Source organism: Papaver somniferum, chromosome 5 (assembly GCF_003573695.1).
Source record: "Papaver somniferum cultivar HN1 chromosome 5, ASM357369v1, whole genome shotgun sequence".
Taxonomy (NCBI): Eukaryota; Viridiplantae; Streptophyta; class Magnoliopsida; order Ranunculales; family Papaveraceae; genus Papaver; species Papaver somniferum.
Window position 1 is genome coordinate 150,806,593 of NC_039362.1, and position 72,089 is coordinate 150,878,681.

Sequence of the window (72,089 nt, forward strand, 5' to 3'; positions counted from 1 at the left end):
TACTCAGGGGAAACGGTTAGAACTTGATTTAATGAACCAAAACAACAACAATAGACTGCCGAAATGTTGAAACATTGCAGTGTCTAGAGGCTTGATGAGAATATCAGCCATTTGTTGTTCTGACGACACAAACTCTATGTTGACAATACCATTTTTAAAGAGGTCTCTTATAAAGTGGTATCTTATATCAATGTGTTTTTTTCTTGAGTGCTCAACGAGATTCTCAGTAATTCGAATCTCACTTAAGTTATCACAAAATATTTTCTTTGCTCCCCTATCGATTCCACAATCAGTAAGCATTTGTTTCATCCATAAAATTTGACTACGACACGAACCTGCAATGATGTATTCGGCTTCGCACGTCGATAGAGATTGTGAGTTTTGTTTCTTGTTATGCCAAGCAACAAGGTTTAGCCCTACATACTAGATGTAGTTTTTTTTATCTTCTACACAACTTGCCCAATCTGCATCAGAGTACGTTGTAAGATCAATGCTAGTATCAAAAGTATATTATAGACCATAACTGATAGTATGTCATATCTTATGATCTGTTTAGCAGCTGGAACATGAGATTCTTTTGGTTTAGCCTGAAACCTAGCACCACAACCAATGCCAAAGGCGATATCTAGTCTTGTTGCAGTTATATATAAGAGACTTCCAATGATGGATCTGTATAAGTTTTGATCAACATAAACACCTTTCTCAACTTTATGCAGCTTCTCAGTAGTGGGCATGAAAGTTAGCTTAGGAGAACTTTTCTCAAGACCGAATCTTTTGACAAGATCCTTTGCATACTTTTCTTGAGAAGTGTAAATTCCATACCTATATTGTTGAATTTGTAGACCTAAATAGAATCTTAATTCTCCAATAATGCTCATCCCGAATTCCTTACCAAGAGAAATTTGAAATTCTTTGGAAAGTTTCTCGGGTGTAGAACCATAGATTATGTCGTCTACATAGATTTGAGCAATAAGAACGTCATTTCCACTCTATTTGGTAAACATAGTCTTATATTCCCCACCTTTTGAAAAACCTTTCTAAGAAGCGAAGTAGTAATTCTTTCATACCATGCTCAAGGTGCTTATTTTAATCCATATAATGCCTTCTTAAGCTTAAAGACATGATCGGGATATTTAGGAATTAAAAACCTTTAGGTTGAGCAACATAGACTTCTTCTTTTAGGCATCCATTTAAGAATGCAGATTTTACGTCCATTTGAAATAGCTTAATCATGAGAAAACAAGCATGAGATAATAGAAATTGTATGGACTCAAAGGATGCAACAGGGGCAAAGGTTTCATCAAAGTCGATACCATCAATCTGTGAATACCCTTGATCGACAAGTCTTACTTTGTTTTCGACCATTATACCGAATTTATCTGACTTGTTCTTGAATATCCATTTTGTACTAACAATATTTATATTAGAGGGACAAGGTACGAGTTCTCATATATCTTGTCTTTTAAATTGATTTATCTTTTCATGCATAACATTCACCCAGAAGGGATCACTGAGAACTTCGTCAACGTTTTTTGGTTCCACTTGTGAGAGATAACATCCAAAATTGCAAATATTTCGAAGTTTATTTCTCGTCTTAGTAATGGATTCCGTACCTCCAATAATAATTCCAACATCATGATTCCTTTGAACCCACAAATATCGTGGAGTGTCACGTTCAACAGGAATACCCTGAGTAAGGATTTTATACTTGTTACCAGAAACATCAAGATCGGTAACCGTTGGTACAACTTCCACCGATTCAGGAACTTCTTTGACTTTCTCAGTTGTCTCCAAAGGAGGAAACTCAGCAGGAGAGTCATCATGACGAAACTATTTCAAGTCTTCAATGATAATATTTACCGATTTCATCGTTACATGAATTCTAAGGTTGTATACTCTAAAACTACGACTGTCAGATGCATAGCCAAGGAAAATACCTTCGTCACTTTTTAATCAAATTTCTCTCTCGGTTCTCGATCCTTGAGAATGTAGCACTTACTGCCAAACACACAGAGATAATATGAGTTAGGTTTCTTACAAAACCATAACTCATATGGAGTATTCATGGTTCGTGAGCGTAAGTACACACGATTGATCAAGTAACAGGGTATGAAGACAGCTTAACCCCAAAATTTTAGAGGTAAGTTTTTGTTGTGAAGTATTACCCTGGACATTTCTTGTATACTTCTATTCTTCCTTCTGCAACTCCATTAGCTTGTGGAGTTATAGGTGGTGAATAATGTTGAATAATACCCAGTTGGTTACAGAATTCGAACACTTTAGTATCCTTGAATTTAGTTTCCCGATCGTTGTTAAATTTTTTTAATCTTCGACCTTGTTCATTTTGGATTCTATTAACAATAATCTTGAACTCACTTAGGGCCTCATTCTTGTGTGCCAAGAATGCCACCCAAGTAAATTTGGTGTAATCATCGACCATCACCAAAGCATATTTGTTCCCTCAAATAATAGGTTGTTGGATGGGTCCAAAGAGGAATATCTATGTGGAACTCTTACTTGTTTACCTTTTTGACAAGCTCCACACACATCGTCGATCTTAGCATTGATTTTTGGAACACCTATGACAAGTTTTTTATTAATGATCTTGCCAAGAAGGCAAAAATTGATGTGACCAAAACGCTCATGCCAAATATGCACGTAGATTCCACCTTTATTAGATTGCAACAAAGATTAGACTGAGTATCCAAATGATAACAATTATTTTTACCACGTATTCCCCGAAAAATTACTTTCCAGACTTACCTTCAACGTCACATCCTACAGCATTGAAGATAACTTTATGGCCTTTGTCACAAATTTGAAACATAAAGAAGATTTACAGTCATACATTTGACGTAAACTACATCATGGATTTCAGGCACGCCAGGAAGTTTAATCGTTCCCTTTTTTCTAATATAGCAACAACTCCCATCTCCGAATGTTATCGGTCCTCCATTAAAGTCTCTCGTATTCACGAACCATGAAAGGTCACCTATCATATGTCAGCTACATCCACTGTCAAGAAACCATTGAAAGAGTTATGTTGACTCTAAAGAAAAAGCTCTCATACTAACATTACTGTTCCAAAAGGAATGTCTTGTTAGGTTTGTAAGACTTGTAAGGTTATAATAAAGTTTCCTAGCTTTCTTATTCAGAGTACTAGCAATCTTTAATTTCTTCCTGAAAATTTTACATGTATATTGATAGTGATTTGAAGCACTACAAAATATACATGAGCCAACGGTTTTTGAAGCAACATCACTAGACTCACGGACAAACCTGAGTCGTATCGGGTTTAACAAAGCCTATGCCTCGTTTATCTCCATACTGGCGACAATTCTTTAGAAACAAATTCAGAGAATTACTCAGATCCTTGGTAATATTGGAAGATTCAATAGAGCTCGAAACCCCAAGAGTTTCAGCAAGAGAAGATTTTGAATCAGCTAACTTTGCAGTTATCTCTTTATTAATTTTAATTTGATCATCCAATTTTAACTGGAGAGTTTTTTCCCTTTCAGATCCTCCCCAAAGATCAGATTCCTTAATATACACTTCACAATAAATTCCATCGATTTTCCTTATCAATTGTTGTTTCTCATGACAATTTTTTTTTCGATCATGTTCTTCAGATCATCACCAAAATCATCATCGAGGGTTTCTAGAATGCACTCGGGATCTGGTATAATCTGAACTGGCGTTAAGTTATTCGAGATAGTACTTTTGTCCATATAGTCAGATTGCTTCAAACACAGACTTATTAGGTCTTAAACATATTTTCCTGCTCTGATACCAATTGAAAACGTGAGGGTACCAAAATACACCACCAACTTTTTCTTAGGAAACCTGTATGGACTAAACCTAAATAAAATTACGAGAGTTCAGCTTAATGAATCAAGAAATAATTTTCAAAGTTTATATCTCTTTCTCTCACAGTCATAATGTTACTGACACATGTGCGAAAACCTTGATTATGCGTGAAAGTTCTTGGACGATTCCAAAGATCAATATCCAAGAATAAATCAAGTTGTATCCAACAATTGCGATGGACTTATCTACCTGAATTGATTTCAACGTACAATCTGTGATATTTCAATTATAAAGATAAACAATATTGTATGGAAAAAAAAATAACAAAGGCACCAGAAATTTTGTTAACGAGGAAACCGCAAATGCAGAAAAACTTCGGGACTTAGTCCAGACTTGAACACCAAACTGTATTAAGCCGTTACAGACACTAGCCTACTATCAGAACTTCGGACTGAAATGTAGTTGAGACCGAATTAAACCATCACAGGAATTCAGTTACAGTTGCACTCCTTACGCCTCTTGAATCCCAACAGGACTCCGCAAAATTGATTCCCTTAGCTGACGTCCTTTACAACCTAAGAGTTGCTTCAACTTAATTGAAGACTTTAAACCAATCTGTCTCTCACCAATAAGCGTATATGTGATTTACGTTCTGATCAAAGATCAAGGTGAGGTAGAAATTCGATTGCAAAAGAAAAAGTCTAGCAAACCTCAAAATCCGGTCTTATGACTCCCGAAGAGCAGCCTAGATTATTATTCACCTCACATGTATAAAATTGTGGAATCACAAAGTATGGGATGCAGAAATTTTGTGATTTCTATATATCATGTTTTTTTGGAGCAAGACTCAACAATCAAAACAAGAACAGAATAAACGAACTATCGAGATAATAATAGTTGGATTTGGCTTCACGAATACCTAGGTGAAGTCTTTTTATTTGCTAAACCCTGGAAGGATTTAAAGGAGAGGACGACTCTAGTTTACAACTAGGACACACAAAGATAGTGTCAGGGATTCAAAAATCTCAGTTCTTTGAGGTTCTCTTTTTATAAATTTTCAAGATCAAGGTTGCTTTGGATTTAAGCTAAGGTACATTTGGAATCAAGCAATCAATAATCATCGTTAGATGAAAAACTTGACATGAGATTAACATAATACAATATACACTCCGGTTAAGATGAACTGTAACCGAACCGTGTATAATGGTTAGCCGATTATCTCATAGAAATAATTCCGATGAATCTAATATTATTCGACATGGTAAGTATGTGTACTATATCTGTTCGTGGATACTCTTGTCATAGTATGTGTACCAGGCATGTGTACCCTTAAGACAAAAAAAAGATCAGGAACTCACATATCTTTTATGGTATGCGTACCTTACCGGTTTTGAAACCAACATATCTTTTCCGGTTTGCATACTAGGTATGCGTACCTTTCTTGTGTTCACAAGTTCACAGACTTTTTATTGTATGGATACCGGGTATGCGTACCAAAAATCCACTGCCGAACTATAGCTACGCCAGTACGTGTACTTAGATTTGTACATGTAATGCGACTATGGATTTATAATAGTTCTCCCAGTATGTGAACTGGTATGCATACTATCATGTATCCAGTTTAACATTATTTCTAAATCTCTCTAATAATCGATTTAAAACATTCCTGAATAACGTCAATGATACATATCACTGTTCTAGGATATTTTTAAATGATTAAATCTTGAATCATATTTTAGGTCATGAGCAATAAATTGTTCTTAACCAAATTCATCAAGTATGAACAAATGTTCTTAAGCTTAGCATATTTTGAGAACGATATTCAAGATAAACTTAACTCGAAATTTATGTTATGCATATATTGTTTAATTTAATCATGCGACAATGTCTCATAGATAGAAAGGTGAAAACTTGAGAAATAAGTGGTTCAGTCTTGATGCGTGTCGTTAATGCAACAAATTAATAAATATATCTCCCACTAATTAACTGGTAATACAGCGGTAGTAAGAGATCGTTCCCACAGAGAGCTGTGTAATTGATAGGTTATTTGTATTAGCAAAACAAATTAAATAACAAAGGGGGTTTTGGTTTTAAGAATAATATAAAGACAATTATAAAGAAAATGGATGATTAAGGAATCCTTCGTTGTTACCAAGCGATAACTGGATTAATATACTTATCTATTGTTCATAAGAACCATTCATAACCAACCGTATAATAACAACTAGCTCAGTGTTATCCCCAAAACCCCTTTTACCACGGATACGGAATCTCTCCAATATCAGATTTTATCCAACTGAACCACCAAGTAGTAGCTCACTCAAGGTGTAATCCAATCGAATGCTTTAAGCTTTGTGAATTAGGTTGATCCCAGTAGTTTAACTCTTAGCTCAAGGTTTACTTGCTGGTGTTATCTTCACACACCATTGCTACACAGAATCCCTATGTAAGGTGTCGCGATTTCTACTTGTGTAGAGAGTTAATCAATGATTACTTATCTCATGACTTCCACTAGCAATAGAACAATCAATATACTGATCTAGTAGTCCTCCCAAATCAATATAAGAATCACTCATAAACCCTAGATATGGTAAAGACAAACGATGATGATAAAAACTCTCAATAGATTCGTATTATTAATGAAGCTTCTCGCTTAGAACATTGAATTCATCCTTAATCAACAAAGAATTTATCTACTCATATTACAAAGAAGATGAATAATGGTGGTTTGCCCCTAAAGGGGTAAACCCTGGGTTTTTGATGTAGAACTTTTGATATGAGATTCAATTCATTCTTATTTTACATAACCTAAATACCTTTTTATAGGTTTACGTTACTTGGCTTCCAAGTATTTACTTCGGTTTAAGAACCCGACCCGAAATAACAAAATAATGAATCCAAACGTTCCCTTAGGTCTTCCAAGGTGTAAATACACGTTTCCCGATTGATAAGTTCGCGAACCCAGTCCGCAAACTTCAAATTCCTGCATATATTTTCGGAAATAAGTCTACGAACCCTGTCCGCAAACCCAGTTCGCGGACTTCACTATCTTCGGTATTCAATGGAAACTGTTTTGGCCACGACTTCTTCATCCGAACTCGGAATGACCTCATTTTTTTGCATTCTTTTTATCTTTCAATTCTATTCAATATTATGATGAGAAATCCTTAATTTGAATGAGTTAAGATCCGTCTTTGTCATGAGTCTTGATTTTGAGCATTTTTCTCCTTTTCGTCGCACTTCTTCCACTTCTCTTGGACTTGGGAACTTGGATACTTGAAATACTTGTCTTCCTAGATCTTTTCAGCACTTTTTAGATCCTTTTTGGATGATTCACCTAATTGAGACAAATAAGAAAAAACCAAAGCAATAATACGAATATATGCAAGAATAATAGCTAAAACAAGTATGTAATGGGCACTAAAATCATATGAATTATGCACTTATCAAATTCCCCCACACTTATCTTTTAATAGTCCTCGAGCAAACTAAATAAAACTAATCCTAAATACAACAATTCCATGTCGTGAGGATACGGTTACTCTTAGCATGAATAACAGGCCTTTAAACCCCTAGGTGTCCCTAGTGGACGAGTTATAGTCTCGTGAAGGCTTACAAGAGGTATACCCACAAAACCTACTCCAATTTCTCTCCTTGGAAGAACCACTAAGGATAGACACAAACTAATAGCTAAATAATTAGCTTGCATAAGTTTTCTTTAGCTGCAAACATCCCACATACATTCCAATCCGCACACACAAGCAATTACTTACGTATGACATTCAACCTGATTGCAAAACTTTACTAAGATAGTCATTGTACTTGTTGCAACGTTTGTCACAACACTCGCATACTGAAATCACATGGACAGATAAGAAAATGGAAATAGAAAAGTGAAGTGTGCAAATGTTGACTAAAGTGAAAGATGTTACCCACAATACTTGTATAAATGTCGTCAAAGGAGATTTATTTATAGCGCGGTAGTTGAGAGAAGCACCCATTTAACTTGCCACATGATTAGATATTCTAAGCGCATGTTCCTTTTAAGAAAGTACATGATAGTTGCCTTGGATCCTGCGTTCCACGCTTGCTTAGGCGACGGAAACAGGGACAACGTTTCACACATACTGCTATCAAAGTGTCAAGAACCTCATCAATAGTCTTTTTGACTTGCTATATAATGATGATATGGTTTTTGTTTTCATCGACTATGATTAGTCCGAAATTCCGGACGTAACACTTATTAGTGTCGATAAAAGAACATGAGCCTTATATATATATGTTTTTTTTCGTTTCCTTCTTTGGCTCACTCTTTACTCTTTAAGAGTGTAAGAAAATTGTCTTATGGGGCTTTTATAAACTCAATCAATGATTACCTTTCTACAACATCCACGGAAGTATCAGGATCCCACCAAATCACAATAGAGAAACATATAACTGCAAAAATAAAAAGAAAGTGACTCAGTAATGTTTAATTGCGAGGATAAATCTTTCAAACGACTACCATAGCTTAGTTTCGCATTCAATTATGAACGTATATATTTAAGGATTGAAATAAATGGAACTTAATCTATACCCGTAAGAACTGTTTCAACCTAAAAAGGTTTAATGTGTCATCCTAAATAGCTCAAAATTAACTCCAAAAGATGAAGTCTCAAGAATGCAAGAAATCAAAGAGTATGATTTATTTTATTTATTTGTTTTATAAGCCAAACATGCTTAACTACTCCCCCACACTTAAACTCAACATTGTCCTCAATATTCAAAACCAAAAATTCTGATTTCTGACGTAATAGCAAATTAAACTCGAAAACTGTACAAATGGGTAGGGAACTAGGAAAAAAATCCTAAACAAAAGTTGTTCGCCTGTGTCTTTTCTATAAGGTGTCAAAGTAACACAGTGTTTCGATAAATGGTTTGACTTTTATGGCCTCCGTACTGACTGACATGCAATCTGAAAAAGTTCTGGAAACAATTCGAATCTCAAATGTCCAGGCCTATCTCTCCAACTTAACAGACTCCAAATCAATATTTTCTTTTTGTAAAATAAAGTAATGTCTGTGGTATTTAAAAGTTGGGGTCAACCACTCAAATCGGACTTTGTATGAAGTCTCTAGAGCAAATTTGGTGACAAGTGCGCAGTCAGAATTTTTCTGACGAGAATAGTTTCGTCAAAACTTTCATTATGGATATAGGACTTTGTAAAATCTTAGATGGGAATGCAAGATATGATATGAAAAACTAAGAACACTAAAAATAAAAGGATAGAGATACAAAACCGATGGGTTGCCTCCCACGAAGCGCTTGGTTTAACGTCGTCAAAGCCCGATGTTATTGTTATCATCAGTACACCAATAATCTGAAAATTTGATAGTCTTTCCAAATAACAATCTGCAATTCAAATAATAGCTTCACAAAACCATTATCACAAAATATAAATATTGAAGCTATCACTTTATTAAAGTTTCCCCCACACTTAGTCTTTTCTACACTCGGAAGTGGATAAAGAACATAGAATTCGGGAACTTCAAAAGGTTCCTCAGCTTGGTGAACCTGCAAAATACTCGAATCAAACACATCAAGTGGTGGATACTTAGAAGAAAAATAATCCGTTAAAACTTTGGAAGCACACAACTCCAATCCTAAGCGAGGTATTTTCTTAAAAGTTGGTTTAACAACCCTTTCGGAAACTACTTCAATTGGATGAAAAGGATCAATAGATATTGAATTATGCAAAGGATTAGACAAACCTTGTTTCGGATCCTCATAAATTATATCAAGTGAATTATTTACCTCAAGTATATCGTGGTCCTCTATCGAACTATTTTTATCTAGCTCAATTAGGTCTTCCACGACTTCAATCAATTTAGTTTTATTCTCAATCTCAATTTCTTCGTCAACCTCTTTATCGGAATCGGAATCTTCCTCTAAAAATTCTAGTTCATTGGTGCAAATACTAGGGTCTTCCGTATGAGTCTCCGACAAAGATAAAACCGGGTGTACTTCTTTCAAATCAACCGGCCTAAAAAATTGTAATATGGATGTTCATTGTAACGTAATGGTTCGGTCATACCAAGGCTCCTCATTTTGAATAGACGAATGATCATTATTACGATCTGGAGTTGGAATAACTTCATCACTGTTACAAAGGCTTTCCAAAGGTTGCTCATCTTTCTCCATTTCCTCCTTAAGCTGATTCACGTCTCTCCTTAAGTTGTTCATACCCTCTTGAAGTTATTGGAATGATTGATCAACACTTTGTTGATGTTGATCAATACTTTGTAGACGTAGCTCAATACTTTGTTGACGTTGCTCTAATCCTTCATAATAATTTCCTATTTTCACATGAAGATCTTCCAACATGCTACATATTTTTTCTGCAACACTTGGAGAAATAGGATTAGAAGCATAACCATCCTCCCATCCTTGTGATTGTTCACTTACATGCCCGTCATAAGGTTGTTGACATGTATGAGAATATCCATAAGGTTCCGTGGGATAATGATCATAACCAAAAGATTGGTTTTGATTATACCCATAGGATGGTTGGTAGTTGTCATATGAATGAAATTGAAAACCATATTGATTACCACCGTTGTGTGATTGATCTTGTGCTCCGTACATGTTATTTCCGTAGGGAAACATGACGACTCACAAGAACAAAAGAAAAAATCTAAAAATAAAAACAAGCTAAACAAATAACAAATCAATTAGCGACTGCTCCCCGGAAGCGGCACCAAAATTTGATGCGTGTCGTTAATGCAACAAATTAATAAATATATTTCCCACTAATTAACTGGTAATATAGCAGTAGTAAGAGATCGTTCCCACAGAGAGCTGTGTAATTGATAGGTTATTTGTATTAGCAAAACAAATTAAATAAAAAAGGGGGTTTTGGTTTTAAGAATAATATAAAGACAATTATAAAGAAAATGGATGATTAAGGAATCCTTCGCTGTTACCAAGCGATAACTGGATTAATATACTTATCTATTGTTCATAAGAACCATTCATCACCAACCGTAGAATAACAGCTAGCTCAGTGTTATCCCCAAAACTCCTTTTACCACGGATACGAAATCTCTCCAATATCAGATTCTATTCAACTGAACCACCAAGTAGTAGCTAACTCAAGGTGTAATCCAATCGAACGCTTTAAGCTTTGTGAATTAGGTTGATACCAGTAGTTAAACTCTTAGCTCAAGGTTTTTTTGCTGGTGTTATCTTCACACACGATTGCTACACAGAATCCCTCTGTAAGGTCTCGCGATTTCTACTTGTGTAGAGAGTTAATCGACGATTACTTATCTCATAACTTCCACTAGTAATAGAACAATCAATATTCTAATCTAGTAGGCCTCCCAAATCAATATAAGAATCACTCATAAACCCTAGATATGGTAAAGACAAACGATGATGATAAAAACTCTCAATAGATTTGTATTATTAATGAAGCTTCTCGCTTAGAACATTGAATTCATCCTTAATCAACAAAAGATTTAGCTACTCATATTACAAAGAAGATGAATAATGGTGGTTTCCCCTAAAGGGGTAAACCCTGGGTTTTTGATGTAGAACTTGTGATATGAGATTCGATTGATTCTTATTTTACATAACCTAATACCTTTTTATAGGTTTACATTACTTTGCTTCCAAGTATTTACTTCGGTTTAAGAACCCGACCCGAAATAACGAAATAATGAATCCAAACGTGCCCTTAGGTCTTCTAAGGTGTAAATACACGTTTCCCAATTTCTAAGTTTGCGAACCCAGTCCGAAAACTTCAAATTACAGCAGATATTTTTGGAAATAAGTCTGCAAACCCCGTCCGCAAACCCAATTCGCTGACTTCACTATCTTCGGTATTCAATGGAAACTGTTTTGGCCACAACTTCTTCATCCGAACTCGGAATGACCTCATTTTTTTTGTATTCTTTTTATATTTCAATTTTATTCAATATTATGATGAGAAATACTTAATTTGAATGAGTAAAGATCAGTCTTTGGCCTGAGTCTTGATTTTGAGCATTTTGCTCCTTTTCGTCGCACTTCTTCCACTTCTCTTGGACTTGGGCACTTGGATACTTGGAATACTTGTCTTCCTAGATATTTTTAGAAATTTGTAGATCCTTTTTGGATGATTCACCTAATTAAGACAATTAAGAGAAAACCAAAGTAATAATACGAATACATGCAAGAATAATAGCTAAAACAAGTATGTAATGGGCACTAAAATCATATGAATTATGCACTTATCAAGTCTTCACTTACCTTTGTTGAAGAAGTTATCCATAGCTACTTTTTATCTTCGCCTTCAAACGGTAGAATGCAGTGATATCTGAATCTCAACTACACACTTTTTCCTAATCCGAGACTTGACTAAATGCAGACTAGAAATCAAGATATAGTTTTGACAACTAAATTTGAGAACAAGATTGAGATACCAACACTTGTGAGTTCGACCGAGCAATGCTCTAATAATCTCCCCCTTTTTCGATTTTAGTGACAAAACTATCAATACATGTGGATTAAAAAATAAAGCTTCAAAACTCCATATTCTACCATGCTTGATTTCCTTGGTTCTTCAACTCCTTGAATTCTTCGTTACTTCAAGTTTCAATGATTCTGAACGTGTTCAACTTAGCATCGTTGTTGTTGAAGATCCATAGCAATCACAAATTTGAAAAGAGATTTTCAATCGTCGTTATACAGAAACATATTATTATTATCTTCTCCAACGTTCAGTTGTATCGAAGCTTCGAAGTAATACTATGGTGATATGAATCTCCCCCTTAGTAAAATACTCACATATTTTGCATAATATGTGAAACCTATAGATGTTGATTCACCCTGTAACACCCCGAGTTCCGGACGAGGGTCAAACCCATATGGAGATCCGAACTCGAAGTGTTACGGGTCGGAAAGAGACTATTATTATTATTTTTTAATTTATTTGTTACATCAAACATAATTGAACTTTATATAACATGAATTGAATCATATAAATCCAGAATTATCTTTAACAACATTTTCAACAAAACATATTATTTCAAACTACATTTCAAGCAATACAATAAAACAATTCAATCACTAAGCTACTCATTCCTAGCTCTCGTTGCGCCACTCTGATAAATATGCAAGGATGTCAATTTGGGTGAGATGAAAGCTCAATAGAATGTACCCTTATTCTCTAAAGATGCGGAAACAAAATCATTTTATCAAGGAATAACATACAATCAGAAATACAGTGCAACTTTAACGAATATATTCAACCAACTACATTAACTCACAAATATTATTTTCACTAAATCATCTATTTAATTTATTCAACCGTGAACTCAAAATACCACTATTGTTTCTAACAAATCATTTAATTAGCATTTCAAATAAGACTTCACAATAATCCATCAATAAAACATCCAATTTATTTGTTCAATCATGAGTTCACAATACCAATATTGTTGCCGAAAAATCATTCATTTAGGATTCAATGCACCAATTAACATCATCAATAATGTTTCCCACAACCCATCCTTTTAAGTCTCAAAACATGAGTTACATATCAATATTGTCACCAACAAACCATGAGTTTACAATACCAAAATAATTGTCAACAAGTCATTCATCAATGGTTCAACACATCTATTCACGTATTAATATCGTCACAGAGAAAGCATGAGTTCACGGTACGAAAACCTTGGTTCGTACACCCACCTATCATTTATCGGCACGGACAACCTCCATCGATGGTCAGGAAAAAAAGTTCCTATGGGGATCATACCCATATGTTCTCGGGGATGATTACCCGTTTCATTCACGGTACGAAAACCTTGGTTCGTACATCCACCTATCGTTTACCGGCACGGACAACCGCCATCGATGGTCGGGAAACACAAGTTCCCATGGGGATCATTACCAATTCAACTCTCGGGGATCATTACCGCCGTTAGCATGAAACATGTTCCATATAACTGTAAAACATGAACTCATTTCTTTATAAATCATTTTCACAAACAACACAAGCAACCATGGCTTAACAACATGAATTTCTTTCAAGTATTTATGCAAACAAGTTAACTGCAGCCATATTACATTTTATATTTCATGATGATAAATTTATCTGATCATCTTCAAATTTTATAGGACCATTATTTACACATTCACATATAGCATACCCAAACTTCACGCCAAACCAACGGCTCAATCAAAAGATATTGATTTTACAAACGCATCACAAAATCTAGGAAGATAACATCATTTTACCACAATATTCACCTTAAATTCATTTTATTCTCAAATCAAGAAATTCCAAATAAAAATTAAATATAAGATGTTTATCTACAAATTTTGTTAAGACCTCAAATCATTTATACGTCATTAAGACTTCCTAAGAACATCAAAACCACAGCAAAACGAAACTGTCCAGAATTTCAGAAACTATTATCCAAGTTACAAGAAACATTCAACGGTGAATTTATATTGGAAAATTATAAAATTTTAACAAGAGATACCTAATCATGTTTTATATCAATAAGAGAAGCCTGATCATCAACAAGAAGTACATATTTATTCAGATAAATTACTGAATCATAACAATACAAAATCATATAAAATAAACACCAAAGAAAAACACCTAAAGAGAAAGGGTTTCACATTCTACCTCAATTTTCAATTCCATTGATTCTCCACTGATTTTTCTAATTAGAATTTTTCCTCAAGAACCCTAGCTCCAATTCATCTTCTTCCTCTCCATAGCTTTCTTCTCTAAACAAAAACCTATATCTCCACCCCTTTTTCTTTCTCCTAGCCTTTTTGATTTCTAACTTCTAAAATTCATTTACTAAACTTTTAGGTATAAAAAAAAACTTAATAATATTTTCTCTATTTATATATTTGTCTTTTCATTTTTCTCTCATTTTATTTAATTATTAAAACTAATAAGGTGACTCTATTTCCACCTTAACATGTACCCTTTCTAGTTGAATCAACCCACCTAGGCTAAGGCCAAGAAAAAACAACCTAAGACACAAGGTCAACTAATTTCGGTATAACCCGACCAAAAACAGTAACTAAAAATACAAGGTATTACACACCCCCACACCCCCTACATAATGATCCCTAAACCATCTGTATGTAGTGAGAAACTACTAATTAACTCCCCCCCCCCTTTTGTCAATAAAAATTGGTAAAGGTATGAAAACTATGGGATCGTAATGAATTCAAACAAAAGGTACTTAAAGACTTAAAGGACTTACATATCAACTTTTATTTAGATGATATCACAGAGTATAAAATATTTAGTATCTCATTTAGGAGATTTAAGATACATGCATCCCTTGAAACTTCCACGTCCACTCTTCACACAAAGATATAACAATTAAACACAAGTTCAATTTATAAATCTCCTCCATCTTATGTCGTTCCCAAGATAACAACATGAGTGACCTCGTTTTAATGAAAATAAGGATTTTTAATAAGATTTCAACAATTCCTTACCTAGAACTCAAGTTTTATTTCCCAAAAGATATGAATTACCTCAGGGGAAATGGTTAGAACTTGATTTAATGAACCAAAACAACACCAATAGACTGCCGAAGGTGTTGAAACATGCAGTGTCTAGAGGCTTGGTGAGAATTTCAGCCATTTGTTGTTCTGATGACACAAATTCTATGTTGACAATACCATTTTCAAAGAGGTCTCTTATAAAGTGGTATCTTATATCAATGTGTTTTCTTCTTGAGTGCTCAACGAGGTTCTCATTAATTCGAATCTCACTTGAGTTATCACAAAAGATTTTCATTGTTTCAGTATCGATTCCACAATCAGTAACCATTTGTTTCATCCATGAAAGTTGAGTACAACACGAACATGCAACGATGTATTTGGCTTCGCATGTCGATAGAGATTATGAGTTTTGTTTCTTGCTATGCCAAGAAACAAGGTTATGCTTCAAAAAAAAAGCAACAAGTTTTAGCCTTACATAGTAGAATTCCCCGGATGTATTTTTTTTATCTTCTACAGAACTTGCCCAATCTGCATCAGAATACACTGTAAGATCAATGTTAGTATCAAAAGTATATTATAGACCATAACCGATAGTATGTTTTACATATCTTATGATCCGTTTAGCAGCTGGAAGATGAGATTCTTTTGGTTTGGCCTGAAACCTAGCACAACAACCAAAGCTAAAGGCGATATTTGGTCTTGTTGCAGTTATATATAAGAGACTTCCAATGATGGATATGTATAATTTTTGATCAACATAAACACCTTTATCATCTTTATGCAGTTTCCCAGTAGTGAGTATGGGAGTTATCTTAGGAACTTTTCTCAAGACCGAATCTTTTGACAAGATCCTTTGCATACTTTTCTTGAGAAGTGTAAATTCCATCCTTATATTGTTGAATTTGTAGACCTAAATAGAATCTTAATTCTCCAACATTACTCATCTCGAATTCCTTACTAAGAGAAATTTGAAATTCTTTGGAAAGGTTCTTTGATGTAGAACCATAGATTATGTCGTCTACATAGATTTGAGCAATAAGAACGTCTTTTCCACTCCATTTGGTAAACATATTCTTATCTGCCCCACCTTTTGAAAAACCTTTCTAAGAAGCGAAGTAGTAAGTCTTTCATACCATGCTCAAGGTGCTTGTTTGCAACCGGGACAAAGGTTTCATCAAAGTCTTCAATCTGTGAATACCCTTAAGCAACAAGTATTTCTTTGTTTCGGACCATTGTAGCAAATTCATCTGACTTGTTCTTGAATATCCATTTTGTACCAATAATATTGATATTAGAGGGGCAAGGTACGAGTTCCCATACATCTTGTCTTTTAAATTGATTTATCTTTTCATGATAGCATTCACCCAGAAGGGGTCATTGAGAGCTTCATCAACGTTTTTTGGTTCCACTTGCGAGAGATAACATCCAAAATTGCAAATATTTTGAAGTTGATTTCTCGTCTTAGCAGTGGATTCCGCAATCCATCAGCATCATGATTCCTTTGAACCCGAAAATTTCATGAAGTGGCATGTTCAACAGGAATACCCTAAGTAGGAATTTTCTCCTCGTCACCAGAAACATCAGGATCGGTGACCGTTGGTACAACTTCCACCGATTCTGGAACTTCTTTGACTTTCCCAGTTGTCTCCAAAGGAGGCAACTCAGCACGAGAGTCATTATGACGAAACTTTTTCAAGTCGTCAATGATAACATTTGCGGATTCCATCATAACATGAGTTCTGAAAAACCACCACTGTCAGATGCATAGCCAAGGAAAATACCTTCGTCACTTTTTGAATCAAATTTTCCTCTTGGTTCTCTATCCTTGAGAATGCAGCACTTACTGTGAAACACACCAAGATAGTGTAAGTTAGGTTTCTTACCTACTAAACTCATACGGAGTATTCAGGGTTTGTGAGCGTAACTACACATGATTGATCAAATAACAGGTTGTGAAGACAATTTCACCCCAAAAGTTTAGAGATAAGTTTTTGTTGTGAAGCATTGCCCTGGTCATTTTCTGTATACTTCTATTCTTCCTTTCTGGAACTCCATTAACTTGTGGAGTGGGGCTTCAGAGTCATAAAATCTGCTAAAAAAGTCTTTCAGCAGATTTTACCACAACAAAGAACAATGATGTTTTAGTTGAATCATCAAGTTCATTTATCTCGAGATAAGTCGGGGTAATATTTTCCATTAACAAGTAATAACTAGGTACAAACTAGATCGATCATTAGTTTTTGTTTTTGTTCAAGTTTTTGTTATGATTTTACCTGGAAAAAGATTCAGATACATATCATGACACTGACTCAAACAAATGTTGTGATATCGTCATCATTAAAATAATGTATTTTATTTCGATAGGAAAAAAAAACGATTTTCATTATTTAACGCGACTCCGAACTTGGTTCATTATATAATGATCCAGAGATTTTCCTCTGCCAACTTGTAAGATATTACAAGGTGAAAAAGAAACTAAAGATTTCTTAGTGCTTTTAGTTTATATATTAACAATGTTAATATGTTGCCTACTAAGACAAATAGAAAAATAATTCTTAAACATTCAAATAAAGATCAATTGAGCCTCCTCCCGAATTTTCGTGCTCCACAACCTATATAAATGTTAACAATTTTGAATATCCATAACATTCTCGCAGTCTCCAATAAATAGATATTAGAAGTTTCTATCACTTTCAAAAAGCTTAGAAAATAGGTTGTACCACAATAATGCATTATGTTTCAGATGTTGTAGTTAAGCCAGAGCTTGCGCATGTCCAATTCTCATCCAAAAAAATTGCTCATGCTCCATATCTCTAGTAAAAAAAGTTAAAAATATTTATATTAATTATAATTTTATATCTTTCTTAAACATATTCATAAGGTTGTGAGTATAGAGTTATCCATCCTGTGCATATTTTTGTTGTCTTTATTAAATAATTTGTATAAAGACTGATAAAACTGAAGTTTTACCATTAGCTTCAAAATAAATGTTAACAAATTTTAAAAATGACAATACATCTTTATTTCCACATGAACCAAACAACAATGGTTTTTTATACTCCACACTCCTTACCATTATAAGAAATTATATACTTCCAACCCAATTTAGGACTCTGTTAACATAAATATATGTAACCAAGACCAAACCATAAAAAGAACATTTCGAAAGTAAGTGTAGAGGATCTTCAACATGCTCATTATTACAAAGACGCCAATAAAAAGATGCTTTCTAATAAGCTAGGCAACTTTACGATTTTTTTATTTTTAAAATGCATATGAAAATTTTAATTTTAGGAAGACATTTATGGCCCCATATTTTTCTTGAGATATGATTTGGAAGAATTGGCTGTCGGAACTCCATCTTTAGTGTGTAACCGTTTGAACTCATTGAATCTGCATATGGATGCAGTAAAGTAAGATTTTACTAAAAATACCAAGATCAAAGTAAAAAGGTAATACCTTAGTGTTCATTCACTATTATATGTCATCAAATTAGCAATCTTTAAAAGAGTTTCCTCCTCTATGACCATAATCTTATCTTATACTATGATAAAGGAAAGACTCCTTTTTGGTGAAGCCTTCTTTTTGGTTGGTTACAAAAAGATAAAATATCTTGGTGTCACCTTTATACTACTAATATGACCTTAAATATCAACCACTAGTATATATACATGTAGTATTCAAGGGTAAAAATCTATATTGAACAAACGTTTATATATTTACGGGAATGTCATCTTTTTTAAAAATAAACCTAAAATTTTTAAAACTTGATATCTTTCAAAATACACACCGGAATTTTATAGAATTAGTAATTTTGGATAGCTCTTCGAATTATCTACACAATGAGTACAAATAAGAATGTTAAAAAACATAAATTTTTATTTTTCATTACCAACAAACTTTAAAAGAGACAAATTCAAACATGTGCATCGCACATGTGATCTTAGTAGTATGGATAAGAAAAACTATATCATGTGTCTACTTTTGTGTCCTCAAAGAAATTTGGTTTTATAATCTTCATAGCTTCCCTAATACTAGATCATATCCATATTTCTAATATATATAACAGGTCAAAGGATTCAAATTCATAAAATATTTTGATTTGAACCCAAAGAACTGATGGGTTAGAATGAACTCACCATGTTAGTTTATATAGCATGGAAAACAATATAGGCTCTCGAGTTCATAAAGCCTGACCCATCTTGACTTTTAGGACTTCGGGTATAATTAGGATTCTTAATTTTTCGTTGCCCACTTTTCAAAGATTGCTTATTAGGAATTATTGAAAAGATACAGAACAGGATTACTATGAAGTAATTTTCATAGCACCTCATCTATGAAAATTAATATGGGGGAACCCATTTTACTAGCTGAAAAGATGAATTCAGGATATTTGACTTCAGTTTACCATTGAGTTGAACAAAAATAAGTTTTATCCCTGTCAAAAAATTCTTTTGGAGTTTAGTTTCCTAACTATATCTCCCTTTGATCTTCCTACACTAATGGTGGGTACACATCCACTAAACCCTTGTTCTTTTATTATATTATTAATTACGTACTAAAAAACCCTAACTAACATCCAAGTGTTTAGATTATAATTTTGATCCCGAATACGGAGTGTTAATATGGAAGTAAATTATCATATTCAACTTTATGAGGTAGATATAGAAGAAAAGCATACGATGCATATATATAAGCGTTACAAGAAAATCAATTAGCTGAGGTGATTAACTTGTTTATACAATCTGCTCTATTTCCTTTCTCCATGGTGTTGATTAGTTTACTGATATGCAACTTACATTATTTTGTATGTTTTTGTAAGGTTTTTGATCAAAAAAATGAGGTTCCAACTGTAGATATTGGATGTGATGAATTTGGGCTTGACTATATATGCAACTCGTTTTACTTCTTCCAATTTGGACTTGGCTGAATTTTTCCAACCAATACAGTCAATCACATATACTTACTTAATGTATTATGTTATATAGTATATTTGATTATAGTATTTGAGACAAAAAAGCAGGTAATGATTGGTGTATGGAACTAAGTAAAACTCTGAATTGCGTTATTGTTTGCAAGTCATCTGGGGAAAAAATTTTAGACAACAGTGGAAAGGTACCATATTCAGAAATACAATCTCCGAATAGTGGCTTGCATATATTCCACAAAGGTAAAAAACATATATAAAAAACCGGAAATATGAAAAAAAAAAAAAAAAAAAAGGCATTGCGTACTAAGAAATGCGAGCATATTTCTGTTCACTGCCTTTTATGGAGATGATAAAAAAAATATTGTGTTAGTGGTAGACAGTAGTCAAGTACTATAGAATTTAAATGATAAGGATAACTTATTAGGATTGACCGGTTGAACCCACCAAGCGTTGGTATATCAAATTTGGTTTTCATATTTTAGCTTCAAAACTGGAGGCTGCCTGATTAGATTACTAGAGTCAACTTCATTAGGTTAGAGTAGAAACAATAAAAAAAATGAGACTCTCTCGTGTTACTCTGAATAATCTAAAGACATATTGGCATCAACGAACGCATAATCCCTCTGTTCGAGGTCAGTAATACCGAATTGAGTTGTTTCATTTCTATCTACATTTTTTTTCTTCTAATCGTTTAGATTGAAAACATAACATATCGAAATATACTTATATATCTCCACTATTAGTAACTAGATCATTTCATTATGGTCAAAGGATCAAGGGAGCATATACTAGCTGTTTTGACATATTGAATTACAAAGTGTAGTTTAGCTCTTTGGATTTCTTAGATTCGACACAACACTATTTGGTACTAGTTAGTCTTGAAATTTTGGTTGATTCCACGCCTAGAAAACTTTGTTTAACTACATGAGTTTAAGGAATAGGCTTGCGAAACTTGTTTCGTAGTTGAGAGTAATTAAAGGATCTATTCTAGGACTGATCCCTTAACCAAGGATCTCTACTAGGCCTGGTCCCAAGGATCTCTAGTACAAAGGCTCTCAACTAGGTCTGATCCCAAGGATCTCATCTAGGATCGATCTTTATGTTAACTAATTAAAACGTTTTTCGATTCAGTTATTAACTTAGGGTTTGGATACCTATTGGAAATACAGTATAGTCATGATGTCGACATAATATTTGAACATGTTCTAAACTCTTATTACTTAATGTTCAAGATTGATACTCAATGAGTGATCCCGAACTGAACTAATTACTTTTCGGATATTCAGAATCAATGTGTGATTCATATCCCCGTGGATAAGCACATTTCTTGTAACTATATTAGTAATGTATTTGTTGTATGTTATCTAATATTTGGTTGTCATTCGATAGAGATTTCATTATAACTGTTCAACTACAGTTAGAATATTACAACCGAAAATTGGTATTTAATTCATTTCTTTAGTATTTTCGGATCTGGAAATTCTTTGTTGTCCAAACTACCGACTACTACGACGAGTTTCTTCCAAGGAAGAACAAATCATCTGAAACATCAAATGGTTAATAGTTGGAGCTTGTCCGTTGAATAGTCCCCAACTTTTAGCTTTATCTAACAACAATGAGAGACTTTGTGAACAAGTGATAATGCACAACCCTATCACTACCCTTTACCACTTTTGAAATTACCATGAGTTATACCCTCACTAGAACAAAAGATATAGGAGAATACCACATTCCATTATTAGGTCATGATAAGAACCTTGAATTCTCATTTGATGAAGCATAAAACTCGGACAAGACCAAGTAACTTAATCGTAAACCTTTGACATGTCTAATTTTAACGCCATAATGCCTCTCTTTAAACTAGATTTTTTCTTATGCAATGAAACAATTCTTTTACAATAACAATGTTGTCAGTAATCTATCTTCATTTAGAAAGGCATTTTGAGGCCAAGATATTAATTTATTCATAGATAATTTTAACTTGAGCTTTTTTTTTTCCTCTGACTGTTGATCTTGTGATTTAAGATGAAACACCAATGGCCATTAAATTTTATACCTTGGAATCCTTTTTGATCCCTGCTATTAAACTTGCTCTTCCATAATCTATTTCAACTGCTTAGATGACATTGAACTTGGAATTCAAAAGATTTCCACATGTGCTCTAAACTCTCACTCATGGACCAATTGCCCAAACCAAAAAGTGAAAACTACAACCACACCCATTTTCCAGATTTTGGACACTGTGAAACCCACGCTCAAAAAAATACAGGCGCACACCCATTTTCTACGACAAAATATCTCCCAAACCCATAGTTTCTGAAATTATGTTTCTGTCTTTTTTTCTTCTTCTTCTCTGATTCTGCTTTGGTCTCAGTTCTTCATTGGAGTTTCAATTCACATGCAAATCTCAACATCTTTGTATTTTGATAAACCTAGGGTTTTATAAGATTTTTGTCTTTCCCAAACTTCATCCCTAATACTCCCGCAAAAAACCAGTGAGAAAGAGAGATCTAACAAAACAAAGGGCTAACAGCTTCCCGTCATGGCATAACATGGTAGTGCTGCTGGAGAAATAGGTGGATTTGGTAGGGGTTTGGTAGTAGAGGTGATAGGGGAACATGGAGAAATCGAGAAGCGGGATCTGCTGATGTTCAGTTTAAATGGAAGAGAAATCATGCAAGAACATGAGTTGTTGTTGTTGGTATCTAAGGTTTCATGGAGATGAAGATTTGGAGACGATTCATAGTTTAGATGAAAGATTGGGATGAATTACAGATGGGTATTGGTCAGAAATCGAATTCAAAGAGAAATAAGAATAATTGAATCCAAGAAACACACACAGTTGTGGGTTTGAGATGTTCTTGAGGTGGACTTCTAAATAGAATAAATGAAGATGATACTGGTGCCGCTATTATGCTGGTACCATTCATTTCATAGACAGAGATGATTGAAGTGTTTCTGGTGATGAATGAGTCTGTCTAGATGAATGTATAGGAGTTTCCAAGGAAATGCTTTGGTGATATTGCAGTTGTTGGTTGCAAAGGAATTACAGGTGCTGTTAAAATACAGACAAGGGGATGAACTGAACTTGTTGTTGTGTGAAGATTGGGTCTGTGATAGACTTGCAGGTGGTATGACTGAGATGAAGTATGAGAAGCAGTTGCAGTGAAGTAGATGTATGTTTAGGTTGCAGTTGCAGGTGAGACAGCTGATGGGTATGCTTGAATGGTTCCCTTGATGTTATAAAGAGTAGTGAAATTGGTAACATATGTTGGTGATAATCTAAATGTGCCGAGAACTTAAATAAGCTACTGTGGTTTATTGCGCTGCAATTGAGGAGGTTGTGTGCTTGCGAATGGATTGGCTTTGTGCTGAGATTGTAAACTGAAGAATCTGGTGATTTGGGTTACAGGGAACTGTAGGTGTTATGGTTGTGCTGATGCTATAGAGAACAACACAGAAAGAAAGTAGATGTTATTCATGGTATTGAGATTGAGTTGTAGTTCAAGTTGTTGCAGTTGGCAATGGATGTGACTGCTACAGTCATGAAGATAAGAGAAGAAGAAGGTGCTGCTGCGAAGAACCGCTTAAGGAAATGGAGCTGTAGCTTTGTTTGAGTTGCAGGTGATGTTGTAAGTAGTATGTGAACTGAGATGCAGGTGCCGCTGTTGAGTTCGTGTATGAATGCAGTGGTACTGCACATGATTCTGCAATGAAGCTGACATGGAAATGGTGATTGTGCTGAAGGGCAGTTCTGAGATGGAATCAGATAGGTTGCAGAGATGGAATCAGAGAGGTTGACGAGATGGGTTTTAATTGATTTAGATGATTGTGGTTATGCACTGGGCTGGTGGTGGAATTGTAGTTGAAATTATGATTAAATGGGAATGATACTAGTGGAGTGTGGAACTGGAGACGCAGATGCCAATAATGATATGATATTGAGATGACATTGCATCTATTGAATGAATATGATGGCAAGAGATACCACTGAACTGATCTGGTGAATGAATATGAGTTGTTCATGCAATTACAGGTGGGGTTATGAAGTTGGTGGCTGAATTGCAGTATGTGTTTGGAGATTGGTAATGCAATGAGTGACTTGAAGTGCAGGCAAGAGTCGAAGCTGCAGCTGTGAAGAAGGCACATCCATCATGGATGTACTGAACTGGTGAAGTGCATTCATTGCGCAGCATATATTCAACCGGGAAATGAAATGAAGAAAAAAAATGGTTGAATAATCTTTTATGCAGCTACGAAAATGGTTGCATAACGGTTATGCATCTAAAAAACTTGTTATACAGTCTCGAAAATGGTCGCATAACACGTTATGCAACAACTATTCAGTCGAGAAACTGTCTGCATAACATGTTATGCATTCGTGAAAATGGATGCATAACCTGTTATGCATCTACAAAATTTGTTGCATAACTTGTTATGCAGTCCAGAAAACCCGCATAACCTGTTATGCAGGTTTAATTGCAGATGATGGTGTAAATACATGATTTTGACCAAGAGCCCTCGAATAACTGAAAGATAATGGTTTGCGTGGGAGTTAATGAAACATGAAAGAAGATGATGATGTGGTTATGACTGCATAACATGTCATTCAGTCGAGAAACTGTCTGCATAACATGTTATGCATTCGTGAAAATGGATGCATAACCTGTTATGCATCTACAAAATTTGTTGCATAACTTGTTACGCAGTCCAGAAAACCTGCATAACCTGTTATGCGTCCGAAAATATGGCTACATAATGCATTATGCATTGAGAAAATAGATGCATAACCTGATATGCATCCGTAAATATGGATGCATATTGCATTATGCATCAATTTTTTATATGTACGGCTAAAATCAACCAAAACAATGGTTACATAACTTGTTATAGATGCATAACTTTGTTATGAAGATACATAACTTGTTATGCAGTCGAAAAATGGTTGCATAATTCGTTATGCGTCTGCAGAATGTGTTATGCATCGTTTTTAGTGACTGCATAATGGTTAAGTATCAAGTTTTCAAAAAAATTCCCTAAAATGAGGATCACCTCCGATTTTTTCGTTAAAAACAAAATTTTGATATTCTTGTTTGTACTCGTTGCGTAGCTCTTTTAAAAAGATTTCCAACGATATAAAATTTGTAAAATTATAAGGCGCGGATTTTTAGATATGTTATGTCCAAGTTCGCTGCCAATTATACCCCTGAAAAAGATAGTATGCGTAACAAGTTATGCCTGAAAAGATAGTATGCATAACCAGTTATGTATTGATTCATATAATAATTTCATATAATTATGGGTGTCACGATATACAAAATTAATTGTGGGCCTGAGAACGAGAATATTATTTTTTTTGGGTCTCCCCCTAATTTCCCCTTTTTGTTGTGAAAACTATGGTCAAACCCAGTTTTCAGTTTTTTTCCACAGAGAAACCTACATGCGTAAAACTTCACGCGCGCATCCAATTTCTGAGAAATTTTTTCTCAGAGACCCATATTTGTTAAAATTATATTTTCGTTTATAATAGGTTTCTTCTCGTTTATTTTTTATTTTTTCGGGTGATTTTCTTGAGAGATTGCAACTGAGGGATCGAGATGTTTCAGGGTTTATTTCGTTTTCGTCATCTTGATTTCACCTGGATATGAAGAATAATATCCTCTCTAGGTTTTATCGATTTCAACTCATGGCATTTTCTTTGAGTGATTTTTGTTTGAATTTTGATTGAATTAATGTAAGATTGTTGACTGGTTTTCCATTATTGGGGTCCTACTGCTCATATCAATCTTCAAGTATATAGTTTAGTTTCACTTTTTCTAATGGGGCTTAGATTTTGCTTTTATCTTTTAGTTTGTTTTGAGCTTTTTTTTGATGTACCAGAAAATGAGCAAGGGAAAGTGGCTGAACAAATAAGGTTAAGCTCAAGTTTCAAGCTGAAATGGGTTCGATTTGGGCCAGAATTGCATGGAAGAAATAGGGTCTGTGTCATTGATTCACCTGCTGAACAAAGGTGATTTTAGGGAAAATTGTTTAATGAGAATTTAGCAAGAAAGGGGATCCGTAGCCATGAATTAAATGGGTTTTGGTCAAATTTTGGCTAGACAAATCAGTGAGCAAGAGGAGGAAAACGAGATGGGATTCATACGAAAGATTTCTGGCTATGGCTTTGCTGGTAATTTTTAGCTCGAATTTGGAGCTGATTTTGGTGGATTGTTTTACAGTGTTCTTAGGCTGAAGTATATGTTGTCGTATCTGAGTTTACAATGGGTACTGACAGTTTTGTTGAACCATTCGAAGTTGGTGAAGAAGAGTAAGAAGCAGTGGACTGTTGTCGTGGGGTTAATGATCCAGTTAGTGATGGAATTTTGGTTCAGCTGTAGCCGAGAAAACAACAAAGGACCTGATGTTGCTGACTGTTAAAGTATGGATGAATGGTGAAATATGTTGAGTGGTGTCAACATATTTGGAGTTTATCTTGAAGCTGAGAAGGGAATGAAGATAAGGGGTTTGTGGTGTTGTTTCAGGAGTTAACGAGGGAGAGGAAGTATAGTTTGAGATGGGTTCAGGTTTGCTGGAAATCAGTGGGAATAGGGATGTTACTGCCAAGGGTTCGAAGTGGTCTAAATTGAGAGCAAAAAAAAAGTCTGTAGCTGCAATTGCACCATTTTCTTTTGTGCCGTAGCCATAGCTCGATGGTTGTGTAGGAGATGGAAGTGCAGATGGGTTTGGTGTGCGTGTGACGTGCATTTAGAAGAAAATGGAGGTGTGAATAATGACGCATAACACGTTATGCATCTATAAAATTTGTTTCATAACACATTCTGCAGCTTTTTTTTTGCATAACTTGTTATGCAATCTAGAAAACGGTTGCATAACACGTTATGCAACTATTTTTTTCTTAGTATTGAAACCAACAAAAAATAAGGTTGCATAACTTGTCATGCACCTACAATAATATCTACATAACATGTTATGCAGTCGTGAAAATGACTGTATAATGCATTATGCATCGAGAAAATTGTTGCACAATCTTTTACGCATCGAGAAAATAGATGCATAATCTGATATGCATCCGTAAATATGGATGCATACTGCATTATGCATCAATTTTTTATGTACGCACTAAAATCAACAAAAAAAATGGTTACATAACTTGTTATAGATACATAACTTTGTTATGCAGATGCATAATTCGTTATGCGTCTGCAGAATGTGTTATGCATCTTTTTTGGTGGCTGCATAATGGTTATGTATCAAGTTTTCGAAATTTTTTCCTAAAATGATGATCACCTCCGATTTTTTTCGTGAAATTCAAAAATTTGATATTCTTGTTTGTACACGTTACGTGGCTCTATTAAAAATATTTCCAACGATATAAGATTTGTAAAATTTCAAGGCGCGGATTTTTAGATATGTTATATACAAGTTGCGTTTCCAATTATATCCATGATGCAGAACCCATCATGCAGACATTTTTGAATATTATTTTTTTGGAACCTGCGCCTAATTTTTCCATTTTTGTTTGTATATTTTTTTGGGATGGGCTTTTTGTTTTAGCAATTTTTGGTTGAAGTCTAAGACTACGGGAAAAACTTTTATGGGATAGGACACAAGAATCCGACGTTGCAAACTTGCAATCATGGTTTCGAGTAAAGTTAAGTAAATGAACCAATAGAATCCTACACTATTACATTATCAAACACAACAACAAAATGCACAGTGCTGAGAAGTTCAGGTAAATGAACTAATGATTATAAGTTGAACAGCTTAGGATTTAAAGAGACAATCGCATTACCCAAGCCTTAAGGGAGAAGATATATAAGAAAACAAGTTGCAGATCTGAAATGCTATCCTAGGCGACAATTATAGAAGTGGAAAAGCTGAGAATAAACCACTGGTGAGCTATGCGTAACCAACTAAACTCCTAGAAATAGAATGGGAAGTACAACAGAAATAGATGTAGGAGAATCGTCCGGAAGATTTACCCTGTTGGCTTGATTTGTAGGTCTGATTCCCCTAAAGATTTCCATGTCCCAAAATCTCGAATAACTAGTACTATTGCATATTTCTAGATAAAGACTACTCTATCGTCCTTTCATATTTCTCCTATGATGATCTATTATTTTCTCCATTAAGGATGGATTGCATGGTGAGGGGAATATCAGCCACACCGTGTGAATCTCTTTTTCTTTTAGAGAACAGGATTTTTTTGAGGTCGACAAGTGAGGAAATATCGGTCTCTGGAAGAAAAGTTTTTTTTTTTTTTTTTTTGTTTAATTTGTTATCAGACAACCCTTTGCTTTTAAAATGTCGAAGATATGACAAAGACAATGATGTTTTGGATATAAGCTTGTCAATTGCAAGGGTCCAAACTACTTCATTCTTTTTCCTCCCGCAAGTTCGAAGATATCGACAACATTGCATGTACCTGCTCTGTTCATTGTATTTGAGGGTTAGTTATTCGGTCTTACCTTACCTTACGTTAGCTTATGATGTACTCTGTATATTATTCTCGTGGACTTTGCATGGTTTTGGACGAATTCTCGTAGCATTACTGTATCTTATTCCCCTATTAATTGCTTGTATTGGTGTCACAAGTTTCGCTTACCGGTTACGATATAAAGCATGAACAAACAGTGTTATACAAAGTAGCATATATAAGAGCATCCAAAGTGCTGTAGAAAATTTTCAATTATTGCATTCCTTTTCAATCACGCTGCAAAATGCAATAATTTGGCAAATTTGTTACAATATTGCCAAAGATGTTAGCTTCGGATGGCAATTGCCATTTATGGCTATACTCGATAAGCAAGTGCATACAGTTGCAAGAGAACCATATTCACTAGCTAAGAGCATTTCCAATGATGACAACTAGCAATTTCCACCCTGTTAGAGGGTGGTTCCCAGTTTCCACTAAAAGATGGCAACTAGCAATTTCCGTTATTTCATTGAGCGTGAAAATGATCCCGGACGTACTTGTGTATCTTCGGCTCATTATCAGCCAAGGGTTTATATGGTCCATGTTTACTAAGAAGGAACACTACTGTGTTCCATAGTGTGTACGTATTGTAAGGTTCGCAAATTGTCCCCCATGTACTGTACGATGCGCCACATGTTGGTGACTTACACCGAGCTCAGTCAGTACTCAGTAGTATCCCGTCAATGACCCAAAGGAAAATCCACTCCCTTGCTTTGGTGATTTTTGATGGGCCCACATAAAGGTTTAAGTGTGTCGTGTCAATAAGTTTAGGGACCAAATAAGACGAAGGTCTATTATAAGGGCTACAAGATGTGGTTTTGAGGGCTGCCAAGGGTTTAAATGTCCTAAACATAGACAAGGGGTGCCAAATCCGCAGTGCTATTCAACTTCCTAATCTCCACCTCCCTATTCTCCTCCCTACAATCTAAATCCCATATTAGGGGAATGGTGAAATCCACCTGAACCTGAACGCCAATCTCGGTATAAATGTGAGACTTAGATTATAAGGAGGTGGAGAACAGGGAGCCAAATAGCATTTCCGGTGCCTAATCTATTACAAATATACAAAATATTCTTTGATTAGCTTTATTACTATCCTTTTATGGTCAAATAATTAACCTAAATCTAAACCAAAACAAATCATGGCCCTTTTCTCTCTTCTTCCTTTTTTTTTTCTTCTCTAACAACGATCGATCATTGATTATCAGACAATAAATATTTCAATTAGGAAAGAATCGAAAAACCTATCCTTTTTCGTTGTTTTTGATTGTATAAATATGTTAGATTATTTTGAAATTAGTTTCTGAACTACGTACAATTGGGAAACCAATATTTCCCAACCGTAAAACCGAAATGGGGAAAATTCATAAGGATGAAATTTTGTGTTTTTTGTATTTTTTTTATCTTTTTTTTTTTGAAAATGGTTATTGTGTGCTTGTTATTAAGCAAACTATTATTATTTGGTCGTGTGATGAGGATTAGTTTTAGCATACATTAGAACTTCCATAAATTAATAGTTTTGTGACTACTAAATTCATGAATTTAACGGAGAATTAATTTATCGATAGACTAATTGGGACAACCGACCGAGCGAAACGAGGGAGTGAAAACCTTCTGTATGGTATTTTTTTTGTAAAATGTAAATGATCAATTGACACAAAAAGATTGGAAATGGTCCGGGCCAAAAAATCAAAAATGCCCCTCTGGGTCAAATGCTTCTTTTTTTTTTCCATTTTCGCAAATAAACCGAAGAGGTGGGAAAATAGGTATTAAATATTTTCATAAATAAACCGAAGAGGAAAGGCAAATAGGTATTAGACATTTTCGTAAATAAACCAAGAGCAATGGTAAATAGGTATAAGAGTCAAATAATATTATAATTCCTTATGTATCATATTTTTTCAGGGATATGATTGACAAAACAAACTAGAATATAACATATCTAAAAATCCGTGTCCTGGAATTTGATAAATTTTATCTTGTTGGAAAGATGTTACAGAGATCTATAGAATGAATACAAACAACAACTTTAAGTTTTTACGAAAAATTAGGAAATGTTTATCATTTTTAGATACAATTTTCAAAAATTGATTTCATATCCATTATGCAAACCACCACAAAGGACGCATAACACATTATGTAGCTATATTTTGGCTTATGCGTCAATTAATTTTCCATTTCAACTAACAAAACGATGTATCCTTTCGTTTCAGGAAAAGTGATACTTTCACTTTAGGCACAAAGTTTCTTTTACAGTCCAATTACAGCAGTATTTCCTTTTTTCTTCGGTCAGCCTCCCCACCGTAGTAGCGGCGTTCTAGTAAGTTATTATTATATAAAAATATACCAAAATTTAATTTGACTTTCAAAAGTAAAGTGTAGATCATTTTCCTTCATAATAACAAATATTTAGAGACTTCAATCCAAATTATTTTATGGCATAATAAAAGATAATATATTATTGTAAATTATGTGTATATATGTATATTTTGATGTTAAAATTAAAACAAAAAAAAATCACTACAGAACTTCTCTGAGGATTACAAAAACTAGAATTGAAGTCAAATGTATATATATATATATATATATATATGAAAAATAACAAACAATTTTAGATTCCTATTTTAGGGGAAGAATCCGATGATATGGTTAGATAGACATTATCATGATTTGGTGATGCCATTTTTTCTAAAAACCCCAAACAGCAATGAGTTTTTAGATAATCTCTTGGTGACTTGTTCCTCTTATAAAGCTATATATTCTTACAAAAAATGAGACTATTCCGATAGAAAAAATTATACCATCCAAATTTTTAAATTTAGCCACTAATTTTCGACGATTAATATTAAAAACGACAGATGGTAGTCTAATACATCTCACAATACACTCATTTTTGGTTGAGAGTGTCGAGCTTTATAAAAGGAACATGTCACCAAAAAATTAGGTTCAATTAATTGCCATTTGGGTTTTGTAGAAATGGACTCTGTTGGTGTTTTGTTCCGTAAATATGATTCCGGAATTCTCCAGAGCATTACTTACAATGTTTCCTAAGTTATGTGTTTCCTAGTTTAGGGTATTCTAATTAAGGGGTGTCGCTATTCTTAGAAGTTCTATAAGACTTGTGGAGAAAGAATGTATCTACTATATAAGAGGACTCATATAGTGAGTAGAAATAATCCTATTGGCAATCCTCTTGGCAAAGGGCTGAGGTCACAACTATCATATCCTACAATGGTTTGGCGATCGCCAAAGTCTATGTGAAAAGAGAGACTTGTAGTACGAGCGGGTACAGGAGAAATTTAGTGTTTTTAGGGTTCATAAAAGCTAGAATTCATGACATTTGTCATCTTCTTGTCGACAAACAGAGAGTACGTTAATCTCGAACCGCCATGTTTAGATGTAGAAGTAAATCCCATGAAACATCCTTCTTAGATAACTTAGGTTGAATTCTTTACTTACATCTTTAGATTAACATGATTGATAAGTTACAAAGAATACAATAATAGACAATCACACATGACAAAGATTACGTGGTTCACCTACCGTTTGTAGGCTACATCTACGGCCAAAACCTCCCCAAAAATCTTTCATTATTTTTAAGAATAAAGGAAGTGGTAAGCTCTTCGTAATATGTCTTGTTGTTTCTAAGTTGTTTATCACTAGTGGTTATATAACTAGTTGATTATATGAAGTTTACCGATGTAATAACATGTTATGATAATGACTACAAAACTTCTCAAAGGAGTATATAAATATGAAAAAGAAACAAACAATTTTAGATTTCTATTTTAGGGGAAGGATCCTTACATGGTTAGAATGACATTACCATGACATGGTGATACCATTTTTTCTATAAAACCCAAACGATAATGAATTTATAGTTAATCTTTTGGTGACGTGTTCCTCTTATAAAGCTATACATCCCTACGAAAAGTGAGAGTATTCTGAATCACAAAATTTCAACATACACACATTTTAATTTCATTCGCTTTCAACAGTTGATACTGAAATGATAGATGGTAGTCGTATACGTCTCAGAATACATTCGTTTTTGGTTGGGAGTGTACATCTTTGTAAGAGGAACATGTCATAAAAAAAAATTTTATTGTCATTTGATATTTTTAAAAAAATTGACGACACTATACGTCATAATAATGCCATTTTAACCATGTTATTGGATCTTGTCCCTGTTAAAAAATAAAACTATTATTATCCTATAAATTAGTTTTAACACATTGGTCCAAGTTGGGACTAAATAAAGGTACTATTTCATCATAATTTATCACGGATTAATTTAAGGAAATTTTTCGACATTAGATGATATTCATATTTTGTTTAGTTTTTGGGAGAATGTTCTTGATACAAAAAATTCTATCTTTCGTGTAAGACATTTTTTCCCTTATAAACCTTAACATACACAAAATTAACCCGTTTTCTTCACATACACAAAACTAACCCGTTTTCTTCGAAGAAAGGGAAAATGAAATGAAAACGTGTCAAGTGTGTTGTGCGATTATCTTTGTGTTATGTTGTCACAAACGCAAAACTCACATCACATGGCACACTAAGCTCGATCCAACACGCATGTGTAGTCGGTGATGCCATACGCCCGTACATTTAACACCTCTACATGGTTCCACTTGCCGTACACTGCCCACTAAAATGGCCATACGAGTATAGGACCATTCCCAAAAGTGCATGTGTTCCTTTCCAGAAAACAAAAAAAGAGATGCTGGATTCAGTTTTCTTACCGGGATCTGAAAAAAAATAAAACTAAAAGCAATTCAAACAAACAAAAAAAGAAAAACTAAAATTCAGATGCTGCATAGGCCATCATGCCCAGGTTTATACGAACAACATGTGTCCCGAGCCATCTAACGCTGGAGCGCGTCCCATGCTAACAATCGATGGTATGTGCGTACATGTCCAGTCCAAGTACCGGTCTCTAGCTATGCAAAAAATGAAAAGATAGTGCACACTTGCCGAAGATTAAGATGCCGCTAATTAAGAGCTGTCGAGCACATGACACTTGCAGCTCCTGGATTTAAAGAGAAAGTATAGTATATAATAGCTTAGGATAAGCATTAATGTTGTCAAGTCTAGAATTGGCACGCATAGCTATAGCTACTCTGATCCGAACCAATTCTAAGACAACATTTTTTCTTTTCAGAAAAAGATAGACGGGAAAGAAAGTGGAAAAAATGGAAGAAAGTAAGGAGGGAAATGGGAGGACCGTAGTCAAGAAAAACTAAAGATGATAAAGAAGAGTTTGGAAAGGGATAGGGAGGAGGAAGAGGAGGTAGTTAGTTCATTGTGGATAAAATTCATCTTCATTCAAAAATCTTTTTATCTTTTCCTTTGTGAGAGTCAGTACTACAAGTAGTGTTGATAGTCATTGTAGGAGGCTAAAGTTGTGCAGAGAAGTGGGTTGCACGTTCTTTCTCAAGGCCATGAGCCGTGTTCCAACTAAGCACGTCACTACTTTTTTCCTCAGCTCCGGCCGGACCTACATCAAATCCAAGACCCCTCCCTGGTTTCCCCTCATGGATTGTGATGAAGATATAAATCAATTCGATACTTTGAATGCACATCATATTCGATGGAGGGGATTTTCCTATTGACAATGCCGTACGGCGGCTGCATATATATATATCTAATAGACTTTAATTTCTAACATCTTTTTACTATTAAGAAACTTGCGGAATTACGGTTCGACTTCTTAAAAATATGGTTCCCTGCTCTCTTTCATGTGGTTCTGGTGACGGTGGTGGTACCTACGATCAACAAGAGAATAGGAAAGTGTTTCGGAGGGGAATACAACCACCGGAGAAAACAAAAATGTGTTGTATCTCTTCTGTCACATAATACTCATAAGCGTGCCCTTATCCTAGTTAGCTGAGTGCCTCATCAAATTAGCCGAGTCATTAATTGGTCAGGTGTTGCGCATTATTAATTGGTCAGGTATTGACCGTTGATGGTTTACCACGTGTCAAACACGGATTGACTTAGATTAGGGTATAATCATTTTATCATTTAAGTTGTAAGAAGATTTATCTCTTCATTATCTGATTTTGTACACACAACTCCCATGGGTTGGTCGGTCATCTATTTTCCATTTCTCCAACCTCTACCCAAACCTCAACACCTCCTGAATTACTCTCATTACTTCAAGAATTTAAGGACATCTTTGCATAACCAACTAAACTTCCCCTTTAAAGAAGTTTAGATCACACCATTCCTCTACAACTAAACTCCACTCATGTGAACCAGAGAGCCTACAAATGCCCTTATATCCAAAAAGGTGTTGTTGAACAGCTTGTTAAGGAAATTCTTGACTCTGGCATCATCCAACCTAGCCACAACCCTTTTGCTTCACCTATTCTTTTGGTCAAGAAGAAAGACAACACATGGAGGTTTTGTGTTGATTATAGGAAGTTAAACAACGTCACAATCAAGGATAAATTTCCAATCCCAATTATTGCGGAATTATTAGATGAGTTAAATGGTGTTATTATCTTTACAAGAATTGACTTGAGAGCTGGTTACCATCAAATCAGAGTACACATTTCAGACATTTACAAAACATCTTTCAAAACACATCAAGGACATTATGAGTTTAAGGTGATGCCATTTGGCCTCACTAATGCTCCAGTTACATTTCAATCCTTAATGAATGACATATTTCAACCAGTCTTGAGGAAGTTTATTCTAGTATTTTTTGATGATATCTTAATGTACATCAAGTCCATGGCTGAGCACCTGGAACATCTACAGTTTACATTCTCCTTACTCAGACAACATCAACTTTATGCTAAGTTATCCAAATGATGTTTTGGTCAAACTTCACTGGAATATTTAGGCCATGTCATCTCAGATGCAGGGGTTTGTGCTGATCCAAACAAGATAGCTTGTATGCAATCTTGGCCACAACCTAAAACTATTAAGGAGTTGAGGGGTTTCCTTGGCCTTACAGGCTAATATAAGAAGTTTGTTAAAGACTATGAAGCCATCAGTAAGCCACTCACTGATTTGCATAAGAAGAACTCATTCCTTTTGTCTTCATATGCCACACATGCTTTTGAGAAGCTCAATTTAGCAATGACCAGCACACCCATATTAGCTTTACCTGATTTCACTGAACCATTTGTGGTTGAGAATGATGCAAGTGACATGTGCATTGGAGCTTTCTTACTGCAGAAGGGAAAGCCAATATCTTTCTACAGCAAACCACTAGGCCCAAGATCTAAAGCTCTATCTACTTATGAGAAGGAACTCCTTGCCATTGTCATGGAAGTTCAAAGGTGGAGGCATTACTTACAAGGAGATAAATTCACCATTCAAACATATCATCAAAGCATTAAATATTTCTTGGAACAAATAATTACTACACCACTACAGCAAAGATGGTTGATTAAGATCTTAGGCTTTGATTATAATATCACATACAAAAAGAGTGTTGAAAATGTTGTAGCTGATGCACTTTCTAGAAGATCATACACTACATCCAGCTGCAACTTATTATCTACTTCAACTCCATCTTGGGCTCAAGAGGTAATCTCCAGCTATACCAATGATGACAAGGTCCAATTGCTTATTTCTAAACTTCTTCTCAGTCCTTCAAGCATTGAGCACTTCACTTACAAAGAAGGGATTTTGAGATACAAAACAAAGATTTACAATGATACTGGAAATGATATTAGACAATCACTTTTACATTCTCTTCACACCTCAGCTGTGGGAGGGAATTCTGGTATACAAGCTACCTATGCAAGAGCAAAGAGCCATTTTTATTGGCAAGGCCAAAAAAAGGATGTTCTGCTATTTGTGTCTCAATGTGACATTTGTCAGAGAAACAAAAGTGATCACACAAATGCTGCTGGTTTGCTACAACCTCTGCCAATCCCAGATCATGCTTGGCAACATATTACTATGGATTTCATTGAGGGTCTTCCCATCAGCAACAAGAAAAGAGTCATTTTGGTGGTTGTTGACAGGTTAACCAAATATGCACACTTCATTGCTATGCAACACCCATATAGAGCTTCCTCTGTAGCACAGCTTTTTATTAACCAGGTATTCAAATTGCATGGTCTGCCTGCCTCCATAGTATCTGACAGAGATAAGATTTTTACCAGTACATTTTGGAATGATTTGTTCAAAGCCATGGGTACCCGTCTGAACTTGAGCACTGCTTACCACCCTCAAACAGATGACCAAACTGAGAGGGTTAATGCTTGCTTGGAAAACTATTTGAGATGTCTCACGGGTCACAAACCAAGCAGTTGGAGCAATTGGTTATCCCTTGCAGAGTGGTGGTACAATACTAGATTTCCCAGAGGCTTGAAGATGTCTCCATTTCAAGCTTTGTAAGGCTATTTACCTCCTCATTTGGCTTTTCCATCTCATGCCACTACTTCTGTTGATGCTGTAGAGACTTACTTAAAAGATAGGGACAACATGTTGCACATTATCAAAGACTCTCTGCAACATGCACAGGATAGGATAAGGCTATATGCTGACTCCACAAGGGTTGAAAGATCTTTTACAGAAGGAGACTTAGTATATCTCAAGATGCAACCCTACAGGCAAGCTTCAATGGCCACCAGGAAGAACTTCAAATTATCTGCAAAGTACTATGGTCCTTTCAAGGTTCTGCAAAAGGTTGGTACAGTGGCCTACAAACTACAACTGCCATCTCACTCAAAAATCTATCTTGTGTTCCATGTCTCCCAGCTAAAGAAGCATATTGGTCTGCAACACATTCCTTCTCCTACACTGCATGTAGTCGAAACGCATGGTGAAGTAATAATGCTACCAGAGAGAGTATTGAACAAAAGGTCTATCCTCAGAAGCAATAAATTCGTACGCCAAGTCCTTACCCGATGGACCAACTCGTCTTCAGATGATGCTACATGGGAGGATGTCACAAATATTCAGTCACATTACCCTAGATTCGTCGAGGACATTCTTTAGGAGTAGGCATTGTTGTATCCCTTCCGTGACATAATACTCATAAGCCTGCCATTATCCTAGTTAGCTGAGTGCCTCATCAAATTAGCCGAGTCATTAATTGGTCAGGTGTTGCGCGTTATTAATTGGTCAGGTGTTGACCATTGATGGTTTACCACGTGTCAAACACGGATTGATTTAAATTAGGGTTTAATCATTTTGTCATTTAAGTTGTAAGAAGGGTTATCTCTTCATTATCTGATTTTGTTATGAAATGAAACTTTGGCTGCGCCTCTGAGCACAGAAATTGGCTTGAACTCTGATTCAAGAGGTGAATCTTCACCATTGTATCTTCATCTTTGTGTTAAATTGTTGTAGGGATACAACAAAATGCTACTAGTGATAGTGATGGGAGAAAATTGAACATCTAGGTGGACTAAACCAATAGAATGAGCTAAAAGGTGAATTTCTATGAGATTGTTATTCTTGTCTTTTTTAAATGGTCATAGTCTTGGAAAGATAATTTTTCCATAGGTTTAGAAATTGAACACTCCTAGCTATTCATTCTCCCAAGTGACTCCCCAAAAATATTAAAATGTCTTTGTGGGAGTGAAGTTATGTAAATATATCTGTCTTTAGTTCCCTTACAAAGAAAAAAGTGCATGAAATTTTGTTTCCAGAAAAAACAAACTGTCATTTTTAATTTAAAACTAGGCTAGTTGAAAAAATGATGGTAATTCTTTCTAAAAACGGTGGGAATATCACGTTTCCAATCAAAAAGACGTAACAACAACACGAATCGGCTCACATGGGAGTCACAATCGATAGGCGATCAAATGTGGAGTCATCATCTACGCAGAATTAGCTCATCGCATATAGTAAAACCAATTTTCTTAGCAAAGTAAGAATATTTTGATTCATTCATGAATTTGATCATCACTTATTCTATAAGATTTCCAAAAAAACAAAAATAATTAGTATAAGCATATGCAACAAGGACCAAAAATGGAACATAAACGATGTAGGTTGGTTTGGATCCCACTTTGATTCACTTTTGTGTCCATGAGAGAAGTAAACAAAATAAGCTTATCATCTGTTGGGTGTGACCCATTACCATAAAGAACATCTAATCTCATTATCAACCATTCAAACTTCAATAAAACAAAAGAAACTAAAGAAGCGTATATACGTACATACATCATAATCAACACAGGACTATATAATCTGATCAGATGATGATGATGTTGAAGAAGAATATATACTACGGGCTACAGCTTAGCAAAAACCTAGCTTATCCCATATTGCTCAGCAGAGAGAGTAGTGGGGTTTTCTTTTTTCTTTCTCTTCTGGGAACTCTCACAAAAACAGAAAGAAAAGTAAATGCCACTCTTTTTCCTCGATTCCTTTTCATCAATTGGTTACGATTTCAGTGAGATATTTGGGAGAGACTGTGACATCTTGCGTATAATCCCGCCACGTAGCTTCTATTTTAGGGCCGTTTCAGTTTGACGTGGAAAAGCATTTCTCATCTTTACACATTAAAGAAAATATATAAACTTTACTAATAAATAGAGGACCTTCTCTTCATTTCCTTATTAGACTTAAAAAATATTCAGCTTCATTCTTATTTCATTTCTTCCTCACTCTCTGTATTATCTAAACTAAAACAACAACAGCAGGAGTACGTAGTGGTGTTCGTTAATGGCGGAAGAAGGGGAGCCTGCAGTAGTTTCAAATAATAACAATTCGTCCTTGTCATTATCATTATCCCCTTCTCTTGATCATCATCATTACCATAACCACCAACAAATTCATCATCAAAGATCTAATAATAATTATAACAAAGATTTGGATTCTCTCATCTCTTCTTGCTACTCCATCACTCTCAAGGTATATATAATTAATCTTCAGTGATCATCATATTATTTTCCTTCTTAAATTTCAATTCCAAGTTCATTTATCTAATGATCAGAGAATCACAAGGGCGTGTTATTAAATAATTTGATTCGGCATAATTAAGTTTGATTCAAGTCATGATGATCATTATATTTAATTCATCATGGGATGGCCCCAATAGTTGACCACCATAGAAAAATGACATGGTAAGATCAATGTCGCTTTGACTAACGTTGACTCGTTTCTTATTTGGTGCAGTTCATTGATGTTTGTTACGGTGTAAAGCAAGAGAACAAGAGAAGTTGTATAACGAGTATATTTAGTGGTGGTGGTGATCAAAAATCAAGCGATCATCATCGTCATGATAGAATGATCTTAAATGGGGTTACAGGAATGGTATCACCAGGAGAAATCTTAGCTGTTCTTGGTCCATCAGGAAGTGGGAAATCAACGTTTCTAAATGCAGTAGCAGGGAGATTAGGCAAGAACGCGTACACTGGATCAATTCTTGCTAATGGTAGAAAACTAAACAAAGCCATCTTAAGAAAAACAGGATTTGTAACACAAGATGATGTTCTTTACCCACATCTAACAGTGAAAGAAACACTAGTATTCTGTTCATTACTGAGATTACCAAATTCATTAACCAAGAAGGAGAAAACAATTGTGGCAGAATCAGTAATTAGTGAACTGGGTTTGGGTAAATGTGAGAATACAATCATAGGTAACAGTTTTATAAGAGGTGTATCAGGAGGAGAAAGGAAAAGAGTTAGTATTGGACATGAGATGTTGATAAACCCTAGTTTATTACTGTTAGATGAACCCACATCTGGACTTGATTCAACTGCTGCACATAGATTGGTACTGACTTTAGGTTCATTGGCTTCAAAGGGTAAGACTATCATTACTTCGATGCATCAACCAAGCAGCAGAATTTATCAAATGTTTCATTCGGTACTTGTTCTTTGTGAGGGAAGGTGTATTTATTTCGGGAAAGGTTCAAATGCTATGGATTATTTTTCTTCGATTGGATTCTCTCCTTCTTTTCAGATGAATCCAGCTGATTTCCTTCTTGATCTTGCTAATGGTACGTTCACTACCTCTCCTCTTCTCCACTTACTCTTCAATTACTTTCCGACTCTCCAATAGATGATTAGTATAGTGTTTAACATTCACTTTCTAATGATTTTTTTGGTCTAATTAATAATCCACCGGCCACACACAACAATTATATATTTATAGTTTATACAGTTACGCTAGCTACTGTTGTTAGATTTTCGTTATCCTTACTGGTGCCATAGTGCGGGAAAATTCGATTGTAGTACAGTGGTAAAAGTTTGATGCCAAGGACTTGAGTTCGAAATCAAGATCAAAATAAATCTGGGTACAGTACTTGGTAGTGTAGTATAGTGATCTTGATTGTACGTAGAAGTAGCGGGTAGGGCAATTTTTGGATTCGAGAATGTTAAGGTTCATGGAAGAATAACACATGGCAATTTTTGGGTGTAAATGAAGACAAATTTTATGTCAATTCCTGACGTTATTTTTTCCCCGTCTGTCTTACACAAATCCGATACTCTTAATATTTTTAATTAACAAATGCTAACTTTAGATAAAAATGACTTTCTGAAAAGTGTTTAATTATTCTGTGTGTTAACTAGATTAGGTGTTTTCAAATAATTAAGTTCGGTTTTTCATCACATGATGATGATACGAGTAAAAAAGGGTAAATTAGTCAACTAAGAAGAGTTAAAGAATCATGAATATTGGCCGGCCGCTTAAAAGCCTATCTTTACAGAGAAAACGCAGGAAAGAGTAGTAAGAAAAGTGAAATGCGAATATGGGATATAAAAGAATCTAATGACCAAAGACAGACGTAACTGGGAGAGATTAATTGGTGTTTGAGAGTTTTAGTCCATCACCACACCACCACCACTTGGGTGGGGGTGTAAGAAGATTTTATGTTGCAAACCACGTGTCGTTTTAAACCTTTTTAGTGGTCTTTAAGTTCTAGGACCTCTTTCTCCACCAGTCTTTTTCCTGCTCCTTTTATCCTGTGATGATTTTCTTTAGTGTCCCTTCCAAGTTGCACCAAGGACCCTCAGGTGGATTTGGTGGCAGACCACCAAATAAACACTTCCCATGTGGGACTAATTGTTGCACATCTTTGCAGCACTAGTTCCGGTTGAACTAGTAATAACTTAATAATCTATACGATCATCTTTAACTTGATGATCAGGGTTATTGGTTCAGTGTTCATTATTTGAACACATTCCATGCAGAGCTAGGATTACGTTGGAGTAGTATAGTTATTCACGAGTCCTTTCCATGCAGGTCCTTTTTTTGACAGAGATGATAAACGTTTTTTTGCCTGTTCATGAACTCGCAGTTTGAAATCGACCCCATTCTTGCAATTTGTAAGCTTGAAAATTATCAATCAAAAAGAAAAAGAAACCGAACTTTATTATTTTATTTTTATGACATAAGGTGCGGTGAACTTCTGCCAAATTAACTCGTTTGAAAAAGGTTAGGGATGATCATCTATTAGTTCCACCTTTACGGAAAAAAGTGAGGCTATTGCAAAACCACCCGTTTGGCGGGACACATGTTCTTCCCAAAACGCTTTCCTTGGAAAGTAACAGACCTATAAATAGTTGTATAAGTTGGTGGCGGGTCATCTTGACCCGTCTCTTCTCCATGAAAGAATATTATTGGTTTCTTATACCTTTAACAACATGAGATAGGTCATAGGATAGGACCGATATTTTTTATTTCACAGTTCTCATCTTTTTTCTAACATGATGTTTTTGTCGTATTATAATATTTCGAAATTCAAAAGGGTGACGGCATTCCTTGCGTAGTGAGATATTTTTCAGTGGGACGAAATGTTTTGTTTGATCTAATCTTATGAGGTTAATTGGGTGGTATTGTTTAGGCTTAAAAAGGCTAAACAATCTTGTGTAAACTTGGTGATGTGGGTTCAAGTTAAGAATCATCTTTTAAATATGGATATGCTTATCCAAGGACCCTCACTCAGAACAATCTCTGATCACAAGTCACAAAGTGAGGAACAACCTGGGCTTCTTGCTGGAATCCTTAATCTCTTTCCGCGATATTCCTACGTTTTATCCTCTTAGCTTAATTAGTTCTGCTAGAAAATGCAAATGCCTTTCAACTTTGATTGGTGGCGTATGGTGCTCTGTAACACCATGAACATTGTACATGGGTCAAAAAAGACATCACTGTTTGCCAACAGTAAGCCGTTTTTACTTGATCTTCACTTTGACGTAGAAACATGATCTGGTTGTTAGCTAACAGTACGTAGCCGTTTCTAAGTTCTGTTTAGAAAGAAGAATGCATGTTGACTTACGTTGTTAACTATAGATATGGACGTCACGGGAGCTAAGTAAAAAGTGGGCAGATATGCATTTTCGTTTAGCTAAAGAGAACTATTATCTGCATTTTATACTGTAAGAAAAATAAAGAGGAAGCTAATCAATTTGGTATATAGACACGTGGTACAGCCATGACCAATGGGTAGAAAAGTTTGAGATTAGGAAAAAGGGATTAAATTTGTTCTTAATCATCTTTAGTCAAGTAATATTAATTAAATCTTAACACGGATTTAAGATCATCTATTGGCTCCTTTTTCTTTTTTAGTTTTATAGATTTTATCTTTATCAAAATTATGAACATTCTGAGGTGGAATTATGCGTTTATTATCCTGGAAATGACATTTGAGTGACCAATAGGTCGACTCCATTTTCTTTCTGATTCTTTTTTTTCTTCAAATATCTTTTCTGATTTAATTATTGTTTTAAAATGATTATATGAGAAAATATTTCTCAAAAGAATTTCTACTTAATCACGCATATATTCAAAAGAAAATAAAAGCTATACACGCACTGTGGTCGTGATTCTAGTGGAAGCCAACCCTATGAATTTATTGGCTTCTGTTGCATAAAATATAGCATATGCATTCGGTATCAGTAGTGGGAAATTTTTAAAAATTATTAGATATCTAACTTTGTCCAAAGAAAACTGTTGATAAAATGTTTTTATTCACTTGTAAAGAATAAATCCAAGTTAAGGTGATTGACATCAAGTAAGGTCGGACCCCAATAGGAAATTCTGTGGACATTTTTTTTCTGCTTTTTCCTAACATTTTATCTCAAATAAAAAGATAAAGGAAAAAATAGATTATTTGATGGTCCTTTGAACAGGATAAGATAAATCTCTATATCATACTAGAAGAAATGTCTTCAAGTATATGTTTAATCGAGTGTATCTCCTATGTGAAGAAAGTTCATGGATGAAGACAGGATTTGATCATTTACAAGGGATCTTGTGCAATAAGAATCATTCTAGCGTATCTTTGAGAGATCTTGGGAGTGGAAAAAACAAAAGTTGCCAAGTTAATCTACAAGTCAAAGGGGTAGTTTGGAATGGCAAATTTTGACCTTTCAGTACCTGGAAAGTAGAAAATTACACTGTGCTTTCCTAGACTCTTAGTTACCTTCTCAGTTTGCATCATCATGGGTTTGAAATTGGTAGGAATGATTTTCTTGCCTACAGTGTGTGCTATGATGCATTCAACAGTCGTATAAGAGAAAGGTTCAATAATTCAAATGAGTGGGCTGCAATGATAGGAGAGAATGAGATACAAGAGTCATTGTCTTGTTAGGTAAAGCTGATCCTAAATTGCCACTGTAGTTGACCTGTGATTTTAGTTACGGATTCGCGACACCTTAATTTCTATTTACCAGTAACTCTGTTTAATCATTTTAAAACAGATTTGCAGTGAACTTCAAAATAGCTTACAAGATTGCGGTAGAACAAGTAGTATATGATAAATGTAAACAATTGTTTTTTTGGGTGTAGGTGTTTACATTTCTGTATTATTTTGATTAAATAGGTCCTTGCATTAACCATTAAGGGTGTATTGGTTCGAAGAACAGCAGTATCGAATTCTTTGAAGTCTAATGAAATGAATTTATGGTTATGCAGGAGTATGCCAGCATGATGCTCAAACTGAAGGGGACAAACCGAACGTGAAACAAACCCTTGTAACCTCGTACAACAGTTTGTTAGCTCCAATAGTGAGAGCCTCGTGTATGGAATCTACAACCAGCAACATAGTCATGGGAAGTCCGAAATTTCCACAAGATACCAAGAAAAGAATAAACAGGACAAGATATAACAGCAATGCCAATTGGTTCAACCAATTTATGATTCTCCTTCAAAGGAGCTTAAAGGAAAGACGATATGAGTCATTCAATTCGCTAAGGGTTTTTCAGGTGATTGCCGCGTCCATATTAGCTGGTTCAATGTGGTTCCATTCGAATATCTATGATGTACAAGATCGGTTGGGTTTACTCTACTTCATTGTTATCTTCTGGGGTGTTCTTCCTTCCTTTAATGCAGTTTTTGCGTTTCCTCAAGACCGTGCAATCTTCATTAAGGAACGTTCATCAGGAATGTACACTCTTTCATCGTACTTCATGGCTCGAATTGTGGGTGATCTTCCTATGGAGCTTATTCTCCCTACTGTATTCGTAAGTGCAACGTATTGGATGGCGGGGTTGAGGCCCGACTTTTGTTCCTTTCTGTTAACCTTAGGAGTGTTATTAGGGTATGTAATGGTGGCTCAAGGACTTGGACTTGCATTAGGTGCAGCAATAATGGATGCCAAACAAGCTTCAACAATTGTCACGGTGACAATGTTGGCCTTTGTTCTTACAGGTGGATTTTATGTTCATAAGATTCCGGGTTGTTTAGCTTGGCTCAAGTACACATCCTTTACTTACTATGGTTATCGACTATTAATCGACATTCAATATGGAGAGAGCAGTGGAGTTTCATCGATCTTGGATTGCTCTCACCATAACAGCATGAAAGCTAACTGTAAGCAAATTATGGAAGACGAAGTTCGTCCATTGGTGAGTTTGAGTGCAATGGTGTTTATGTTTGTCGGTTACCGTCTGCTAGCTTATGCAGCTTTGAGACGCATTAAGGCTTAGACTTCGTTGATGCATTTAAGTTGGGTATTTTTGAAGGTAGCTGCGATGGTAGTATATGTTGCCTTCTTCATAAAGATAGATCTCTAAATTTCAGTAGGATGAAATGAGATTGACGAGACGACAAATTAATGATATCATTAATTGCTGGAAGTTATTTGTTGATTTTGATTTTGTCTCAACATAAATGTTGTACTAACTTGTAGATGTATGGAATATTTGATTATTGGCTCCATCAAAGGGTGAAGTCATAGATCTGTTAAGGGCAAGTCTTGTGGCATGGATATATATACATCAATATCGAGTAGATTGTCCACATGTATATTTAGTTAAGCCCAACAATGGCATGGATATATGTATACATCAATATCCAGTAGACTGTCCACATGTATATTTAGTTAAGCCCAAGAAATAAGTACTGTGGAGATTAATATAGACTTCAGTTTCTTCTCAAAAATAGTAATAGCAATTGATATAATGATGTTTCCATCTGGAACCGAACCACGACTTAGCCCATAGAATAACCGGAGAGACGAAAGTTTGATAGCAATAATGACCTATTCAGATATTTCAAAATTGGAATGTACTAGTAATAAACACAAACGACTTCACCAGGAGGCGTTTAACATCTTTATATGTTTGAGGTTTCTCTCTCTTTTATGAAAAAAAAGAAGCATTATGGATGGCCAAAGGTTATGCCACATATACTATCGTTAGTATTGTGAGCCTTTAGTTATGGGAAAACCCGTCACTGTGGGGCTGGGTGGAAATTGAGTATCTAACAATATAGTATTCCCCCAGTCCCTAAATAAATGACATATTCATCTTTTCCTAATGAAATAGATGGCATATTTATTTTTGAGGAAGGATCTTTCACACGTTTATTCTCACACTGTCTCACATATTAGAGGTCATTTTTGTGAATAAAAATTAAATTTTAACGGATTCAAAGTTAATATGTTGGAGATATGTTCCTCTTACCAAGTTTTGCATGCCTACAATAAATGAGCACATTCTGAAATATAAAACCTCACAGTCTACCAGTCTTAATTTCAATGGTTAGAAATATGTTGATTTTCAACGACTCATTTTCAAAGTAGTGGATGGTTGTGTTATACGTCTTGGAATATGCTCATTCTCGGTATGAACATAGAGATTTATAAGAGGAACATATCCTCAAAATATTAGCTTAGAATTAGTTATCATTTGGTTTTTATTCTCAAAAATCACGTCCAACGTGTAAAGGGATCATTCCTCTCTTTTTTTTGTCCCACTAATAGTTGACCTATATCATTAAACAAGAGCGTATTGCTAAAACTATCATTTTATTCGATCACTGATACTATAAGAAGTATGTATAATTTGATAGCTATATTTATACTCGTCACGTAGGTGTTTTAAAATGCTTTTCAATGCAATAAAGTTTACAAATATCAGTGATATAGTTTGAGAGATAAATCATTTCTAAATTCTACTACTAGTTATTATCCCTAAGGGTATAATTGTAAAAAATAATTTAAAATATTCATTTCTCCTCCTTGTCTTAAGAATTGTGCAAACTTCAACTAAGTAATATTTAGGAATAGTCTTTGAGATCTAATAGATGAATAAATAATTTTTATAGAAAAATGTATGGTCGTGATCGGATGTGAGATGGCTGTTATATTAAACCTGGTGTTTGAGGGTGAAAACGATTTCTGCTGATTTTTCTAGTTTCGGGTGTGTGGGTGAGAAACGAGTTTAAACCCTAAACAATGTACTGCAAGGGAGTACTTTAGATTCGAGAGATCAATCTGTATAAATCCGGACTAAACCAAGAAATGGTCGTTCCAGACTTGCTTCGGTCACAAAGTGAAAGAGAAGGGTTGGTCTTGGGGAGGGAAGCGAAGAGAGTGTTGAGACCAGAATAATTGATTCTGGAAGAGTAGTTGTTTCACGATTTGTATCAGAAATTGGGAAGCTAACAGATGGAAATCTAGCAAATATTTTTTGAATGTTGTATCCTCCTGACCTGAACTTGTTGTTCGGTGGAAATAGTTAATGCCTATTTATACCATTTGAAGTGAAACGTACTCTGGTTTCATTAAGAAATGGGAAACGGGTGAGTAAATGGGAGGAGGTGGTAGCCGGTAATGCCTGGAATTGATGTTTCATAAAAGAAAGCGTTTCACCATTACTCCCTGTATTTACTAACCGCATCATCCTTATGACATTATCTTATAACGGGCGTAGTGTACGCCGCACGCTGTAAACCGCCAAACCAATACCCAATGAGAATCCCCCAGTTTGTGACATGTGTTGATGTCTCGAGCGTTTTCGTGGAAAACATGTAGCATGTTGTTGTTTTCTGACAAGTTGAGCTTGGGAGACTTGCCGACTCGGTGGTGACCTTCAACGGTCGAGATTTTGCATCTTAAGAGGAAAGGTAGCCGTTGATTATTGTAACCTTTCGTTTGGTAGCCAGTGGCATGAAAGCATGATCAGTATGGCTTTAATATGGCCTAGTTTAGGCGCGGCCAAAAGTTAGGGTTTTGGCTTTGTTTAGGCGCGACCAAACTAGGGCCAAAGGTTGCCATGCTTTAGCTGGTAACCTTGGACGGCTAAGATATTCATCTTAGATGAAAATTGGCCGTTGAATGTTGCGGGCCTTCGTTTTGGTAGCCGCATAGAGAAGGCCGGCATGGTATGGCGTGGCAAGGTGGATGGCATGCCATTGGCACATGTGGCATGGGAGGCATGCCTTGGTGCGGTTTGGCGTGGCCAAAGGTTACCATGTGTTGGTTGGCGACCTTGGACGGCTAAGATTTGCATCTAAGATGGAAGGGTGGCCATTGATTGTTGCACGCCTTCGTTTTAGCAGCCGTGAAGGGGAAGGCTGGCATGGCATGGCGCGACAAGGTGGCTGGCATGTCATTGGCACATGTGTTTGGTGTGGCCAAAATTAGGGTTTTGGCATTGGGCCAAAGGTTGTCATGCGTTGGTTGGCGACCTTGGACGGCTAAGATTTGCATCTAAGATGGAAAGGTTGTCGTTGATCATCGCACGCCTTCGTTTTGGTAGCCGCATAGGGAAGACCGGAATGGTATGGCGTGGAAAGGTGGTTGGCATGCCATTGGCATATGTGGCATGGCATGCCTTGGCGCGGTTTGGCGTGGACAAAACTAGGGTTTTGGGTCAAATGTTACCATACGTTATTTGGCGACTTTAGACGTCTAAGATTTGCATCTAAGATGGAAGGGTAGCCGTTGATCATCGCACGCCTTCGTTTTGGTAGCCGCATAGGGAAGGTCGGCATGGTATGACGCGGCAAGGTGGTTGGCATGCCATTGGCACATGTGGCATGGCCTGCCTTGGCGCGGTTTGGCGTGGCCAAAACTAGGGTTTTGGGCCAAAGGTTACCATGCGCTGTTTAGTGACCTTGGACGGCTAAGATTTGCATCTAAGATGGAAGGGTGGCCGTTGATCATTGCACGCCTTCGTTTTGGTAGCCGCATAGGGAAGGCCGGAATGGTATGGCGCGACAAGGTGGTTGGCATGCCATTGGCACATGTGGCATGGCATGCCTTGGCACGGTTTGGCGTGGCCAAAACTAGGGTTTTGGGCCAAAGGTTACCATGCGTTGTTTGGCGACCTTGGACGGCTAAATTTGCATCTAAGATGGTAGGGTGTCCGTTGATCATTGCACGCCTTCGTTTTGGTAGCCGCATAGGGAAGGCCGGCATGGTATGGCGCGACAAGGTGGTTGGCATGCCATTGGCACATGTGTCATGGCATGCCATTGGCGCGGAGGTGCGGCTGGCAATGCCATTGGCACAGTGGTGCGGATGGCATGGTTGGTATGCCTTGGCGGGGAGGTGCGGATGTCATGGCATACCATTGGCGCAGTGGTGCGGCTAGCATGGTTGGCATGCCTTGGCACGAAGATGTGGCTGGCATGGTATGCCATTGACACAGTAGTGCGGCTGGCATGGTTGGCATTCCTTGGCGCGGATATGTGGCTGGCATGGTATGTCATTGGCACAGTGGTGCGGCTGGCATGGTTTGCATGCCTTGGCGCGGAGACGTGGCTGGCATGGTATGCCATTGGCACAGTGGTGTGGATGGCATGCCTTGGCGCGGAGACGTTGCTGGCATGGTATGCTATTGGCACAGTGGTGCGTCTGGCATGGTTGGCATGCCTTGGAGCGGAGACGTGGCTGGAATGGTATGCCATTGGCACAGTGGTACGGCTGGCATGGTTGGCATGCCTTGGCGCGGAGACGTGGCTGGCATGGTCTTCCATTGGCACAGTGGTGCGGTTGGCATGGTTGGCATGCCTTGGCGCGGTAGCATGAGAATTAGGGTTTGGCATAGATGATTTCAGTCAGTGTTAAGGGTTCTGCCGTGGAACATGACCCATGTAAAAAAAAAAGTTACCCCGGTAATTCCTACGTAGGCATGCTGATTGATTCAATAAATGCGCTAATGGTCATAGTGATGTCATGTCAGATGTACAGTTTTATGATTTTGACCCTAAGCTAAAAACCACCATCAACATTAAGTCCCCTGCTTAGCTCGGAACAGGAGCTTTGTTGCGACGTAAGCATAAGATGGTGACAGGCGAGGACAAAATTCGAAATGACAGGTCGTGAAAAGATGGTCAGGAAGGTCCGGATAACCTTTTTCGAGAGGTAAGGAGAGTTCATGATCCTCGTGTTTGGCGGCCTTGCATGGATTCTATTTGTGGTGTAGACCGTGAAGTGGTGAGATGAAGATCGTCGACTTAGTCTGGCCATGCATCACCTTGGCTGGGTTAGGGAGCATCATGACGCTGGCTTGGCGAGTTGTTGGTGTTGGCGCGGCACGGTGGTGCAAGGAATGACGCGGTTTGGTGAGGCAAAGCATGCGTGGACGGCTTGGCGTGGTGGGGCCAAGGCATGGCGCGGTCCTGGCGAGGCAAGCATAGCGGACGGCTCGGCGTGGTGGGGCCAAGGCCTGGCGCGGTTCTGGCGAGGCAAGGCATGCGCGGACGGCTTGGCATGGTGGTGATTTGTCTTTGCGGGCCCGATTGCCTCTTTTCCTTACTTGGCTAAAATATGAAGTCCTTTCCTCATTCAAATGCCAAAGTATCACGCCCTCCTGTCTCGTTTGGCTTTCATTAAGGTTTTGATGAAGGGTTTCGTTTGAGGCTGATTTCCCGGCCGTGATGTAATCACGTTCCGTTTACTCGGTCTCTGTTTCTCTTTCTTCCTTTAGGGTTTCCACAGTATTTATGTAGCTGAAGTTGCATCGTCTTCCCCGTTTTACAACAAAGATTTTCTCTTGTTGAGTCCGTCTCTCTTCATCATGTCGATCAGAAGTGAATCATCCTCGAGTCAGCTAGATTCTTCAGTCAAACGCGTGAGGCCTGACTCTTGCAACAATTCCCCCGTCCGGGTCATTCGAGTCAAGAAGATTATACCGGTATGTTTTTATTGATCAACAGGTGTTTCATTGTTTTCCGATGAATGAAAAAAGTTCTCTTATGTCTAGAGATATCCTGTCGGAGCATGCGTCACCATCATTGATGAGGATGATTTGGTTACCTCTTTTCCTTCGAGCCCGCTCCTACCAACCGCTGCAGATCTAGAGAACTCCGATTTAGGAATTTCTTGTCATGAGTATCCAAATGCAGGTTTGTCGTTCAGAACCCGCATGAGGTGTCTTTCCTCTAACTACCGAAACGTCTGTGGGTTTCTGGTACGGAAAGAATTCGTGACTCTTTACACAAACATATGGAGGATATATGGCCATATCGCCACCAGGATTGTGGTGCAGTATTGTTTGTGTGCTTTAGTTTCTATAGTGAATTGTCTCTTGTCGATGGTCGCCAAAATGAAAATTATGTCTATCTGTGCTGTCGCGGACTCAACTATTCAAAAGTGGGAAAACATGGTGTCTACCTGTGAATCTCTGAAGTTCAACGTTCGTTGGTTGCGGCACCGCTTTGATGTTGTGAAAGTCGACAGAGCTGGCATTCTTGCTGGCGTGGCCCCTGCTACGAAAGCTATTCTGGAAGAAGAGAAAGCTCTGACCATGGAGTCACAGAAGGTGGCAGAGTCAATCCGGAACTTGAAGAGTAGGACTGAAAGGTATCAAAGCCGGTTAAAGATGATGCTTTCGATGGATTACAATCTGTTGGATGGGCTTTTCTGAGTTATATAGTTGCGAGATGTTTGGTTTCCTTCTGGGTTTTAAGCATGTTTTGCCCCTTTCTTTTTTTTGTATCGTTTTTTTTAAGAATAAGAGAATTTTATTGATTTGCTTCAATCAAACAAAGGAAAAGAAACTTAATATTTGAGATGTGGAAGAAAAGTGGAGAGATGCCTGGCTATCCGTGTTTGTGATTTGGCGGGGCGCGAGGTGGCGGTCATGCGTAGTATGCCTTAAGCCACTTTCTGTTGATGACTGCCTCCAGTTTTGCTTCGTCTTATTTAATGACCTTGTAGTACCCATTTTTGTATGCTTTCGTGACTATATAAGGCCCTTCCCACTTTACGGAGAATTTTGGTGCAGATGCGTCTTGCTGAATGTGTTTGGCAGTCTTTAGTACCAAATCTCCCACTTGAAAAACCCGAGGCTTCACGGTTTTGTTATATGCTCTGGAAGCCCTATTTCTGTATGCTCGTGCGTGTTCTTCCGCCTTGGATCTTCTGGAATCTACAATGTCCAATTCTGCGACTCTGGCGCTCAATGCTTCAACTTCATTCCATCGAATTCCGCTTGTATCGGCAATCCTAGCCGACGGGATTTTAACTTCTGCTGGGAGGATGGCATCTGCGCCATAAACGAGGGAGTAGGTAGAGGCTCCGGTGGAACTTCTTGGCGATGTCCGGTACGCCCAGAATTCCATTGGCAATTGCTCGTGCCATGTCTGAGGATTATCATGCACTGTCCGACTGAGGATTCGGACCAGAGTTTTGTTGGTGCTTTCAGCCTTCCCGTTCCCTTGGGGGTAGTACACGGTGGAGAAGGCTTGATTAATTCTGTATTCTTAGAGTAGCTCTCGTACTTGCTTGTTTGTGGAAGGAGTGCCGTTATCGGTGATGATGTGTTTAGGCACGCTATATCGGCATATAATGTGCTCCTTAATAAATGCCATGATTGTAGTTTCATTCGTCCCTCAAAGAGGTATGGCTTCGACCCATTTGGTGAAATATTTGGTTGCTGTTATTTTGTACTCGTGATGCTTTGAGGACGGTGGATTGATCTTTCCAATGATGTCGAGTCCCAAGCTGTGAAAGGGCCACGGACTGCTTATCGAATGCAGGGGAGTCGACGGTGCATGGATAAGGTTTCCGTGAATTTGGCATTTTTTGCATCTCTGGACGAAAACAGCTGCATCATCCTCCATGGTTGGCCAGTAGTATTTCTCGTGTATCTGAAGAAATAATTTTCGTTTTCCTTGATGTTCGCCTTCGTGCATTTCTTTCAGCATGATCAGGATTTATGCTTCGTTCAAACATCGTAACAAACTTCCTCCAAAGATTTTACGATATAAGATTCCTTCGTGGAATACGAATCTCTCGGACCTTTCTTTTATCTTGGATGCATCCTTCTTATTGGTGGGGAGTATGCCATCGCGAAGGTAACTGATGTATGGTTCCTACAATCCCCAGCGTGACCAATATTGAAAACTTCTAATTGATGCGGCGGCGCTTGACAGTTGGAACAGGTTTTTTGAAGTAACCGGGATTGATCCTCCATTTCTGTCCAGTAATATCCAAGGCGTTGCAAACAGCGATATGTGTTACCACTAATGTTTGCCCGCAGATTTCATCATGGACGCGGTTGAGTTGTTGTTGTGCTTCTCCCTCTCCAAGACATATTGACAAGGAACCGTCTGGATTAGAGCTGGCAAACAAGCCAAAACCCGCGGGTTTACTCGGACCGGCCCGTAAAAAACCCGCACCCGGCTCGGTTGGTGTCTAAACAAGCCGGGTTAGGGTTGGAGAAATGCCAACTTGTGAGTAAACGGGTTAACCCGTCCCGGACCGTGAACCCGCGGATTGAACCTGTGAACCCGTATTAATAAAATTTTTGACACGTGTCCCTTTAATCCATACGATACGTGTCTCCAGTTCAAGCCCTAGGTATAAAACTAAAAAACCCTAGCGTAACTTCTCTTCTCTTCCTTCTTCTTCTCTTCCGTTTGCAGCGGCCATCGCCTGAACTGAAGGCCCTGACTTTCCCTCTCGTCGATTTCTATCCATTTTCCCATACTACAAGCTGATATCCCTCTCGTGGTTGCTCTCTGTTAGGCGAATAGGTACTTTCTTCGATTCTTCTACTGAATGTGCTCTCTTCCTTTCCTTTTTCAATCTTTATTTTTATTTCTTCACCTGAATCAATTTGTTCAAAAACAAAGAAGGTATAAAACATAATAAATTCATTACTAGATTATGTTTTTCTTTTTTCATATAATTTTTGAATTATTATTTTGATTTTTTGTGAGTGTCCTGATCCTAAACTCCTGATTTAGGGTTTAATTTGGGGATTTTGGTTAGGTACTCAAGGAGTCAAGCTGCATCCATGAAGAATTGACCATCTTCACCAACTTAAACAAAAGAGTTCTGAACGAGGAAACAATTGATGTTATAATTTTGATAATTTTGATTTAAAAAAAAACAACCAAGAATGCCTTGTTATTTGCTTAGACAATGTTGTTGCAGTGTATGTTCTATTATCTTGAGATTAATGATGTATGTTTAATGGTCTAATGTAGACTTAGAAGTTAGAACCTTTAATGGATCAAAAAATACTAATGTTATCTGTCCTGTGTAGTTGTCGTAGTTCACCTCAAATGTCTTTATAATCTTGAATTCAGTTTGATTTGGGGTTTTGAAATTTTGCTTTGTTGATGTATATAATGCTTCTTTGAGAACTTGTAACATCTCTTGAACTTAATGGTGCTGAATAATTTCAACTTATAGATATTTTATGTGCTAATTCTAGTCTTGTTCTCAAGATATTGTTTGAAGACATATGGTTCTTAATCTTGTTAGTTTTGAAAAGCTTGAGTACTGTCATGTGGTATCATATCGTTGATCAGTCTTGATGAGTTTCATTGAACTTGTTCTAGGACAAGTCATTAGTTTCTGATGTCTGGATAATCCAAAGTTCCGTACATCACGTAGTTGGCACTGGATTTGACAAGTTGTATTCCTTTCTCCTGTACGATACTACTTGACATGATGTTATGAAGTTGAAAGTTTTTCAAATGACTTACACTACTGAATCTACTGATTTTTAAATTCCTGCAAAGTTTATGCACAAACACAGGTGATTGGGTATTTGGGTTGATAACATAATTAGCATTCATAATAATTAGCATAATTAGCTTGATAAACACATGTGATTTATAGTATTAGCATTCATGTTCTATAATAATTCTGTTGAGTTGATTGGGTTTTGTTTTTATTTTATAGGATTTGGGTGCACTGTTGTCTATTAGCTTGATAACATAATTAGCATTCATAATTAGCTTGATAACATAGTTAGCATTCATAATAATTAGCATTGATAACATAATGTGGATGAACCAATTCTATAAACTGTAAACATACAGAACCTAATAAATCTGATTCCTTTTGCAATTCCTTTTGTAAACATAATGCCGCAACACCACAAACTTAGTTTTAGTTTCTTTGTTCTTTCAATTCCTTTTGCAATTTCATTTTTCAAATTTCAGATGTTGTGTTCAGTTTATAAATCTGATTTTTAATTGATTTTAATTTTCAGATGTTGTATTCAGTTTCGAGTTTGGGATAGAGGAAACATTCAGGGCATCCTCCTCATTTTATAATAAGGATACGGTCAGAATCGAGAAAGGTATTATAGATCTTCAATTTTTATTCTCGATTCTTCGGTTTGTTTCTCAACTAAGATTTAGTCCATACTTTGTGGGGGTTTACTGTTCTACTCACTGTTGGTGGTGAATCTTGTCCATTCTTGAGTTTCAAGAAAGTAGAGTTACAACTTACAAGCAATTGGTTTTGTCCTATGCAACTCAACAGTGGTAAAGAAGATGCACTAATAGTTTCTTCCTAATATGAGGATTTTAGAGAGATTTTATTCTTCAAAGTTTGTAGGCTACTGCATTTTTTTAATGTGTTTTCATTGTTATTTTTGGTATTCAACTTGATGAACCTATATTTGTAAGCATTAAACCTGCATCAATATCTGCAATATAAAGTTTTCCTTATATGTATGTTGTAACTTACACATCCTTATAAAGTTTTTGGGTTTCTTATCACCTCTTTAGTTCATTCTTTTATAAAGTTTGCCTTTCTTTTGTCAATTTTTTATTTATTTTTGTTTAAACCTGTAGCAGCAGCCTTGTAACTATTTTGCCAAACAATTTATGTAAAATGGTTTAAACATGAGCCGTTAAAATGACCCAAAATTGCTAGCTACATGATACTGCGGCGAGTATGTTTACATAGCCCGGCCTTCATGATCAGTAATAGCTATTACAGCAGGTTCATTAAGAAACTTCTTCACATTTCCTGATTGCTTCACATTTCCTGATTGCTTTTTATATGTATTCTGCCAAAACCATTTCTAGCGAGTTGACTCACCGTAAATGGGTTAACCCGTGAACCCGCGGGTTTAACCCGTTACGGGTGCGGGTTGGACAAATGACAACCCGTGAAGAATATCAACCCGCGGGTTTTGACCCGTGTTAACCCGTACCCGTGTAACCCGTAACAAGCCAGCCCCGACCCGCCCGTTTGCCAGCTTTAGTCTGGATTTCGATGATATAGCACCCCTCGGAGCATGAAGAAATCTTGTAAGGTTTTGAGACTGACCTTTCCCTGGAAAAGCGAGTTGTTAAGCTCTTGGATAATTGGTGTTCTCCAGTCGCTAGCTTCATCTTCTTCGGGTTGTGAAAGCGATGTTGAAGCCACGGTTCGTTTCTTCACTTTCAGGGTTTCCTCAAAACCTTCAAATTGCAGTTTTGATGCTAGCGTGGCTAGGAAATCAGCGTGTTGGTTGCCGCTGCGTCCAATATGCGTCATGGTCGCGTCGGCGAAGTAGTTTAGCAGTTTTTGGGTCTCGGCTCTGTATGGGGCCAAAGTTACTTCCTTCATTGCGTATACTCTATTCACCTGGTTGACAAGAAATTTAGAATCCCTTCTTATTTATAGACGTGTGGCTCCAGCTCGTTTAGCCAAGGACAGTCTGATGAGAAAGGCTTCATATTCTGCTGAATTGTTGGTGCATGGGAAGTCTAGCTTGAAGGAGTGCGAGAATACTTCACCAGCTGGGTATACTAGAACCACGCCTGCTCCTCCAGCACCATTTTTAGGAGTAGCGGAGCCGTCTAAGAATAGTAGCCATGTTTCTTCTTGGATGAAAGAGATTTCCGGAAAGTCTCCAGGGAGGTCCTCGTGTAGTGTCATGGTATTCTCTCCCGGGAACGCCGCCAGCAAATCCGCAACTGCTTGCCCTTTTATGGCTCTCGGGGAAGCGCATGTTATGTCTAACCCTGACATTTGGAGGATCCATTTGGCCGGTCTTCCTATCAGAGCCGGTTTTGAGAGGAGGAACTTCACATGATCGGACTTAGATATCAGCACCACTTTATTGGAAAGTAGGTAATGCCTGAATTTCTGGATGGAGTGGATCAAAGATAAGCATGCCTTTTCTGCTTTGGGATATCTGAGTTCGGGATCTCTTAAAGTTCGACTGAAGTAGTAGACGGGATGTTCAATCCCTTCGTCATCTTTTGGGGAGAGGAGAGCTCCGACAGCAGTGTCACTAAAAGCAGTGTAGAGGTGTAGCGGTATTCCTTGTATGGGATATTTCATGACGGATGGGGAAGATAATGTTTGCTGAATCTTCCGAAACGCTTCTTGTTGTAGTATGGTCCAGTCGAAGCTTTCTCCTTTCTTCAGTAAGGGGGTAAACGAAGAAACAAGTTGAGCCAATCCTGGTATGAAGCGGCGAATGTAGTTTATTTTACCCATGAAACTCTGGAGTTCTTTCACGGTTCGCGGTGGTGGCATCGTGAGGATGGCTTGTGTTTTGACCGGGTCAACTTTAATTTCCTCGGCAGTCACCTGGAAACCTACTAACTTGCCCGAAGAGACACCAAAAGAACACTTCAATGGATTCATCTTCAGTTTGTACTCGCGACATCTTTCAAACACCTGCCGCAAAATTCCTGCATGGGCTGCCCGAGTTTTTGACTTGACCACTATGTCATCTACATAATCTTTGACTTTCTTGTGCATCATGTAGTGAAAAATAGTGGTCATGGCACGTTGGTATGTGGCGCCAGAGTTTTTCAAACCAAAGGGCATCACAGTGTAGTAAAAGTTTCCAAGAAGAGTTCGAAAAGCCGTCTTACTCGCATCGTGTTCGTACATCTTTATTTGGTTGTAGTCGTTGTATCCATCCATGAAAGAGAACATACCATGTCCACTGGTGGGGTTTACTAGCATGTCAATGTTGGGGAGCGTAAAGTCATCTTTAGGGCAACATTTGTTCAAATCTCTAAAATCGACACAGCACCTGATCTGGCTATTCTTTTTTTTTACCGGAACTATGTTGGCCAACCAAGTAGGGTGGTGAATTGGTTTGATGAAACCAACCGCTAGTAGCTTTTGAATCTCTACCTTAATCTGTTCTTCCATATCGTTTCGGAATTTTCTCGGGGCTTGCTTGACCGGTTTGGATCCGGGTATCACGTGTAAATGATGAGTGACCAGCTTCTCGTCCAAGACAGGCATTTCCTCATATGTCCATGCGAATACGTCTTGATATTTCTTGAGAAGGTCTACCATATTTACGCGTTTGTCCGCGCACAGAGTCGAGCTGATCGAGATGGGTCGCGGAGATTCTTCACTCCCGACATTAACAACCTCAAGCTCGTACATGGTAGAGTTGGTCCCGTCTTGTAGTTGTCGTGGTGCATCAGGTACTTCATCCTGCGGCTCGTTACTACGTTTGTGTTTCATTGGGCGGAGAGACTGTGTGGTAGTCTCTCCTGTTAATTGCTAACAGCGGCGCTGATATACGTTTTTCCCTTTTTCATCATGACCCATGATAAAAGCCCGTCCTCGCTTGTTATGGGTGCAAGCCGAACTCCGGTTTGGCGGGTGGAGGCTGGCGTGTCTTTCTTTCGAAGAGGGGATGTGAGACCGGGTTTCTCCGTGAAGCGGTGCAAGACCATCGCTTTATTCAATGGACGTCCTCTTTGGCAGTTGAGTGTGGTGAACGTCTCCATCCGTTGATGGAAATCTCTGGTGTTCTTGATGTTTCCAAGCGTGAAGGAATCAAATACGCGTTTAGCGCTATTTGATGGCAGTGAACGTCTCCATCCGTTGATCTTTTGAAAGATGTAAGAGTTCACATAAATTTTCCACCAGTGAGGCCGCTTCCTGGCCTCCTGGTTTCTGACTAGTAGTGAAGTTGTTGACTTGGGAGTGATTGTTTGGGATGTTAGTCCCCAGTCCTGTAGCTTCCGGGGTAAGTGAATCGTTCAACTCTACCGTTAAGTTGATGAGGAAGTCCAGTATGATGTTAATCGCATCTTTCATCGGACCCATGTTCTTGGTGTGAATCTCCTGAATCCGCGCCAAGTCAGTCAGCCTTGGTATTCCTTCGTCGATTGCGTTGTTGGGCGTTGTGTTGGGAGAGGGAACATTGTCGTTCGCCTGAGTGAAACTTGAGGACACAGATTCAGCCCTAAAATAGACTATCTTCCTGAGTTAGAGAAACGTATTCTAGATTGGTATTGGAACCGAGAGATTGATCTCCCACTGTGGTCGCCAATTGTTTGAGGGTGAAAACGATTTCTGCTGATTTTGGTAATTTCGGGTGTGTGGGTGAGAAACGAGTTTAAACCCTAAACAACGTACTGCAAGGGAGTATTTTAGATACGAGAGATCAATCTGTACAAATCCGGCCTAAACCAAGAAATGGTCGTTCCATACTTGCTTCGGTCACAAAGTGAAAGAGACGGGTTGGTATTGGGGAGGGAAGCGAAGAGAGTGTTGAGACCAGAATAGTTGATTCAGGAAGAGTAGTTGTTTCACGACTTGTATCAGAAAGTGGGAAGCTAACAGATGGAAAGCTAGCAAATATTTTCTGAATTTTGTATCCTCCTGACCTGAACTTGTTGTTCGGTGGAAATAGGTAACGCCTATTTATACCAGTTGAAGTGAAACGTACTCTGGTCTCATTAAGTAATGGGAAACGGGTGAGTAAATTGGAGGAGGTGGTAACCGGTAACGCCTTGAATAGAATTTCCATAAAAGAAAGTGTTTCACCATTACTCCCTATATTTACTAACCGCCTCATCCTTATGACACTATCTTATAACGGGCGTAGTGTACGCCGCACATTGTAAACCGCCAAACCAATACCCAATGAGCATCCCCCAATTTTTGACATGTGTTGATGTCTCGAGCGTTTTCATGGAAAACATGTAGCATGTTGTTGTTGACTGTCAAGTTGAGATTGCGAGACTTGCCTACTCGGTGGTGACCTTCGACGGTCGAAATTTTGCATCTTAAGAGGAAAGGTAGCCGTTGATTATTGTAACCCTTCGTTTGGTAGCCAGTGTCATGAAAGCATGATCAGTATGGCTTTAATATGGCCTAGTTTAAGCGCGGCCAAAAGTTAGGGTTTCGGATTTGTTTAGGCGCGACTAAACTAGGGCCAAAGGTTGTCATGCGTTAGCTGGTAACCGTGGACGGCTAAGATCTGCATCTTAGATGAAAATTGGTCGTTGAATGTTGCAAGCCTTTCGTTTTGGTAGCCGCATAGACGCATAGGGAAGACCGGCATGGTATGGCGCGGCAAGGTGGCTGGCATGCCATTGGCACATGTGGCATGGCCGGCATGCCTTGGTGCAGTTTGGCGTGGCCAAAATTAGGGTTTTGGCGTTGGGCCAAAGGTTACCATGCGTTGGTTGGCGACCTTGGACGGCTAAGATTTGCATCTAAGATGGAAGGGTGGTCGTTGATTGTTGCACGCCTTCGTTTTAGCAGCCGTGAAGGGGAAGGATGACATGGCATGGCATGGTGCGGCAAGGTGGCTGGCATTCCGTTGGCACATGTGGCATGGACGGCATGCCTTGGCGCGGTTTGGCGTGGCCAAAATTAGGATTTTGGCGTTGGGCCAAAGGTTTCCATTCGTTGGTTGGCGACCTTGGAAGGCTAAGATTTGCATCTAAGATGGAAGGGTGGCCGTTGATCATCGCACTCCTTCGTTTTGGTAGCTGCATAGGGAAGGCCGGCATGGTATGGAGCGGCAAGATGGTTGGCATGACATTATCATATGTGGCATGGCATGCCTTGGCGTGGCCAAAACTAGGGTTTTGGGCCAAAGGTTACCATGCGTTGTTTGGCGACCTTGGACGGCTAAGATTTGCATCTAAGATTGAAAGGTGGTCGTTGTTCATCGCACGCCTTCGTTTTGGTAGCCGCATTGGGAAGGTCGGCATGGTATGGCGCGACAAGGTGGTTGGCATGCCATTGGCACATGTGTCATGGCCTGCCTTGGTGCGGTTTGGCGTGGCCAAAACTAGGGTTTTGAGCCAAAGGTTACCATGCATTGTTTGGCGACCTTGGACGGCTAAGATTTGCATCTAAGATGGAAGGGTGGATGTTGATCATCGCACGCCTTCGTTTTGGTATCCACATAGGGAAGGTCGGCATGGTATGGCGCGGAAAGGTCGTTGGCATGCCATTGGCACATGTGGTATGGCATTCTTTGGCGCGGTTTGGCGTGGACAAAACTAGAGTTTTGGGCCAAAGGTTACCATGCGTTGTTTGGCGACCTTGGACGGCTAAGATTTGGATTTAAGATGGAAGGGTGGACGTTGATCATCGCACGCCTTCGTTTTGGTAGCCGCATAGGGAAGGCCGGCATGGTATGGCGCGGCAAGGTGGTTGGAATGCCATTGGCACATGTGGCATGGCATGCCTTGGCGCGGAGGTGCGGCTGGCATGGCATGCCATTGGCGCGGAGGTGCGGATGGCATGGTTGGTATGCCTTGGCGCGGAGGTGCGGCTGACATGGCATGCCATTGGCGCAGTGGTGCGGCTGGCTGATAGACACATAATTGTGTCTAATTTGTCTCGATTCTATATATTGATAGTTCTCATTCTTGTATTTATTTTGGTATTTTATCTCTTTGTAGGTGTTTTTGGAGAAATAAGCTTTTGCGGCGAAATTGGCTCAAAACATGGCATTTGAATTTCCGTAGCAGACGTACCAGTGACATCCCAGAAATACCCCGGAGGAACCCCGAGAAAAGTGTTGAAAACATCCCAGAAAAATTACTAAACGCACCCAAGGGACAAGTGTTATACGGACTCCAGAAGCGGATAAGGGGCGACCACTGGATAAGGGGTAACCTTTCCCCTTCACGTTCAAATTCTGAATTTGGGCGGGAAAATAGAAACTCTCCTGGCAGTTTTGGAAATCGTGATTTGGAGGAGTTTGAGGTCGATTAAACCTCTGAATTTCATAGGATAGACTCCTTATGGGTCTAGGAATCTAGTACGGGTGTTGGAATCGATTATACTGGGCTAAATCGACGGATTTTTATCACAACAACAAATAGGGAAAGTCGCGTGTGTGACCTTTTTTGGGGAATTTTAGAGAGATTGAAGTGTTATAAACCTTCCCAAATATTTGTATCTATCTAAGGAAGAGTTTAGGATCAAAAGGAAAGCTCAGAAACGCGTATAAATTCTAAAACAAGAAATTGCCGCAACTTTGCCGTGAAGAGAAAGGAAGAGATTTTGGAAGATTTTGGAGAGATTTAATCGTCCTTTTTGATATAAATAGATTGGTTGGGTCATATAGAAGGGGTGTCGAGAGTTTGGGAACCTGAGGAGGGTCAGAGAGAAAGAAATCAGAGTTCAATCAAACTCTGTTTCTGCTGTTGCTGCTGCTGAAGAACACGAAGAACGGACGTCCGAAGACAGTCGTTCTTCAACAGTGTTTACGACAAAGTTTTGGGGGTCGCAGCTGCAGTCTCAACAGCACTTCATATATATCGTTCTTCCTGTAACAGTGAACAACGCCTTTGCAACAATTATTTCTGTTGCGATTTTTCTGTTCAATTGTTTTACTCCCTTTTAATCAACTTTTGAGCTTTATACATGTATTTTGAGATCATGATTAATATGAGGAGCTAAACCCCAACACTGGGATGACGGAGGAAACCCTATTTCACGCATGTGGTAATTTTAATAATTCTTTATGACTTTTTGCACTTATTTTAATTGATTCATGATTTTCACTAATTAGTTGTGATTTCGTTTGATGGTGTATGCTTAGACGTAAGAGCTTTTGATACACCATGCTTGTGATTTACATATAAAGTTTTAAAAATCTATTTTTGGCAAAGAATAAGAGTCCATATTTTTAATATTTGAGCTATAATTGACTGGAGTTATTAATTGAGTCACATGAATGGAATTTGGTGGAATCCTGAATCTCAGTACCTCTCGGTACTGTGACAGCTTTTCTTGTACATATTATATTAAGTCTAAAATGGAATTTCAACAAGTCCGAGAAACGAACACTTTACTTACCACTACAAAATTACATCAATTTTTGGCGCCGCCGACGCGGATTTGTATTAGGTTTTAGGTTTTAGATTTATTTTATTTCTTTTAGAATTTTTGTTCTCTTTTACGCCTTTGGTATTTTTTGATTCTTTTCAGATTTCGATCGAAACTACAAGGAAAGAAAAAGTGCTATAAAAGGAAGCATCGCCAAAGAAGGAAAGAAAAGAGGAATCCAAAAGGAGTGAAGAAGAATATTTTGTATATAGTTTGTTTTTTTTATCTTTAGAAACTGTAAATAGGGTTTTAGTTTTAGTAATTTTTCTTTTTATTTTTGGACACTTTTTGGACTTTATTTTTGGATTGGACATTATTTTTTTTAAAACCCTACGGAAGGGTTAAGATTAAATATAAACTGTTTGCAGGGAAGGACGACAGTTACGATACTGTCTCGGCCCCTCGGGTTCGTACACTGACATCGGAGTCGGTGGCCTGAGTCGACTTCAACGGTTCATCGCCCGTCTGGTACGGGAGGTAAGACTTTATCCACCCACGAATCCCCTGTCAGTGTCTTTTATTTTGTGTGACAACTCACACCCATGCAATAGAATATCGAACTGGTATTATAATAGCCAATACAACGAATATCCGACTGAGTTTCAAAATGGACGTTACTACTTTGACCATAGTGTGAATAGTGGTTGGGAACATCAGCCTTTTCAAGGTTATGGCTCATACCTTGATGAGCCCAATTACTATCCACACACGCACCGGTCATACGAGCAAAATTCTTATATTTCTCCTTTAGAAGAGTCCCTCAGGAAATTAGAGGAGTCGACACGTAAGTTAGCTGAGATGAATAACTTAGTTTATGACGAAAGAGAACTTTCTATAGAGGAATCCTTCAAGCTGATAGCTGAGACGAACGAACGAATTGCTCGAAATAATCTTAATTTCCAATACAGTGTTTCCAATAATACCCTTGAAACTGAGGATAGTAATTTTCATAATCAAGATGACGAGGATAAAATTGGTAACACTACTTGTTTAGATGAGGTTCAACCATTTTCATGTTATTATAATGATGATTATGATGAGGATAGTGTTGAAGAAGAATTTGAAATAAGTAGGCATAGCGATCAGGAATTTGTTACTCCAATTGAGCTTAATAATAATATTATTTCTAGTTCAAATCCAAATAGTTTTAATAATTATTCACCTATTCAAAAGGACGAGGATTTGACTAGAGATACTCCCGTTTTAGACGATGTAGTATTTCCTTTTGATTACGAAGCTAATAATGGTTTAGAGGAACGAGTTTTTTCTGAGAATATTGTTTTAGAGTCTAGCGATTTAGAAACATTAGTCTTAGACAAAGAAAGTGAACTCGTAGAGATGAGTGAGGATGAACCATACTTAGAAGAATCAATTGACCATTTTCAGGAATCTAATGACCTTGAAATTAGGGAAGTTGTGACTAGTCTTTCTAGAGACACTGAAAACTCTAAGTTTGGGGGTGATTATCATTCTCCACGTGCTTTAACTATTAGAAAGGTACCTCACTTGGGACTTGACATATGGGCCTCAACCATTTTACAATATTATCTTCATACACGTTTTCCTGAACCTAGTGATGTCCATAAGGAAGTTCAGTTGTTAGAAACCCATCCTCTGGTTGATGTGGTTTACCCAGGCTATGATATCCAGATTGACTTTGTTTTCCCACCAAATATTTTTCGACCAATTGTGGGAACGTATAAGTTTCATATGTGTCAATTATTAAGTTTTGAGACTAAACCTAATTACTTTAGGAGATTAGGGTCGACACATTTGTTTAAGATTGACCGCCAGTTTCATTGTGGTCGATTGTGTGAGTCAAATCTAATTAAATTAGAGGATCCTCAATTATTCAGGTTATTATTGCGTGCTACTAAGTTTGTAGTTGAGTTTTTCCAGACTCTTAATCTTGAACATTCGGATCAAACTTATGAGGAAACGCAACCCATGAAAATATTTTATCTAGACCCAGTTATAGAACCTGGACCACAAATAGATGTAGTTGTCTTAAACAAGAAACTAGACAAGGGTGTGCTTTATTTGATTTTCTTGGCATGTTGCAGATTCCTTTTACTCGTGATCGCTCTATTTGGTTTCGATGACCCACAATTATTCCGGCTATTAATATATGATTCTATGAGGTGACTAAATCTTCCAATGTCTGGCTGAGGACTTTAAACTTAGCACTTCTTGGGAGGTAACCCAATTTCATGCAACACGGTAATATTTTTCCTTAACTCTTTTGCTTCAAATGGTAACAGTTTCTCCTTGTTCATGCTTTTAATTTTATCTTTAGAACATTTAGGACAATGTTAGATTTAAGTTTGGGGGTATGGGAGAAAATTTTAAGTTGCAGTATAAATAAACTCCAGAGCCTAGAAATTTATGTTTACTAAGGGTGGCACTAACTAATCTAAGTGGATGGAAGCATGTTGGTTGTAGGAGTTGAGGAACCAATCTGATTAGATGGCAACATCTAAAGAGTCTATTCATAAAAGCACAGAGCTCAGGTGTTAGAAATAACATGATAGTTTCACCATATCTCGTTGAGTCCTTTTCACTTCTATTTTTATTTTGTTTTGTTTTTAAACTATGTTTCTCTAAGTGATTAGGTGGGGCTCACGATTCAAGTTGTTACCAAGGCTAGGGTGAATTAGAGTGATTGAGATACAAAACAAAAAAAAACAGAGAAAAAGAAAAAAAAAATTTGAAGAAAAAAAAAGAAAAGAAAAGAAAAAAATTGAGACCAGACCAACCGGAATAAATTCAATAAAGTCGACCACTGGTACCCTTGTATATGCCAGCTGAGTTGACATAGAGTTAGGATTATCGACCACTGGTTCCCTTGTATATGCCAGTGTGTTGATATTAGTCAGACTAGTATCTCAGTCCATTAGGATAGGTTCATTTTGGCGGAGGCCTTCAGACAGATATGGGAAATGCCGGACACTTAGTAAACATCAAAACCATCTATGTTTTTCTCTATATCCATCTTCTTGATCTATCCATGTGATTATTTTTGACTCCGGATATTGATGTCTATAGTGCGACTATCCGAGTAGAGCTCTGTCACTTTATATGAATTTTAGTATGCTTGAGTGCAAACTCGTGTACAGCAATTGGAATTTCGCATCAGGGTACTTCCTCCTGTAGTCAATAAGTATGCCAACCAAGGAGATTCTTTAGTGCCTTCCAAGGTTCTGCATAGATAGCTAAGGTCTGGAGTAAAGGTTTTGTGGGTATACCTCTTGTAAGCCCTCCCGAGACTATAACTCGGCCACTAGGGACACCTAGGGGTTTAAAGGATTATTGCATACGCTAAATGCAATCGACGATGCCTGCGACAGTGAGTTAGGATTTTGTTTTCTATTTTAGTTTTGCTCGAGGACTAGCAAATAATAAGTTTGGGGGTATTTGATAGACACATTTTTGTGTCTAATTTGTCTCGATTCTATATATTGATAGCTCTCATTCTTGTATTTATTTTGGTATTTTATCTCTTTGTAGGTGTTTTTGGAGAAATAAGCTTTTGCGTCGAAATTGGCTCAAAACGTGGCATTTGAACCTCCGTAGCAGACGTACCAGTGACATCTCAGAAATACCCCGGAGGAACCCCGAGAAAAGTGTTGAAAACATCCCAGAAAAATTACTAAACGCACCCAAGGGACAAGTGTTATACGTACTCCAGAAGCGTATAAGGGGCGACCACTGGATAAGGGGTAACCTTTCCCCTTCACGTTCAAATTCTGAATTTGGGCGGGAAAATAGAAACTCTCCTGGAAGTTTTGGCAATCGTGATTTGGAGGAGTTTGAGGTCGATTAAACCTCTGAATTTCATAGGATAGACTCCTTATGGGTCTAGGAATCTAATACGGGTGTTGAAATCGATTATACTGGGCTAAATCGACGGATTTTTATCACAACAACAAATATGGAAAGTCGCGTGTGTGACCTTTTTTGGGGAATTTTAGAGAGATTGAAGTGCTATAAACCTTCCCAAATATTTGTATCTATCTAAGGAAGAGTTTAGGATCAAAAGGAAAGCTCAGAAACGCGTATAAATTCTAAAACAAGAAATTGCCGCAACTTTGCCGTGAAGAGAAAGGAAGATATTTTGGAAGATTTTGGAGAGATTTAATCGTCCTTTTTGATATAAATAGATTGGTTGGATCATATAGAAGGGGTGTCGAGAGTTTGGGAACCTGAGGAGGGTCAGAGAGAAAGAAATCAGAGTTCAATCAAACTCTGTTTCTGCTGCTGCTGCTGCTGAAGAACACGAAGAACGGACGTCCGAAGACAGTCGTTCTTCAACAGTGTTTACGACAAAGTTTTGGGGGTCGCAGCTGCAGTCTCAACAGCACTTCATATATATCGTTCTTCTTGTAACAGTGAACAACGCCTTTGCAACAGTTATTTCTGTTACGGTTTTTCTGTTCAATTGTTTTACTCCCTTTTAATCAACTTTTGAGCTTTATACATGTATTTTGAGATCATGATTAATATGAGGAGCTAAACCCAAACACTGGGATGACGGAGGAAACCCTATTTCACGCATGTGGTAATTTTAATAATTTTTTATGACTTTTTGCACTTATTTTAAGTGATTCATGATTTTCACTAATTAGTTGTGATTTTGTTTGATGGTGTATGCTTAGACGTAAGAGCTTTTGATACACCATGCTTGTGATTTACATCTAAAGTTTTAAAAATCTATTTTTGGTAAAGAATAAGAGTCCATATTTTTAATATTTGAGTTATAATTGATTGGAGTTATTAATTGAGTCACATGAGTGGAATTTGGTGGAATCCTGAATCTCAGTACCTCTCGATACTGTGACAGCTTTCCTTGTACATATTATATTAAGTCTAAAATCGAATTTCAACAAGTCCGAGAAACGAACACTTTACTTACCACTACAAAATTACATCACTGGCATGGTTGGCATGCCTTGGCGCGGAGATGTGGCTGGCATGGTATGCCATTGGCACAATGGTGCGGCATGCATGGTTGGCATGCCTTGGCGCGGAGACGTGGCTGGCATGGTATGCCATTGGCACAGTGGTGCGGCTGGCATGGTTGGCATGCCTTGGCACAGAGACGTGGCTGGCATGGTATGCCATTGGCACACTGGTGCGGCTGGCATGCCTTGGCGCGGAGACGTGGCTGGCATGGTATTCCATTGGCACAGTGGTGAGGCTGGCATGGTTGGCATGCCTTGGCACGGAGACGTGGCTTGCATGGTCTGCCATTGGCATAGTGGTGCGGCTGGCATGGATGTCATGCCTTGGCGCGGTAGCATGAGAATTAGGGTTTGGCATAGATGATGTCAGTTAGTGTTAAGGGTTCTGCCGTGGAACATGACCCATGTAAATAAAGGTACCCCGGTAATTCTTACGTATGCATGCTGATTGATTTAATAAATGCGCTAATGGTCATAGTGACGTCATGTCAGATGTACAGTTTTACGATTTCGACGCTAAGCTAAAAACCACCATCAATACCTGGCTAAATTGGGGCCAATCAAATTTCCCTTCCCACTCCACCAAATTGCTATGGGCTACCAAAATTCTCAAAAATCCGAATTTACCCCCATATTAATTCCTAAAACAATCTCATATAAATACTAATTTTTCAATTTTCAGTAAATCCAAAAACATAAAAAAAACCTAAACCTAAAAAACTTTCTATTTTCATCATAATCTTTCCAAATTCTCAAAACCCTAATCAAATTTTTTATTTCATCCTATTTTCCTACGATCTTCGATCCAACCAAGAAAAAGGTAAATCTCCATCAACCCATTTTTATGATTTGTATTTCTCCATTGATTTACATGTTAAATCTTCGATTTTTGAAAATCGATATCTCTGATTACACCTAGAATCGGTTTATGTTCACATATCGAATAAACCTATTATGGGTTTTGGTTTCCTCCATGAAGAGCATGCATAGTAATCGGTTTATATGATGATTAACATCAACCGATTTTAGGGTTAGAAACGAAAGATGAAAATACATCAACCAGAATCGGTTTATAAGTGCTTTAGAATAATCTGATTTTGCGTATATTTTTTTCTTTTAACTATGCGATCCCATAATCGGGTTTTATGTGCTTGTTAATTTACCGATTATGACCGTCTCTTCAGATCCCTTTTCATAATCGGTTTTTATGTATGTATCACACAAACTGACTACTAATGTTTGACACTCCTGTATGTTATTGAAGTCAGAATCGGATTACATATGTTTAGTTATGTACCGATTATTAACTAGTTTTTTTTGTTTTATGTAGATATGGACTTCAGACACCTAGCGTTTTACACTAGAGAGCTCACCTTGGAGGATATTCTTAGGGAACCACAAGGAGTGCCAGAAAGAATCCTCTACAAGTTTGCTTATGGGGGTGAGACCCGTCTTGAACAAGCCCTCGCATTGATTGACAAGCTTGCACTGGAGGATCTTCATGAGGTCATGAGGTTAACTAGGATGAGGAGAAACATGATTTCAGCTGAGAGGGATCGTCATGGATTTATGGAAGGTTTGTGGGATGAAATGGCTCAATTTCAAGCCATGGCTGAAGCAGAAGATGTTGCTGCTGTTGAAAATGCTCCTGTTGATGTTGCTACTGTTGAAAATGCTCCTGGTGTTGATGCTCCTGATGCTGGTGCTACATGATTTATAAGATTTTAAGTTTAAGTTTTTAAGACTTGGTTGTTTTTAGTTTCTTAAGACTTGGTTGTTCAAGTTTTTTGTTTTTAAAACTTTAGACTTCGGATGTTAAGGTTTATATTTTGGATGATCATGGTGTTGAACTTAATGCATTTCAAGTTTTAATTATAATTATGTGTATCAAACAATTTTATGCATGCTTAACAATTCTGTTGCCAAAACACATGCGCACAATCGGTCTACTTGATATGTCCACATAATCTGATTGTTTAGGTCCAAGAGAAAAAAGGTTCATGTGTGGGGTAAATATAATCCGATTCTTCATGCCTCATAAATGTTGTTTTTCCTGTATGTTTTTCAAGCTACAATCGGATCACATTTGCATGTATATAAACCGGTTACTAACGGTGAAAATTCAAATTTTTTACATGTTTATAATCGATTTATATTTGTCACAAAAAAGACTGATTCCTGCTGGCATAAAAACATAATCCGATTTTACAGACCTTCGAGAAGACCGATTATTGCATATTTTCCAAAAAAAAATAGTCGTTAGGGACTTTTCCTATATATAGGGACCTCATCCTTGGACCCCATTTTCCCAAAAATTTCTCAATCTATTCCCTCTCACTCCATATACTCCACAACTACTCATTTCATACCTTCATAATGGCATCATTTGATTCAAATGAAGATTTGGCAATCACCAAAGCTTGGTACGCGGAAACTCGAGTTAGAAGGCAGTCCTCTGTAAGGGTGGATGCCGAAACCTTTTAGGCTAGGGTATACAACTAATATAGGCAAGAGTTTGGGAATCCTAATGGAAGAAGTGTTCAACAAATTTTTGATAGGCACCTAGTAATCGAAAATGAGATACTTGCTTATTTAGCTATCCAAAAACCGATTTTCAACGCTACCCATTTTAACTTGTCCATTGAAAAATTTGTAAGTATTTTTGTGGTTTATTTTACGTGATCCATGTTGTTTGATCTTCCAACTTAAACCGCACTAACAAAGTAAGTTTGTGTTTGTGTTTTTGTAGCATGAAGTCATCAACGCGTGCTACTTGGAGGAAAAGGGGGAAGCATTCGCATTCGATGCAAGCTATCAATTCATGGTATCCAAAATCCTGGAGTATGCCACGGAGATGATGGAGGGTGTATCGTCGTCGGATTCCTCGGACGAAGATTGATGGCTTTAGAGGTTTTTGTGTAGATTTTGTGGGTATATATCTATGTAAACCCTCACGGGACAATAACTCGTCCACTAGGGTTGCCTAGGGGTTTAAAGGCTTGATGCATGTGCTAAATGCATCCTACAATAATGAAATGTATGGAAGAAGAATCTTATGAAAGACAACAATCGGTTTATATATGCCAAGTGAAACCCCGATTGCTGTAATAGGACTATACATATGCCAACGTCAACCGATTGTTGAAGTCCTCTGTTAATTTTGGAACATCAACCCAGAATTGGTTTATAAATGCATTAACGTAAACCGATTTTGGGTACTGTTTACGAAAAAAAATCAAAAAAATTAAGTTGTTTAATATTTGGAGAACTCTTTAACATTAGTTGATCTCACATCTAAAACATAATTAACACCTAATATGATTAATTAGTGCTAATTAAACAAGGACAAATTAGATATTTAAGTAATTGTTGGATAAGGGATGGTGTGAAAGTTATTTCTAATGACCTTTTTTATCATCTAGTATTAGGGCCAAATTAAGTGTAGTAGGCCCCAATTTAACAAGGATATTAAAACCCATGACATCATTTTCACTCATAATTCGAGCGTGTTACATAACTGAACCATATTACCCTTTTTAACTAAAATTGTATTACAACTTTCGAGTTCATTATTCAGAATGAGACGGCCTTGAATGACGTGAGATGATCGCCGTCCTTGAATGATTTCTCGCCGGCTTTGAATGCCGTAGGATGAGGCGGCCTTGAATGCCATGAAACAAACTGGCTTTGAAAGTAGTGAGATAACCTAGCCATGAGTAAGGGTGAGAAATGATCCGGCTGAGAGTACGGTTGTGAAATGATCACTAATTAAAAAACAAAGTGCAGCGCATCTCCTCTTTGATAATTGCTAGGGAATGTGATAAATGAAATAAATATAAATCTCGAAGGTGTTAGTCAGATAGACGCCCACGATACTAACAGGGGTTAGTCCTCGAGTGATTTAGGGGGAGTTGAGTGTATTTTAAATCTCAGGGA

The 72,089-nt window shown here is 37.4% G+C and overlaps 1 protein-coding gene across 1 annotated transcript; it reads left to right on the top strand.

Moving 5' to 3' along the window:
- The first annotated feature begins 39,271 nt into the window (after positions 1 to 39,271).
- Positions 39,272 to 45,888, top strand: LOC113283193 (ABC transporter G family member 25-like). Its single transcript, XM_026532369.1, has 3 exons — positions 39,272 to 39,560; positions 39,825 to 40,653; positions 44,574 to 45,888. Exons 1-3 carry the CDS (start codon positions 39,372 to 39,374, stop codon positions 45,584 to 45,586), a joined length of 2,031 nt encoding a protein of 676 aa, XP_026388154.1. The 5' UTR covers positions 39,272 to 39,371; the 3' UTR covers positions 45,587 to 45,888.
- The last annotated feature ends 26,201 nt before the right edge of the window (positions 45,889 to 72,089 follow it).

What these genes read in the sequence shown, in the direction of transcription:
- LOC113283193 (XM_026532369.1), top strand. Translation starts at nt 39,372, where the DNA reads ATGGCGGAAGAAGGGGAGCCTGCAGTAGTTTCAAATAATAACAATTCG. An exon ending in GCTACTCCATCACTCTCAAG is followed by an intron (nt 39,561 to 39,824) that starts GTATATATAATT and finishes TATTTGGTGCAG; the next exon opens with TTCATTGATGTTTGTTACGG. An exon ending in CCTTCTTGATCTTGCTAATG is followed by an intron (nt 40,654 to 44,573) that starts GTACGTTCACTA and finishes ATGGTTATGCAG; the next exon opens with GAGTATGCCAGCATGATGCT.